The following is a 57,500-nucleotide window of genomic DNA, read 5'->3' as shown; positions in this document are numbered from 1 at the left end:
GCGTACAAAGGCCCTCGATGTTGCATCACGCTCAAATATTTTGTGCAAGTTTGTCAATCATCCTTCTCTTGGAGACCTTGAAATGCCCAGGGCACAAACAACCTTCTTTGACGCCATACGCAACACAATAGATGCAATCAAATTACCCAAGAGCTGACATGAGCTCTTTCTTAAAAGGTTCATCACCACAATGCTTATGAATGTTGAGTGTACATCTACCTCAAAAGTGAATGTTTCAGTTGCATCTAAGTTGCTAAATTTGCACAAGAGGAACTTCATAGCTGCAAAGAATCGGTTGAGGGCAGCAGGTGATGGAAATTTTCTAATCTCTTTGTGTGCTCGACAGCCCATGGATCGTGGTTTCATAACACCTGATGAGAAAGAGTTGATCTTCTCTTTTTGGATGTCTAACACTCGTGTTTCACCCAATAAGAAGGATGTGTGCAGAAAGCGTATTGGAAGAAATTCATATGTCAAACATCCTGTGCATCTTCTTGAACAATCTCAGGTAATAACTTGCTTCACTATATCCATTTTTGTTTTCTAATATTTGCATTCATGACCTATATTCACTATAATTGGGCTGATAAGAGTAGATATGAAATCGGATATGAAGGAAGTTATAAATGGAAATAAGGGGAATGTGTATTTGGTCCTAGACTAAGAGTAGATAAATATTGGATGTGAAGGAGAATATAAATGGAAACATAGTTTTTATCATACACGTATGTTTGCTGAAACATACGTTTGCAGATGCATACTTTCACACGCGTATGATATGTATAAACTGGTTAGGTAAAAAACTGGTTTACATAACCAGTAAAAATCTTTTAACACTTATTTCTCACTGGTATACATCGTGGTTAAGTGTTCACATGTACTGGTCAAGTGTTCACATGTGTTTGTCATGTCAGATAGGTAAAAAACATACCTGTTTGAAAGGAAAATACTAGTTTACATATTCAGTAAAAAAAAATAACACTTATTTCTCACTAGTATACATCGTGATTAAGTGCTCACATGTACTGGTTAGGTAAATAACATATTGGTTTTAAATGAAAAGAGTGGTTTACATCAGCAGTCATAACATTTGAACTGGTTGACACTTATATACCACTGATACGTACCAAGGACATGTGTTCATTTTTTTTAACACTTATTTCTCACTGGTATACATCGTGGTTAAGTGCTCATATGTACTGGTTAGGTAAATAACATAGCAGTTTTAAATGAAAAGACTAGTTTACATTAGCAGTAAGAACATTTGAACTGGTTGACACTTATATACCACTGGTACGTACCAAGGACATGTGTTCTTTTTTTTTAACACTTATTTCTCACTGGTATACATCGTGGTTAAGTGCTCACATGTACTGGTTAGGTAAATAACATACCGGTTTTAAATGAAAAGACTGGTTTACATTAACAGTCAGAACATTTGAACTGGTTGACACTTATATACCACTTGTACTTACCAAGGACATGTGTTCATTTTTTTAACACTTATTTTTCAATGGTATACATCATGGTTAAGTGCTCACATATACTGGTTAGGTAAATAACATACCGGTTTTAAATGAAAAGACTGGTTTACGTCAGCAGTAAGAACATTTGAATTGGCTGACACTTATATACCACTGGTACGTACCAAGGGCATGTGTTCATTTTTTTTTAACACCTATTTCTCACTGGTATACATCGTGGTTAAGTGCTCACATGTATTGGTTAGGTAAATAACATACTGATTTTAAATGAAAAGACTGGTTTCATCAGCAGTAAGAACATTTGAACTGGTTGACACTTATATACCACTGGTACGTACCAAGGACATGTGTTCATATGTACTGGTTTGCCTAACCAATTAACTGGAAAAACATACTGGTTTGAAAAAAAAATACTGGTTTATAGTAATATAACAGTTTTCTTCAAAGATAATAAAAACTTGCAGTTTTCTTCAATGTTCTTTAACCATATATGTCTTTCATTGTAGGTGGAGCTCTTTCTCAACTTCAAAGAACAATACCCTGAATTTGTAATAAGGCAGGGGGCGTTTCAGTAATGAAGCCATATTTTGTGCGAAAATTGAGAGACCGATATACTTGCTGCTGCATTTCACATGTTCAAATGTCCTTCCTAAAGGATGCCATAAATCACATGCGAAGTTCTGTATTCGGTCTGCATGGAAAAGCTTGCCAATGTCAATGCAACATATGCAAAGACAATGGTGGATGCAAGGCACCAAAAAACCCTATCAAGAGTGTAGCAGCCTTATTGGACTCTATACTGTGTCCAAAATCAGATACGTCCACCTTCCATGCCCTTGCCTGCTTGAGTGGTCAATGTAAAAGGTGTGGCCCGGATAAGTTAGACTTTTGTGCTACAGAGGCTGCATTCATTGCTAAAAAGATTGTGGTGAAGATTTTTGAGGACCTAGAAGTAGGAACTGCGCGTGACGGTCTGAAGAAGAAAAGGAAAGTCTTGTCGCATAAGGAAATATCATGCCAGGATCTCTCAGTCATGTTCAAAGACCATCTTAAGAAATACATAATGCATAATTTTGTGTATAGATGGCAAGCAGAACAATATAAGGAATGTATACAAAGCTTTCCAGAAGATTTTGTTGTGTCAGTTGTTGACTTTGCTGAAAATTATAGTTTCAAAGAACAAAATGAGATTCAGTCCATGCACTGTTATTCAAATCAAGTAACTATTTTTGTGCACATAACATATTTCCGAATTGCAGGTAACGACATCACCCTAGATCATTATTATTTATTTTGTATTAAGCCTTCAATAATTTCTGATTTTTATATTATGCAGGTGGCATCCACAAGACAATTCACTTCTTCATTTCAGATGACAAGCAACATGACACACATTTTGTTCAACACTGTTTTTTGAAACATGCGGAATGGCTAAAGCAATTTGGTCTAAACATAAGGCGTCATTGGGTATGGTCTGATGGAGCAGCTTCACAATTCAAAGCAAGAAGACCATTCTATTTCCTTGCCAGGTATACCATGTTCTAACAAACATTATCTGAAGGTGGTTTTAATATCGAGACCTATAATATTGGCATTAAAGTTGTAATAAAATGTTTGTCTAACATCAATAATATTATAATACGTGTTTTTTTGGTAATTTTATCGTGCCAAGAGTATATTAATCTTCTTCTATCCATTGAATAAAATGCAGATACAGTGTTTTTACGGGATGGAAAATGTCTTGGAACTTTTTTGGATCCGGCCATGGTAAGGGAGAACACAACGGTGCGGGAGCAGTGATAAAAAGGTCTTCAACTCAATACCAATTGCAGCCAAACTGCCCAAAGATAGACTGTGCTGCAGATGTTGTGGCATTATGAGACGGACCTTGTCAAATGGTGCTACAACCACCTATGCATCCCACGCCCATTATGTAAGCATGATTTTTTGGGTGATTGAATTGGGGGATGCCGAAAGGGGAAAAAATTGGGATGTGAAGGCTGTAAAAAATACCCACTCAATGCACTCTGTTTCTGCATATTCAGAGCATGATACAACTGCTTTGAGAACACGTTCACTATCTTGTTTTTGTAGTGCATGTAAACAGGAAAAGTGGAGGAGATGTGTGAGCAAGTCACACGTTCCTTTCTGGACATACCTTATTTTGGAGCCTACAAAAGAAGGGGAAGACGATGACGACGAAATAAATGAGGATGCAGCGTATGAAGGACACTATGACACCCTCAGTCAAGCTCTTATTGTTGGTGATAATTTTTCTGTTCCCGCACCAAATGACAATGAAGAAAAAGTGGATTTCTATATAGTGAAATGCACTGCAGCTATTCAGGAGTCTCATTCAGACACTGAAGATGACTGGGGCAATATCATTGGGCGAGGATCCTAGGCTATCAAAGGGTTTTACTATCGTATGATAAATGAGCAGACCTACAAGCTTTTGGACAAAAAGCTAGAGGTGTTCATGTATTCACATCTTGTTTGGGCAATAAAAATCCCCATGATACCCCATCCCAGCAACTCAAAACTATATACAATATCACTTGATGTCAGTGAGTCTATCTACAATAGTATGCCTTTTGAGCTGTAACCATCTTAAGAAATGCATAATGCATAATTTTGTGTATTCTGCCTTTAAACTATAAACTAAACTGTCTCCCTCTATCCCTCCTCTATCTCTCTCTCTCTCCCCCCTCTCTCTCTCTCTCTCTTCTCTCTCTCTTCTCCCTCATCTTCTTCTCTCTCTCTCTCCTCTCTCTCTCTCCTCTCTCTCTCTTTGTCCACTTCTCAGTATCATTTCGTATAATACCATCACTTCTCAGTATCATACCGGTATCATACCAGTCACTTCTCTGTATCATACCGGTATCATACCAGTCATTTCCCAGTCTCATACCAATATCATACATTCCCTCAATGTGTGTGTGTGTGTGTGTGTGTGTGTGTGTGTGTCACTTCTCAGTATCATACCGGTATCATACCAGTCACTCCTTAGTATGATATCGGTATTATACAAGTCCCTCTCTCTCTTTCTCTCTCTCTCTCTCTCTCTCTCTCTCTCTCACTTCTCAGTATCATACCGGTATCATACCAATCACTCCTCAGTATGATACCGGTATCATACAAGTCCCTCTCTCTCTCTCTCTCTCTCTCTCTCTCTATGCAACAGAGACAACTTACACAACACCCCATCTAGATAGGGCCATGGCTACAACCATTGAAGTGTTTTCTTGCTGCCACAAGTATCTCTTTGTCTTTGTCACTTCTCAGTATCATACCGGTATTATACCAGTCACCCTCAGTATCCTACCGGTATCATACAAGTCCCTCTCCCTCTCTCTCTCTCTCTCCCTCTCATCTCTCTCTCTCTCTCTCTCTCTCTCTCTCTCTCTCTTTCTCTCGCCCTCTCTCTCTCTCTCTCTCTCTCTCTCTCTCTCTCTCTCTCTCTCTCTCTCTCTCTCTCTCTCTATGTCACTTCTCAGTATCATACCGGTCACTCCTCAGTATCATACCGATATCATCAGTCACTTCACAGTATCATACAAGTCCCCCCCCCTCCTCTCTCTCTCTCTCTCTCTCTCTCTCTCTCTCTCTCTCCCTCTCTCTCTCTCTCTCTCTCTCTATGTCACTTCTCAGTATCACACCGATCACTCCTCAGTATCATATCGGTATCATATCAGTCACTTCTCAGTATAAGACTGTGTGTGTGTGTGTGTGTGCGTGCACGTCACTTCTCAGTATCATACCGATATCATACCAGTCACTTCAAAGAATCATACCGGTATCATACAAGTCACTTCTCAGTATCCGTCTCTCTCTCTCTCTCTCTCTCTCTCTCTCTCTCTCTCTCTCTATCTCTCTCACTTCTGAGTATCATACCGGTATCATACCAATCACTGCCCAGTATCATACCGATATCAGACTCTCTCTCTCTCTCTCTCTCTCTCTCTCTCTCTCTCCCCTTTTATTTGCAAGATACTTCAAATATAGAATAAACGTATTTCCGTGCAACTTGCTTGTAAATGTATTATACATGAATTCTGTTACATTGATTGACAAGAAGGCTGAGTAATTCTCCATTTACATCCATCGACAAAAAAATACATCGACAAAAGTCACCCACTTTACAGACTTTATGAAGCTTTTTTTAATTAAAAAAATATGTTCCTTTCTTCTTGAAAAAGTATATCCGCCATTTCCAATAAAAACGACGCACATAGGTGTCGTCAGGTTGTCCGTCTGCACAAATTATAGTCCTCTTTGTATACTCAATTTTGTCCTTAGAGTACAACCAGTGTGCCAGCCAGTTTATGACAGTGGTTGACAGAAAACAGGCACGCACTTCTTTAGACTGCTTTTCTAGCTTGGGAAAAACAAGAAATGACCCCAATGGATTAAACATTAGCTTATATCCAGAATCATCAAAGATAAGTGTGTCAGGTGGTAGGTCAGGAAAATTTTTGAGATTCTTGTGGAACACCAGTTTATCTGTCACGCCCAATTTAAAAGGGGCCCTTGTGCACTACACCTGACTTACCACTCTATTGAATCTTTTGTGGTGGTCAGGGAACACTATCGCTAGCGTGCATTTGAGCTTCTCAAACTCGTAGCAGCTCCATATCCACACTTCGAACAATCTGAAACAAAAATTCAGAAACACTTCTGCATCGGGCCTTACCCAAAACTGTGTATCCCCTTCAACAACATACAACATTTCTGGCTAGTAGGGCAATTCTTCACCATATTTTCCATCAATTTTCTTGAGCAGTAATCCATTAAGGTCCAAAATGAGAACCCTACGCTGGATGCTCAACGGAGCTGGTGGCCTTGGCCATATCAATGGGATTCTTTTAATTAGTCTATACCATAGAGGAAACACGAGCAGTGCAGGAGACAACATGCAATTCCATATTGCACGAATGTCAGCCCTGCCATTCTGCTTGTCAGCCCTGAACCTACTTGCAAGGCGCCATTCTTCAACTGAAAACATATCTGCAGATGAAAAATTACACAAGACTCAAATTCAAATATGCAATTAGGACATATCTATAGATTGAAATCATACAATAAAAATACACAATGTTCAAAAATTAGGCACAAGATGAAAAAGACGTCGAATGGGAAAGAAAGTTATATTAATTTTAGAAGTGGTTACATAAAAAGAAACATAGGGGGGGCAAACTATAATCTTTTGCAGTCTCTGGGTTTAGGGTCAGAACTTGTGCCGGTATTCTGCATCTCCTTAGTGTCTTCTATGTCCATCTCCTCTTCTGGCTGCCCCTGGGTCTCTTCCTCTTCCTTGCTTTTTTGCTCCATTTCAGGCTTCTCATCTCTAGTCTTCTCGATTTTTTTTCTTTTTGCCTTTCTTATATGCTGAGCAAGGGTCTCCTTGGGACTTCCCTCCAGCCTGACATCTATACGACCATCAGCTTTAGAAAGTTGTGCAGCAAAAGATCACTTATTAGAGCCATAATCAATGAAAAACCTACTCTTGCCACGTTGGCCTTGTTTTCTCGGGGTCTTTGATCTTGTCACCCGCACGCCAGTGTCTAGCAACACATCGTCTTCCTCATTCTGGGTTTTCCCTTCAACACCAGTCGTACTTTGCTCCTTTTACCTCAAAGTTTTGTTCTTCTTCTGTTGTTTCCGAAACAGGTTTCTCAGCATTACCAGGGACATTTTCATCAAGCAAAACCTCCATAGGTGTCTTGTATGCAGGCGTCACTGCATTGTTCCCTGTGTCTTTACCGGCAGTAGTTTTGAAGCAGCTTAACTCTGAAAAAACATCAGAGAAGACAAAAATCAACCACCTAAAAAAACATCAGAGAAGACAAAAATCAACCACCTGATTACCCATTGAAACAATTTTCTCACATGTTTTTGGGCATGGTTCAACTGGCTTCTTCTTTAGAAGGGATTGGTCTTCTACAGAAATAACTCCGGGGCAATCCTTAAGCATGCACTTTCCTTTCTCAGCCAAGCGAGCATAGCAGAATGCATGGTATGCATGTGAACAAGGCAATAGAACAACATATCTTGAGCGATTGTGATCATGAATTTTTACACCACAAGCATTGCACACATCAATGAGAACAACACTATGTCCAGGAGCTGAAACTCGTGCAGGCAAGACTATGGTTTCAGGTAGCATTGGTTGGCTGATCATGTCTGTCACAAACGTGACATAGAGACCAAAGGTTTCCTCACGCTCCAAGCATTTGGATAATTCTTCCTGTAGGCAAGAGACCTCTATTATCAGACAATGTCAAACATGTATAAAATGGGTATGAATGTTTGAAAATCGGTATAATGATGTTATCATACCGGTATGATTACATCCTACTGGTATGATGTTATCCCACCGGTATGATGTTATTATACTGGATAGTATAACATCATTATACTGGATAACATCCGGTAACATCATACCGGTAGGATAACATTATACCGAAAGCATAACATCAAACCGGTTGGATTCTATCATACCGGTCGGATCTAACCATACCGGTCGGATGTAACCATACTGATAGGATGTTATCATACCGGTAGGATTATATCCTAAATCCTACTGGTAAGATGTAATCATACTGGTAGGATGTAATCATACCGGTAGGGTATAATCCTACCGGTATGATAACATCCTACCAGTATTGTCATCTACCCTTACCGAATATGATATAATCCTACTGGTATGAAAAATCATACTGTATGGTACTTTGCAGGTATTATATACAATCAGATGGAGTTAAAAGCATACCTGTGCCTGTTGTAGGGTGGCTTTTGCTTGGTCAATTTTTTCTTAGAGGCTGTCAAGCAAGCCTGTTAGTACATTGGCATCGTCAGGGAAGTGCATTCGGATGGTGTCAAGGGCACCCTCGCAACGGTGCACATCAGCAACAGATTTGACCACAGAATCCTTAGCCTTCTGACACTCGGCTAATACATTGTCATGAGATTTTCTAACCTCAACAAGAAGTTATTGCAAGGAAGTGGATACTTCAACACTAAACGCAGACTGAGTAGTCGCAAAAAGCCCACTTCTGACTGGTGTACTTCCGGATGGGGTAGAAGATGGTAGACCCACTTGGGGTTCCTGTGGATACTTGGGAAGTCTCTAACTTCCATTGTTCTCTTTTCCTATCTAAGTGACCTTCATTGGTCACATTCTTCACCACCTCAGATGCAAACTGAGCCCACTTTACCGGACCTGTGCATACGAAATAAACATATCCGCGTGCAAACTTGACTCCCAGCAGATAGTTTGGTGGTTTGGATTGGTACACCTACTTGTAGAGCTGGTAGAGTGCCTTGTAGTGATCCAGCCTTGCTGTTTTTATCCGCACTTTTTTCTCCTTCACTAGAAGACACGTGAAAACTTTCATCCAGTCGGATATGGGCACATCTGCATCTGTCAACTTCCTAACATCTTTCCCCTCAAGACTTAACCCATATTCCCTGTGAAAATCCTCCTTTGTCGTGCAGAATGCCTTTAATGGCACCTCCACATCCTTGGGGTGAACAAAGCGGCTGATTTTGGGAGGAGGTTGTAACTTCTGTCTCTGAAAGGAATAAATCCATATTCATTACTCAATGTATCCACACCTCAATACTCTACTACACATACAGGTCCACTGTACACAACACAGAGAGAGACAAAGAGAGGTGACATACCTTTGTGGGAGAATGTCGGGTCTTTGTGGGGGAGACCTATCGGGCTGCATTCCTTGGTCTCTTTCTTAGGTTGCTATCCATAGCAAAGGATAAGTAGCGTGCACAGGGGGCTGTAGAGTGAGCTGAGAAAGGTGTAGAAGAAGAAAGGCACAGAGATACGGAGAAGTCATAGTCATGAAAACATTCGACTGAACATTCGTTCTGACGTGGGCTCCACACGTGTTTTTGAATCCTCCACACGATTTTTAAGATTTTGTATCCTCCACACGATTATTTAATTCAAACAATTCTTGCCCATAACACCAGTTTCATACCCCCTAAATTTTAAGCCTCCAAAAGCAACTTTCAACCGGTTAAAACCGGGCCACCTATTCATGCATCCACCCCATTAACAAAATCTCTTCAGATTCCTTCACCCGGGTCTCCACGACATGGAGGCAGTGTTCGAGAAAAATGTGTCTCAACTTAATATCGTGCCATTTTCAATTTCAAAAATGTCAGTTAACACTAGGTTGGTAACCTAACAGGACATAAAAGTGTCCTTTCAGGGTTTTGAAAAAAACCTCCAAAACCATAGTAGATCCACTCATTTTGTAAAATCCTTTCATGAGGTTATAGTTCAAGGCCTACTACACATGGAAAAAATAAGAAACTTTTAAAATTTCTCATATTTTGGTCACACTAAGCCTCCAAAGTTGATGGACCAGTGCATTTTCATCAAAAAAGTCATTTCTTACATTTTGTTGCATAAAAATAAGATTAGGGATTTTTGTAGGACTTGAGATAAATTCCCTAGTTAACTTCAATGGGTTGGTGATCAGAACATATGATTGCTTCTCACTCACTATTTTTTGTTTTGCTAAAAGAAATAGGTACAAAAAAGTTGAATATTTACCATTCTGCAAACCTATCATCAAAGTTTCTATAGCCACGCTCAATACAAATAATATATGCATGTTTTCTTAGTTCCCTATTGTCCTTTAGGTTCATAAGGAGCCATGGAGCATATCAAAAGAATAATACATCTCTTACCAAGGGGAATCTTTGGGACAAAGATGAAGTGCTAAATACAACAATCATGAAAAAACTGGGTTCAACATTATGAGTTGTAGGATCCCATAGAAACTATTCAATATCTAGCCAAATTTGATCCTTATGACTAGATATGGTTACTACCTACAAAATGCATGTAGTTGTCACAAGAAACTAACAATATTGAAAAAGCTATACTTGATATACTAGAATGTTTCGTTTTCTTCTATAATTGAAAAAATCAACCATCGTTGTCTACTATGCAAAATAGAGTATTAGGTGCCCCAAAACTCAAGGAATATTAGCTTTATGTTACGATATGCAACATAGAAAATCAAAACTGCATTTGGATATGATGAAAGCCACCAAAAAAATCATAGAAGAGCTAAAATTGGCTAAAAAACAGGATTTGACAGTTTTTGTAATTTGGTCATAACTTACAACTTTAACATTTATTTCTCCCTAGAAGTATCAGGACATGTTGAGGACTACTAAAAATAGTTCTCTAGCATTATAGACCTCACAAACATGAATTCTAGAGTGGTATAGTTGCAAAAAGTTGAAAAAAGCCAAAAACAGGACCCATATTTTCACACAGTTTAGGTTGTGAAATGTTGTGCAAGGACAAGGTTAAAGATGGAATTGATATTCCAAAAAAATGTCGAGTTTTTTTCAGCTCATGAGACAACTTTCTAGACAGATAGAACCTCAAAATCCATTTTGAAACTCTTGACATAATTCAAGGAAAATGGTCTCTTAACAGAACATAAAAGTGTCCTAGGACATAAAAGTGTCCCATTACCAACCTAGTGTTAAGAGCAAGAGGTGAAGGAGAAATTCCACCCCAAAATACAAAAAAATAGTGGGAAAACCCCAAAAAACAACGTAATTTTAAAAAAAAATCCTCTTGGAAAATTCAAGGAAAGGAATTTTGTATGTTTGGAAAAATGATATTTCCTGAACAGTGCTTGGAGCTCACGATGTGCCGCCACAACCTCGAGCCATCGCCCGGTGCATGCATCCATCCTGCATCAATGTTGCCCCTTTCCCCCACCCCCCACCCTCACACACCCCTGATGCCTTGCGTACGCCACCTCACCTACTGCTTTGTCCACAACATGTCTCCATGAACTGCTCGTTGAACAATGTTGCACCCTCCACAGCTTGTCGTGCAGCGTTCCTATGTGACCCTTGTCCCCCCCCCCCCCCCCCCCCCCCCCCCCCCCCCCCCCTCCAAAAAAAGAAGAAACACATACACACACACAACACCTGATGCCTTGCATGTGCCACCTCACCTATCGCCATGTCCAGAACCTGTTCGCAGTACTGCTGCATGTTGCTCGCTGGACCGTGCTGCATGTCCCTCCACCTTGAACTGTAAACAAAGGTGCATGTTTGCAGGTAATATGAGAGGGAGGACACCTCAGGCCGAGGAGAGCAATACGGTGAGCAGTGACCTACCTCCTACGATGTCAGCGAGGCTTCATGATTTGGTGAGGAGCATGCTATTGCTAATGGGAGAAGAATCAAAATGAGAGCTTGTGGAGTGGCCCTTTATAGCATGGGGAGAGGTGGTGAGATTGAGCTCTCTTGCGGTCAGTGGCCAGCTCAACACCGAGAGAGAAGCATCGATAGGTGGCTCACACTACGCAGCTACGTGCCGCATTGAAACGAAGACCAGTTGAGAGGAGGGAAGAGACGCAACCTGAGTGCATTGAAAGAGTGAGAGCGACACCCCGGATGCCATCCATGCACGGTGCAATCAAAGCATTTGTGAAAGGAGTGTGCACTGGCACTACGCAGACTCAACTTGACTGCACAAAGGTGTTCACTAGTAGGACCCACGAGTTAGGGGCACCTGTGTGTGTGTGTGTGTGTGTGTGTGTGTGTGTGTGTGTGTGTGTGTGCGCCTACCGGCTCCAGACTGCATTCACCGGAGAAAGGAGCTGCAACCACGTGGCAGGGGAAGGGAGCCGGAATCCCTTCCCCCATTATAATAGTATAGGCATAAGGTGTGGGAAAAAATTAATAGATGTTTGAAAAAGCATAGCTAGACATGACTTCACATATGCCAAAGAGGACATAGTAAAAGATAACAGACTCCCAAACACGTTAGAGGGAACCACACACAAAAAAATTCCTCGCCATAAGACATAAATTTGAGGGACCTCTATGGAACCAAGGGCTTGGGGAACCATAAGAGTTTCATACAAAAAGAAAAAATCCAGATGAAAAAAATTCAATTTTTGGACCCTATTCACTAAAACAACAACTCAAAGCATGCAACAGCTGGCCATGTAGCTGCTTCTAAACATCCAGCACAATATATTTTATAAGTTCAAATAAATGGAATGAAGACCACACTTAAAATCTAAGAATGGCACATGAGCTACCATACGTATTGAATTCGCATCAATATAAGCAAGAGCCAAGCATAACCTTGGCCGAAATCAATAATTTACATATGACAATGATATGGGGAAAACTTGCCCCAAATCATCCCTAAACATGACCAGCCATAAGCCTTGCCATAATCTTGGTCAAGAATCAACCAAAGTTCAGCCAACAATGTTGTTAGAAGCTAGATGGGAATGAGCTACCAAATCAGCCTTAAATTTTGCATAATTTGGGTTACAAATCAGCCATGAATGTTGCCATAACCTAGTTCACACTTGCTGCCATAACTTATGGTTACAAATCAGCCCAAAAGCAGCCCCAAAGTTGCCCAAAACAATCCTAATAGCACCAAAACAACCCCTCAATGAATCATCAAAATAGTACCGGGCGATTGTACTATCTTGCAACGCGCCGCGTACTTGTAGCATGTAGGTCACGTCCTGCCATTGCATAATACTTGTAGAAGCATGGTTCTACACACAAAAACTTTTGACACTTTGGGCATCCATATAGAGTCCTTGTTGGATTAGACCCAACGACTGCTTTTCCGTCACGCAAAAACCTTTTCCTCTCACTTGCACACAAATAACAAAACTTACTTGCACGAGAGGCCAACTTCATTAGGGTATGCCCACCCATAGGATCACTAGTGTACATGTATGCCCTTGAAGTGTGTAGTCCAACAAAATGGTTATCCACAAGTTGTTCTTGTAATCTTACCATAATTGCAATGTGACTTGTGCCCTTTTTACCACGTAAGCATCTCCAAATTATATATGCATTTGCAAACACTGAATCAATCATGCCCCAAAACAATGCATGCCACCATTTCCAACCATGAATACTCATCTTTAAACTATACCCTGAACCCAAAACCATTGAATCAAACACATCACAACCAGCTTTGTATTTGTTGTATTGCATAGCAAGGTCTGGACACGTGACAACAATCTCAAGACCATTTCCAACTTGGCGATGTACCTCTCCTCTCTTCATTCCATACACATTGGAAGCAAAGAAAATCGGTTTTTTGACCATCCAAGAGCATGCAAGAAGCCCTTTCTTTGCATCAAAAGAAAAAAGAGACGTTCCTCGCTAACAATGATCCATATGTAGCATTTGAGAATTTGGAAAGGTCTTTCTATTCGCCATGTAAGTTCCCGTAGCGCCATATCCCTCATGAGACAAATGCATCAAAAGTTTCACAAAAGTAAACCATCGATCGAAGAAGACATGGTGACCTCTCTGATTCAAGTCTTCACAAGCCTTGCAACAACATGGAAGGACAACTTTGGGCATGGCAACTTATCATAAACACGAAAAGAATAGTTATAGCTAGTTCTTGAATCACACAAATTCCATTGCTGTATCCCAAACTGTTGCGGCTTCTTCGGATTGTATACTCTTCAAGGGTTCAATTTACATTTTGAACGGATTATGCTTTCATCCTCATTTACATGTTTCCCACATTTGAAATGAAATTGAAATGTAGAATTTAATCTCTCTTCCAAAGGCAAAATATGCCATAGCTTATATTCACGAGTCCCCTTTACAAGTGGCCATTGAGAGTTATCTCGTACATGCAGAAATCTCTTTATTTACTGATACTCTATTTTTCCCATCTTCTCCGCATAATTTGGATAACAAACTACACCACAAGTCTCTCCCTTCTAGTAATAGTTTTTGTCAGACATGAATTGGAAAGCCATGCCAATTGACACACCCAAAAAATTCATAAAAGAATGTGTGTCAATTGCATTCCATTTTCTAGTGGACTCATGTTTGGCCAGTAATTTGTCACGCATCTCCATTGCATATCGGTTTGTCTCTTCCACAATTGCATCAACCAAATCAAAAGGAAAAAGCGACAAGAATAGCTGAATTTCAGTGAATCCTCTTGGAATCTGGCCCACGTCAGGACCTGCAATATCCACAAATGATGGTAGCTCTCAAAATGTCCCATTAGGCTCAATATGAATCTTGTCCCCACTCTTCCATATTAGCATGCATGTATTAGACCAATCATCCTCATCTTCACTATCATGTAGCACTGGACCTTCTGCTTCCAAAAGTTCATCTTCACACTCATCTTCCTCTCCAACCAAGGCATGCTCATATTTGGAATCATTGGATTCTTATGCATCTGAGGGTCTACCTTTTTTTACGACCAACTTTTGTATCTTTTCCCACTTCTTAGCAAGTGTATATTCCTTACCACATGGATGATTCCTTTCATGCATGGCAACAAGGGCGTCATGCCTGCTCTCACCACAAGCATCAGAAACATCAACCAAATCAACATTTTGCTTTGGGCATCCCCTTCCCACAATGGTATGCTTTGGAGGGCGACCTCTTTTACACAGCGCAGGTGGTCTGGCAATACATCCAATGATAGGCAATTTTGAAATCTGAGCATGTCCGGACACACACAAAGATTCCTCATACTATACATCTTCTCCCGGAAAAGACATGAGTTGCATAGTCGAAGCATCATCCATAGGTTTCATGACTTGCATCGCATCTCCATCGGCATCAACTACGTCATCCACATAAAAAACCACGGGTGGCTCCACCCGAGGACATACATTTGAGTATATTGCTTTTTCCCTTCCCTTCTTTTGGGATGCCAAAAACTCTGCCAAAGAGACCTTCATCAACATCAAAATCAATTACATTCTGCAAATCAAGCATTGCTTGAGCATCTGAAACAATATGCATGCGCAAATTCTCCAGGAGAGCATGTAGCAGGTCTTGTCACCTTCAAACATGCATTTAAAGAGCTGCTTGCGGGAGTTGAATGCAAGGATTTTCCCCTTGTAACAGTTGTTGTGCCAATCAACAGGATGGGCCTGCTTTGCCCAATCCACCCCAAAACCTTTGGCCGGATACAGAAACTCGTGGCCTTGTAAACTTTTGCAAAATGTCATGGAGGGAAGGTCGTCACCTGTAGAAGGTAGCACCATCCTGCTTGCACGCGAGCTGCACGTTACCGAAATTGTAGCGCAATGAATTAACACCTTTGTTTTCTGTACGCGAGGCCTCTTCCACTCATTTTGGGTAGCTGGTTTTATTCTAAACCAACTTGAAGGTTTGGTGTTCCAAATGGCCACTTAAAATTTGAATTTGCTTATCAATTTGGCCAAAGAGTCCCTAGCTCAAACAATGCCTCACGCGATGTCGTGCATGCCAAGATTTTGCATGGCAGTGAAAAGCAGGTGCATGCAAAATTTCATTCCGTAGGCACCGAAATTTTGCACACTCCGTAAGCTCTAATTTGACTGAAACAAAATTTAGGAGAGTAATTGAAGTGTTAAACTATATGGTCATGACTGTTTTATAATCTATATAAATCATAAGTATACTAAAAAATTCACCGAAATCCATCTGTTTGCAAGACACTTCAATGTCTCGAGACACTTGAGTGTCCAATTGCAGGACTAGTGTTAATGGTAGCTATTTCAAGTAGCCCTTTCCTTTCCTTTCAAGGATATTCTATCGAGTCATGTTTAAGGCCACAAGCAGGTGTGAGGGCTAACTAAGCACTAGCCGGGTACGTGAATTGATCCATACTGGATTTTCATGTTGGCCATGCTCATGAATAGCACCACCGCGCACAAGTCTAAGGCACCATTCACTAGCTTCACTATCCCCTTGAAGGATACGGAGTAGCTGCTTACAGTCGGTGGAAAGCTGTTGATTGATGTGGGGTTGTATGTATGTAGCAGGCAGGTGGATGCGGATGCCAAGAAGCTGGCAAGCTCCTCCTAGGTGACTCAAAAGCCTCGTACAAACTTGTTGGGCTTGGTTGACTATATGGTAGATATTGAATTTGGCTAGGGTAAGGTAAACAAGGGCGTTTGATTCGGGGGCAAGGACCAAATTAAGGGGATGTGGTAGAGTTTTTGCACAAAGGATGTTTATGGTGGGTAGTAGTTATTTTCACTTTAGATATATAAACCTAGACCGTATGTGAAACTTGTTGGCATTGTGCAACAAAATCCAAATTACTAAATGCTAACTCCGAATCAAAGTGAAGTTACAATCGGTCTTCTTTTTTTGTGTTTGGTTTCGTGAATCAAAATGAAGTAACAATTGGTAAAAATTTTTTTTTTGGCTTGGACGCTGCCAAAATTATCCAGTGGTGTAAAAGAAGCGGACACCTACATACATCTAGGGAATCGTTCAGATTGCACAGGGAAAGAGACATCCTAGTTTAAGTAAAAAAGGAGGCAGAGCCTGTGCCTATTCAAGGTAAGTTATCTTTATTCTTCTAGGGGATGTGCTGCACCTTTTTCATTGCCAATAATGGAATATGCATATTCTCTCATCACAGATTCTCTCATCACTGAAAATTATAATCCCAAAATAGAATCAATATAACTGCTAACAACCTATTTTTAGACATATCAAAAGCTCATTTCACTTGTTCAAGCATTACTAGAAACAAAGGTCTATCTACAACACAAAAAACCATTAAAAAACACTGATTTAGCTCCAAGGCACATAAATATAATGACAATTTCCAACAAACACCAAAAAAGTCTCCACAACACAAAAGACCACAGTGCGCTGGTTGAAGACGGGTTGGCAAATCGGGCCTATTCTGCTTAAAGAAAGTCTTTGCCACGACAGGTGGAGGTTGTCGAGGCTATTATTGTAGCGATTCCACCAATACTTATCAAAAAACAGTTAGCTAGGCAAGCTTAGCTAACGCTGGTATTTGGGTTCAGTGGAAGAATCCCGAACAGGTTTGAGATGATTCAATGGCTTCAGGGCCCTCAAATTCTTGGTCATGGAGGAGCAGTTGAAAGTACTTTTTAGCTAGCTAAAGGTTTTTGTTCAGTGAGATTCAAAGAGGCCTCAAATGTGGAAAATATTCTCGACAAAGGGCCCCTAGTATTTAATAGGACCGGTCTATGTGGTGCCTTGAGAGCCAGTGTTCGATTCAGCTGAATCTCTACAAGGGTTTCATCCGGTCTAGGTTGAGTTTGTGGGACTGCCTAGCTGGCTGTGGGATAATCTCACGATGCTTGCTAGTCAACTGGGCACTTGCTTATTTATACCTAGCAAGAGAGGGTTTGGCAGAAGCTCAAACAGGGTTTGTATAGGCTGGGATGTGTCTAAAATGCCACCTAAGAGCATGGTTATCAATGTCAGAGCTGGGCTTGTTACTATTCTGCTCAACTTTGGAACAAATGCAACAACTTTGGACACTTCGCCAAGGATTTCCCCTTGAAGTCTAATGGTACTACAGCTCTAGCAACACAGGCCACCAGTGAAATGGAAACCTAGATGGAAGGGCTGGAGAAGCAAGGAGGTAGTAAGGAAGGGGCAAATGCAGGGAAGGATAAAGAAGGTATGATGAATTTAAAAATGTAGGAAAATATTGTGGAGGAATCGATTCCCATACAACGAATCTCTGAAGGTGCATGCATTAATAATAAGATCATTACTCTCGCTGCTACCCCAAAATTTATGACAGTGACAACGGTGACGGCTGTTCAAGTCCCTGGTCTAAAAAGAGCCAAAAGGGTGAAGGCAGTGGCAAGAGACTCCAAAGTACTTCAAGCCGTGAGAACACTTGAGGTGAAAGGAGGGGGGTTGACTGTCCCACTACACAATCCATTTGTAGCACTGCAAGAAAAGAAATCCCCAAACTTCAAACCCCCGGATTCTCCTAAGACCAAGGAGGGGGGGGGGGGGGGGGGGGGGGGGGGGGGGATGATTCGAATCCTGAAGAATTTGTTCCTCTTTCCCAATGAACCCCTCATTAATGATGGAGTCTGTCACTATCCAATCTTGGAACGTAAAGGGGTTGAAAACCCGTAAGAAGAGTACCCTATTTTGGGAGGAAATTAAAAAGGAGAAGGTAGTCAACTGCTGGGCCATCCAGGAACACTATTAGATGCCCACGGCAAGAGAAAGCAGGCACTAGGAAAGAAACTAGTATTCTATGGAGAAGGAAGTAACGGTTTTAGTGGCGTCCTCAGCATTGTAGACAGAGAATTGGACCCGAGGTTGGTTCTAAACCACCCATCCGACAGAATCCTGGGGATTAGAATCAGATGGGAAGGGCATCCCTTCACCATTGTGAATGTGTATGGCCCTTGCAATGCAAAAGACAGAGCTAAACTATGGATGCATCTTAGAGATACTCCTATTAAAGGTGAGTGGTTGTTGGTTGGCGACTTCAATACGGTAGAAAAGAGCAGGGATAGAACAGGATCCTCCAGTATGCTGGCTGGCTTGGAAAGGTCTAAATGGAAAAGTTTGTGAGAAAAATGGGCGATGATCGACTTATGGGAAATTGGCCCATGGAACAACATGCCCGGGTTCACCTACACAAGCCTCTAGTATGCTTGCACTGCCTCTAGGCTGGACACATGCTATTGCTCAGACCAAGCGGACTAGATACCGTCGTTGATGGAGATGAAGATAGTCCCAACAAAAAGCCTATCGGGTCACATACCTCTGCAAATACATTTCAAGAAGAATACAAGTGAGAAGTAGACCCCAAGAGGTGAAAAAGATTGTTAGTAATAGGGGCACACCTATTCAAAGACCTCTTTTTAGGAATATAACCAGAAAGCACTAGGTAAGATAAAAAAAGATGTCAACCTCAACAAACATAATTCGTGGGACCTCTTTGCTCGGAGCATCCAGAAAGCAATCAAAACCTCGAGCTCCTGAATCAAGAAAGCTATGGAGGTACACCTTCTGTATCTTACAGTGGAGGTACAGGGGCTTACCTCCAAAAAAGCCAATGGGCTTGATACTGAGGATGAGCACAAGCGATGGCTCGAAGCCAAATCTAACCTTACTAATGAGTAGCTAGAAGATATTAGAAAGGCAAGGCTTCTCTCCAGGGAGACTTCCCTACAACTTGAAGCCTCTAATCAAGCTCAATTTTTTAGGGCTTTAAAAATCAAGAAGAGTCGAGGCCATGTCCGCTCGCTCGATGATGAGAAAGGGACAACAATACATAACCAGGATGAGATGGCTGGTCTGATGGTGAGCTATCTTAGTCAAATCATTGGACGGCTAGAGATCCAGTCCCAAGAAGTGGAAGAAGCCGGAGGGTCCTTACTTCAGAGTATCAAGAAGAAGATTCCCCACTCAGAAGCTAATTTCTTGGAAAGGGCATTTTTTGAAGACAAATATTCACTAGCATTGCAAGCCCTTGGCAAGGAAAAGTTCCATGGTTGGGATGGAATGACAGTGGAATTCTAGAGAGAATTTTGGGACGGTCTCAAGGTCCCACTCACAAGGCTGGTCAATAAAGCCATTGTCGAAGGGTCGTTGGAGATAAGTGCAAAGAGAGGGCTTATCAAACCCATCCCCAAACAGATCTGTTGCTCTCAAATGAAACACTGGCGCCCTATAACGATGATTTTGATGGCCTACAAAATTATTGCTAAAGTTGTAGCCCTCATAATAGCCCCCTTACTAACCAAGATCATATCTCCCCATCAACATGGGTTCATCAAAGGAAGGTCCATTTACAATAACATCTTGGCAGCAATGGTGGGCATCGAGTACGCAATTGTCACAAAGCAAGAGTGTATACTGCTACAACTGGACCTGGATAAGGCTTATGATAGAATAACATGGACATATATAGAAGCCATCATGGAAGCTATGGGCTTTGGGCCGCACCTTTGTCATCTGGTAAGTGTACTGGGAGCTGGAAGCCAGTCAGAGCTCCTATTCAACGATAGACTTGTGGGCTCTTTTAAGGCCAAAAGGTCTATTAAGCAGGGATGTCCTCTAGCCTCCCTACTTTTTGCCATAGGATCACATCCTTTAATCATGAAGCTCGAAGCTAGTGCGGAACGAGGGGAGTTGCAAGGCCTGGCTTTGCCAGCAAATAGGCAACTCTAGCAAAACTATTTGCAGACGATTCTCTCCTCTTCTTGAAGGCATGTCCCCACGTCATCGGGAAGTGTGGTAGATTGGTCATGCCATTTCCCTCATGAATGATAGGTCTTGAGTTCAACTCTCCTCGTCAGCTAGATCTTTAAGGTCTCTTGGGATAGTTTCCTACGACGTTAAAACTCTCTTCTTCTTCTTCTCTCTCTCTCTCTCTCTCTCTCTCTCTCTCTCTCTCAAGGTTTGCCTTCTTGCATATGTCATGCTAGAGGCCTCTCGTCTCCCCCTTAGAATAGATAATCAAAATATGTATACATTTCTTATGGGTCAGCAAACACTACATTTATAACTCAACCACAAATAATTGGAAGCTTTTCTCTCTCACTAGAGAGAAAGGAGGACACAAAATCATCGATATGAATCTCCTAGCAAACAAGCTCAAAGCTATAAGTAGTAATGACCTTGTGCTCCTCTCACACAAAATGGGCAACCTTATCTCGTGCGCGATGACTCCATGTGGTGGCCCACAATAGACATCCTTAATAAGGTGGTGGTGGAACGCTCTGTCAAACAAGCCATTAGACTCCACGAGTCCACAACATAGCCATTACCCCACATTTGATACTTGTTTTTATGGGCGTTGATCTTTCCATGCACTTCAACTTAAGATCTTGGGAAATTCGGCTTGTCACAAGTAGAGGCACTCTGTTCCCCCTTGATTCAAAATGGATTCTTGGGTTCATCACTTCGCTCTTATGCAAAGCAATGAAATGGTCATAAGTATTTAACCTACAACTTTTGAATTAGACCTAGTCCCCCTCTATTCATGCTAGCCCTTAAACACATGGAAACTCCCAAAGGATTGAAAAAAATGGTCTTTCAAGTTTAAAAGTACATGGGCCATGGACATTCATCCTTAGAAATCTTCTTGCTATGGCTCAGTCTCGAATGGCTCGTTGATGTATCCATCACACTGTTCATTTTGATTGCTAACTAGTCCAAAGTATCTAATCATGGTACCTAGTTTTTCTCTTCTAGTTGCCCATATTGTCTTAGCGTTGGTCACATCTGGCCATTGCCTACTTCTAGCCACTAGAGTTTGTTCATGGGTACAAGCATGAGTCACCACGATGTACTTTGTTCCATGGATGTCATCTTCAAATAACACCTCATCAACATCAACAAAGACATGTCTTTTATTCTTCATTGCTTATCTCTTAAGAGAGAATCTATTCATTTGTTTGCAATTTAATATACCCATCATAATGAAGAGTTAGCTCAAAAACTTGAAATCTCTCTTTTTCTTTCTTCACTACAGTATACAACTTGTTTTGGATAGGCATTGAAATTCTAATGCCAACCATGCATTGAGAGGTGCAAGGAAATTCTTGTGTGATGCATCTAATATTATTAGGGCGACACTACTTCGTGCACTAGTAACAATAGGCGACTGTTGTGTTAAAGGATTCTTGTAAAACTCACAATTGTCTTCGTCTATCATGAATCTATTTGCACCCATGTTGATTTGAATGATCTCTAGCTCCACTTATTCTCCCATTAAAGCTAGACAGCTCTACTACAACTTATTCTCCCATAAAAGTTGGAAAGCTATATCAGGTCAAGGAGCACTTCAAATTCCACAATAGTAGCAACTCAAAATATGAAAAGGTTGCCCACTTGGTAGTTGTTCCATTGCTAGGAGTGCACACAATACGACAAAGAGAAAAATTTCCACTAATGGGGCACAATTTTTGAGTTTATCTCTCAAATTTAATTTTAAGATGATAATTTTCTCTGAATTTAGAGTCAAAATCTTTTGAATACAATTAATTTATCTCCAAAAAGTTTCGTGTATAGGTTTCTCAATCCTTCAAAAAAAAAAATCTTATATTTTGAACCGTAATATTTCAACTTTAGTACAATATAAAACGAACCAAAGAATTATTTTTTGCAAACTCTAGGCTGTGTGTGTGTGTGTGTGTGTGTGTGTGTGTGTGTGTGTGTGTGAGAGAGAGAGAGAGAGAGAGAGAGAGAGAGAGAGAGAGAGAGAGAGAGAGAAGAAGAAGAAGAAGAAGATTTTTTAGTGTCGTAAGAATTTATCCCAAGAGACCTTAAAGATCTATCGGGACGGGGAGAGTTGAACTCAAGACGACCTGTTATTCAAGAGGGAAATTGAATAATCAATGTACCACACTTAGGGGGTGGGGGGGGCGAGGGATGCACAAGGTGCGGAGGTTGAAGGGGCTGAAGATGCTTCTACACTATCCTCAACTAAGTTCCTAATGTACGTAAGTTTCCTTTTTTTTTTGCAAAACTCACAATTGTGAGTGGAATATATTAACACAACCAAAATTACAATTTCCTAGCATGCTCAAGACGAGCCATAACAACTATACCGGAGATAGCAACATCGGCTGACAGGGGAGCCACCCCAAGGAAAGGAAGGTGTCCACCTCTTCACCCAAGTATGTTAGTCAAGGTCTTCTTCCATTCACCAAAACTCACCAAAACTCGTTTGCTTCTCAATTGCGATAATCGCCCCCATGCTTTCTTGGATTATCTCTGCAAATTTAGTTGTTATAATGGTGTTCTCAAAGATGCGGCAGTTTCTTGCTTTCCAATATACATGTTTAAAGTAGTAAAATCTCACTACTTCTGTTATGATAAGAAGCGCTTGACTTTTATATACTTTCCCTCCCAAAAAGAGATCATTCTTGTAGAAACCAATTTTCCAGGTTTTTATACTGATTTGCACATTTTCCTTGCGAGGCCACTAAGTGCTTGGCATTCCTTGAAAAGATGAGCGATGTCTTCCTTAGCTGATTTGCATTGCGGGCAGTGATCCAGAACAATTCCCCTTGTGATTACCTTCATGCTAGTCGGTAGGGCTCCCCACAACACCTTCTAAACAAATACCTTCATCCTATTCGGCCACTACAGGTGCACTACAAGAGGTCACTTAAATTCCGACGCCACATTACTGGCATTACTGGTGGGCATCGGTATATGTTTAGGTATGTATGGAGGAAACTAAAGTTTTTAAAAAATTTGATTTTCAAATTTCCGACACCTGTTCCGATGTTAGCGCGCATGCACTTTTGACGCTCTCTCCGACGCGTTTTTCGAAACATATACCGATTTTTGTACCGACGGTACTTGCAAAAAACCAAACCGTAGGCTTTTTCTACGCATTGCTCTTCTTTTTGCACCTTTTATCAAGCTCTCTTCTTCCTCATCTCTTACAAATCTGGTGTGAAACAAGCTGTCGAAAGTGCTAATCTTGCTTATGGGTTAACCCATAACATTAAGGTGAGATTGTTTCATGTTTACTTGTAGATTTAGGATTTATGGATTTTTAACTTTGTGTTTGTGTGTGCATTTTTGCAGGTTCCAGGACATTTACAACTTCTTTTATTGCTCAAATAGGACTAATGTGAGTGCTCGAACCTTTAAATGCATATTAAATTTATTTAAATTGATTTGTATATTAATAAAAGAAAATTTCATGCTTTAAACTTTCAATGCTTTAAAATAAATTATGATTTGTAATCATTTCATTTTGAATTATGAAAAAATCTTGTTTTGAAGAAATTTCGTTTTGAATTATGTCATTTTTGAAATTATGCAATTGACGGGGTTTATGTTTTAGGTTAAGTTTAGGTTATAAGTTAAGTTAGGTTAGGTCAAGTTAGGTTATCTTATACGTTAGGTTATGTTAAGTTAAGCTATGTTAGGTTAGGTTATACATTAGGTAAGGTTATCTTATACGTTAGGTTATGTTAAGTTAAGCTACGTTTGGTTAAGATACATTAGGTTAGGTTAGGGTAGGTTAGGTTAAGCTACATTAGACTAGGTTAGGTTAAGCTACGTTCGGCAATACGGTAAGCCATAGAGCTTACCCACAACTCATATTAAAAACAACACAATAGCAATCCGTTCGTCAATACGGTAAGCCATAAAGCTTACCCACAACGCATATGCATTGTGGGCAAGCTCTATGGCTTTTTGTCCGTGAGCAGTTTTCAAGTCCTAAAATAGCTAACCGGCCCTGAAAATAACACCATGGCAAGCTCTATGGCTTGATGTATTGCCAAATGGCTTGCCATTGTGTTTTCTATATGTCTACAAGCGGTTTTCAAATCCTAAAATAGCTAAGCGGTTTTCAAATCTTCAAATCTTCTAGACAACTTCATCTCTCCTATGGTAGAGACTCCTTGACTTGGATTTGTTGTTGCCTCTTTCCCTCGTTTTGGTCCAAGTGTTCCTCTTCATAGGCCCCCATATTATACTCCTTTCTACCTTCTGTGATGTTGCTACACTGTGTTTCTCTATCTCAAATATAATTTTCACAAATGAGCTTTTGATGCTCCTCTTAGGTCACAAATCAGCCATTGACAAAGGTCACTTTCTATAAAATACTTAAGTGACTTATTCTATAGGTAGCCACTCCCTCTGTTTCCTTGTGCGTCTTGATCGGTTTCATCTTCATGTTGTTCATCATCACATTTGACGTAGTACGGGTTGTCATTTTGTTGGCTTGGTGCTCATTCATTCAAGATTTTTAAGAATTCATGCATTTATCTCACTAGATTTTCAATACCTGTTGTAGGCGGAGGGGTGCTAGTATTCACCTTCAATATTCTTTTCCTTCTACTTATAGGCTTATCATCACACAAAAATTGGTTCTTGGTTGTGATTGGCCACATTTACATATGTAGGATAATGATCTCAGGAACCTTTAGGGTGTGTGTGTGTGTGTGTGTGTGTGTGTATGAGAGAGAGAGAGAGAGAGAGAGAGAGAGAGAGAGAGAGAGAGTAGAAGAAGGAGAATATTTTAACGTTGTAAGAAACTATCCCAAGAGACCTTAAAGATCTATTGGACGAGGAGAGTTGAACTCCAGACAACCTGTTATTCAAGAGGGAAATTGCATAATCAATGTACCACACTTGGGGGGTGGGGGAGGAATGCACAAGGTTGGAGGTTGAAGGGGCTGAGGATGCTTCTACACTATCCTCCAACTAAGTTACTAATGTACATAAGTTTCCTTCTTTTTTTTGCAAAACTCACAATCGTGAGTGGAATATATTAACACAACCAAAACTACAATTTCCTGTCATGCTCGAGACGAGCCATAGCAACTATACCGGAGATAGCAACATCGGCTGATAGGGGAGCCACCCCAAGGAAAGGAAGGAGTCCACCTCTTCACCCAAGTATGTTAGTCAAGGTCTTCTTCCATTCACCAGAACTCGTTTGCTTCTCAATTGCAATAATTTCCCCCCTACTTTCTTGGGTTATCTCTGCGAATTTAGTTGTTATAATGGTGTTCACAAAGATGCAGTAGTTTCTTGCTTTCCAATATACATGTTTCAAGTAGTAAAATCTCACTATTTCTATTATGATAAGAAGCGCTTGACTTTTATATACTTTCCCTCCCAAGAAGAGATCATTCTTGTAGAAACCAATTTTCCAGGTTTTTTGAACCCATTTGCAGTTTTTCCTACGAGGCCACTAACTGTTGGGCATTCCTTGAAAAGATGAACGAGGTCTTACCTAGCTGAACTCCATTGCGGGCAAGGATCCGGACCAATTCCCTTTGTGATAACCTTCATTCCAGTTGGTAGGTTACCGCACAACACCTTCCAAACAAATACCTTCATCCTATGCAGCCACTATAGGTGCCCTGTGTTCTTCAAAACTGTTTCCCATCTTGATTCTGACCATTGCTTGCCCCATAATTTATTCAATGGAAAGAACCATTCCTTTGAATACATAAGTGAGAAGTACACTACCTTGGTTTGTGGCTTCAAAATGTGTTTGTTCTTTGGCCATTGCCAGGCTTTCGACTCAAATCTCTAATCACAATCTGGCATATACCACTTGTTTAGCTATCTCAAGGCTTTGCTGATTAGCAATATTTCAATCCCGTCCAGGTTAAACTGACCAGCTAGTTGGTCTGTATCTTTCTAGTGAAAAGTGTTGTAGGTCCAAACCTAGCCAATACGCTTGATACCTTTATTATGAATTTGTCTGGCAATTTCCCTCCAAGAAAGGCATCATAGAAATGTTTACAACCTTAGAGAGCCAAGGGGACCAATGAGACATGGAGTTGTGGAAGTACCTTGCCAGCTCTCCCCATCCCAAAGACTCCGTTGCCTTGTTGCATTTTTGAAAGAGCTCCTCTATCGATCCTCCAAATTTAAGGATGGCCCAATCAGGAAAGAGAAGCTTATCGTGTAACTCCAACCCCTTCCACAGACCACCTTTCGAACATAACTTAGATTTTCCGATCATGGCCCTTGCTATACTGGCCCAAGCCTACTGATCTTCCTTTGTTAAAGTCACCACAAACTTAGCACATTAGGCCTTAGCATGGATGCTAGGGTTAAGAATCCCTAGACTGCCTTGCTCCACAGGTCTTGCAATTATCTCCCAACTAGCCCACTTCCAAGGTGTAGTCTAGTCTTTTGTGTTGTTTTTCCATACGAATCTCTTCACAGGTTTCAAGAACTCTTTCCAGTTGCATTTGGAAAGCTTAAGAAGCGGACCGTAGAAGCCTATATACGGAGCAAAAATCTTAGCCAAGGCAGAGCAGAGCATAGGTTCCTCATGCACTCTCTGCAAGGCTAAAAGTAGGATACAAGTCTCTCTCTCTCTCTCTCTCTCTCTCTCTCTCTCTCTCTCTCTCTCTCTCTCTCTCATGCCTCTCCTGTTTAGAGGTGTAGGATGTGCCAAATTTGCCGTGCCAAATTTTCTATGATAGCCTGCATCATGCAAAAACTATTTGCATGGTAGTTCTGCATACCATGCAAATGCTAGAAAATGAGCTACTATAATTAGACTTGGTATTAACAATGCTTAGTTATTTTATTCTATCTAGCCATTCCATGTCAACATTGAAAAATGAGCTGCTATAATTAGGCTTAGTATTAACAACGCTTGGTTCCTTTATTATGTCTAGCCCAATTCTCTTTCAATTCTACTTTATTTTCTTTTTAAACAAGTTGAAGAATCACAGTGGCCTGCAGTAGTACAAAGGAATGGGGAGTGGAAATGTCAAGGGTGGTCACAAGGTAGCAGAATGTATGTTGCGGAGTGATCAGACAAGTGGCTGCTCGCTTTGTATACAAGCTAGCAGCAGCACTTCTCTCATGGTGATGGGGAAGAGAATAAGCACAACTAGAAATAGTAGAGGATATGACAATCAAGAGACTAGTAAAGGAATGGCTCATGTGGACAAAAATCTAGCAAGACTAGATGCCTGCCACCTTCGAGCTTCAAGCATGAAGCACAAAATCTTGTAGCGGTGAGTCAATCGCGATTTGTCGGCTATGGTGCTGCTTGTCCACATCTTCATTTTTTGACGAGGAAAATCATCAACTCAAATGTGGTCCATATCATGACACCCCACACTTACTTGATGCAGCACATGTTGATACATATTGTATTACACATCATCATCTAATCTACCTTCGGCATCCAACCGCTACCTTTTCTACATTGTGCCGTGGTGTTGGCAGATCCTCCGCCTCATCACAATCACTGGTTGGATAGTCTCTTAGGAATCAGCAACATGAAGAGTATCTCCTCATTATATGTAGACAATGAGTTGGCCTCTTTGATATCCCTCTTTGGGCAAGGTACTAGTGCTACAATTAGTCACAAGAGATCTCTTTTTGACTCTTTTGAGCTGGAGGCAATGCTGAGGAAGCTTAAGCCGCTACTGCATAATGAATGTGGACATCACGCCAAACATCATGCCGAACAATAGGATGCTCTCGATCATGATCCGGGGGTAGAGGAGGCTGTTTTTCTGATGTTAGGGTGGAAAGAACCATTCCTTTGTATACATAAGTGAGAAGTACACTCCCTTGGTTTGTGGCTTCAGAAAGTGTTTGTTCTTTGGCCATTGCCAGGCTTTCCACTCAAATCTAGAATCACAATATGACATATACCACTTGTTTAGCTGTCCCAGAGCTTTGCTGGTTAGCAAGCATTCAATCCCGTTCAGGTTAAACTGACAGTTGGTCCGTATCTTTCCAGTAAAAACTGTTGTAGTCCCAAAGCTTGCCAATACACTTGATACCTTTATTATGAATTTTTCTGGCAATTTCCCTCCCGAAAGGCGTCATAGAAATGGTTGCAAACTTAGAGAGACAATGGGACCAATGAGACATGGAGTTGTGGAAGTACCTTTCCAGCTCTCCCCATCCCAAAGACTCCATTGCCTTGTTGCATTTTTGAAAGAGCTCCTCTAGCGATCCTCCAAGTTTAAGGATAGACCAATGAGGGAAGAGAAGCTTATCGTGTAACTCCAACCCTTTCCACATACCACCTTTTGAGCATAATTTAGATTTTTCCATCATGGCCCTTGCCATACTGGCCCAGGCCTGCTGGTCTTGCTTTGTTAAAGTCACCACAAACTTAGCACATTATGCCTTAGCATGGATGCTAGGGTTGAGAATCCCTAGACCGCCTTGCTCCACAGGTCTTGCAACTGTCTCCCAACTAGCCCACTCCCAAGGCATAGAGTCTTTTGTGTTTTTTTTCCATAGGAATATCTTCAAAGGTTTCAAGAACTCTTTCCAGTCTCATTTGGAAAGCTTAAGAAGCACCCCTTTGAAGGCTATATACAGAGCAAAAAACTTATCCAACAGCTGGTCGTTGTCAGGAAGAGTTAGTCCTTGTATCTCCCCTTTAACAACGATATCTTCAAGTAATGTTACTAGAGGATGGGAACCAATGGCTAATAATAGAGGGGCAAGAGGGCAACCTTGCTTAATGGATCTTTTAACCTCAAAGTCTCCCACAATCCTTTCTTAAAAAAGAAGCTCCAAATGGCTACTCGCACACAGGGTACTAATGAGTTGGTACATCCGGGGCCCAAAGCCGAGTGCCAACATGACGTCCTCAATGTACATACATTTCCTAATTGCTTCTTCACTATGTCCTACACAGTGAAAGGAAACTCTACCTACACAAGGCAAAGAGAAACTTTAAAGAGGAAGATAATTATAAATGTACCAATGCCCACTAGAACATCTTTTTATATGGACAAGAATTTTTTCTGACTTTCCATTTGAAGGCAACTTTTCATTTCCTAAACTCACCCTTTCACTTATGCATTTGAGATTGGGGGCCCCTACTTAGATACTACTATGATGATGCTATTCGCTGGTCTTTGTAGAAATTCAATTAGTATCCGATATCTTGCCTGCCCCCACCACCCATCCCTGAGCCTTCTTGGCCTCAACTACTTGCACCTTTTTCGCCTCCTTCTACTTCTACCGTGCTTCCCTCCTCTATTTTGGGCCCCTCTCTTGTTTGTTAGCAACTCTTTTAAGCAAGAATCCTCTCACTCATAAAAAATTGGAGTCTCTATGGAGCGCTCTAAAACTCTCTTCAAGGATTTTATTCTTCTGTCCACCTTGCCATGCTCCCTCATCAAGAACACCACGACAGGCATACACTTCGATAGGTTTTCTCATGATTGTGCAGAGCATACGTTCCTCATGCACTCTCTGCAAGGCAGGAAGTAGGATACAACTCTCTCTCTCTCTCTCTCTCTCTCTCTCTCTCTCTCTCTCTCTCTCTCTCTCTCTCTCTCTCTCTCTCTCTCTCTCTCTCTCTCTCTCTCTCTCTCTCTCTCTCTCATGCCTCTCCTGGTTAGAGGTGTAGGATGTGCCAAATTTGATGTGACAACTTGCATCATGCAAAAACTATTTGCATGGTAGTTTTGCATACCATGCAAATGCTAGAAAATGAGCTGCTATAATTAGGCTTAGTATTAACAACACTTAGTTCTTTTATTCTATCTATCCATGCCATGTCAACATTGAAAAATGAGCTGCTATAATTAGGCTTAATTTTAACAACGCTTGGTTCCTTTATTATATCTAGCCCGATTCTCTTTGATTCTACTTTATTTTCTTTTTAAACAAGGTGAAGAATCATGGTGGCCTGCAGGGACAAAGGAATGGGGAGTTGCAATGTCAAGTGTATGTTGCGGAGTGATCAAAAAAGTGGTTGCTCGCTCTGCATACAAGCTAGCAGTAGCACTTCTCTCATGGTGAGGGGGAAGAGAATAAGCACAACTAGAAATAGTAGAGTATATGACAATCAAGAGACTAGTAAAGGAATGGCTCATGTGGACAGACAGCTAGCAAGGCTAGATGCCTGCCACCTTCGGGCTTCAAGAAGGAAGTAGACAATATTGCAGCGGTGAGTCGATCGCGATGTGTCGGCTCTGGTGCTGCTTGTCGACAATCTTCATTTTCTAACGAGGAAAATCATCAACTCATATGTGGTCCATATCATGATACCCCACACTTACTTGATGCAGCACATGCTGATCACATATTGTATTCCACATCATCATCTAATCTACCTTCGGCATCCTCCTCGCATCCAACCGCTGCCTTTTCTACATCGTGCCACGATGCCAGTAGATGATCCTCCGCATCATCACAATTGCTGGCTGGATAGTCTCTTTGGAATTAGCAACATGAAGAGTACCTCCTCATTCTATGTAGACAATGAGTTGTCCTCTTTGATATCCTTCTTTGGGCAAGGTACTGGTGCTACAATTGGTCACAAGATCTATCCTTTTGACTCTTTTTGAGCTACATGCAATGCTGAGGAAGCTAAATCCGTTGTCGCGTAATCAAGGTGGACATCACGCCGAACAATAGGATGCTCTCGATCATGATCCAGGGGTAGAGGAGGCTGTTGTTTCTGATGTTAGGGAAGCTGATCTTGATCATGGTTTAAAGGAATCTCATGTTAATGGTCTTTTAGAACTAGTTGCTCATGATGATCAGCAGGAGCTGAAGGAATGTGTGTAATTATAAGGTGGCCTTGGATAGTAGAGAGAGCATGTCCACAGCCAAAGAGAGCACAAAATATATGCAGGTTTCTACAGGTCGCGGCACCGCACCGGCAGTGGCCGCATTGCACAACAAGCATACTCTCCATGGCCTGCTTCGATGGTCACCTCACACCTCAAACCAGTCACTTGCGTGCAATTGCACTAGTGAAGTGCTCTGTGAAAATGATCATTATTTCTACAGTGCTGGCTCACCTGGCATTAACAACTTTGAGCACTAGCTGCAAGCATTTCATCAAACTACACAATTTACACACTCCCTCTCTTCTGCATACATGCGCCATGTTGCTTCTCACATCATTGGTGACAATGTAGAGGCATCTTCCTCTCATAATGCACATGTACATACACATAAGCAAAGCCATATCCCATCCCACCTACACAATCTTTTCTCATTCAAAATGCATCACTCCTCCCCAGCTCCTTCTAACATCATTGTCGTTGATGAAACTTCACCCACTGCAAGTTACTAGAGCTTACTATCACCGCCACTTGCAATGTAGCTTGTGCACAACCTCTCAACCACTCGAAATCACCATCGACATGCCAAGAGCGCTTGATTTTTGCATCAAGTGATTAAATGCTCATCTAGAGCAGTGCTAAGAAGCACTCTAGCAAAGGGATTGTGCATCACCATTATCATCATCATTACCACCACTATCATTTCATACATCCAGGGGAAGAAAGCTTGTAGCTCAAATCTGATCAAGGGTATATAGTGATGATTGTCTGTGAATAGGCATCGAGAGCAGGTAATCGCAGATCGATGTTCTCGAAAACATGTAATAGAGCTGTTAGGAAATAAGACGTAGCTAAATAGATATTTGAGTAGATTACTTAATGGAGAGAGATAGATTTCACACACAAGAGATTATAAAGTAGAGAGAGAGAGTACACACGATATACGTGGTTCACCCAATGTGGGCTACGTCCACGGGAAAGTAGCCACTCAATGGCTTTAGCACTTCAAAAGAAGAAGTAGTTTACAAAGGGATTAAACCCTTGATAGAGCTCCCGTCTTGCTTCACTCTCACCACCTCACACTCACCTTGTTGCATCAACTTCACACTATGAAATGTGTGTAGAAATGGCCTCCTTTTATAGGCCAAAAGGGCTGCCCTCTCTTATGAGAGACAGCCATGTGTAGCCGCCCTTGTGCGAATAAGTCCAAATCGGACCCTCCAATCTGCCCATGTGTGGCGGCCCTTGAGAAGACAAGTCCGCTTTTGAATTCGGCCACCGGCCACCGGCCATTGACTTCCGACCACCGGCCACCGGCCATTGACTTCCGACCACCGGCCATCGGCCATTGACTACCGGCCACCGGCCAACCGACCGGTTGTTTTTCGACCACTTTCCGGCCGCCGGCCGGCCATAATATTCCGGCGAAAAAGAATATTCCGGCCTTTAAAGTTGCCCCTGATTCTTGTCCGTGAAAATTTTGGTTTCCGGTGAGTGATTTTCCTTCACGCACGATGGCTTCTCCTCATAATGGGGGCCTTACAAATGTGCGCTTTTACCACAGAAAATTACAAGGGTAAATCAGTCTCCATACTTAACAATCTCCCACTTGGAGACTGATCTCCAAACCAAACCTGTGACTGCTTTCCATTCTGGCTTCTTATCCTTGAATGCCGATTGAAGATGAGCAAAAGCTCAACTTCTCCTTGTTGACCACCTCTATAAACATGTCTGCAAGATTTTCACTTGTATGCACCTTTCCTAGCTTTAGTTGTCCCTCTTCCAAAAGAGTGCGTATGAAGTGATATCTCACCTCAATGTGCTTTGTCCTTGAATGAAAGGCTGAGTTCTTCGCAAGATGGATAGCACTTTGGCTATCATTGTACAAGACACAATTGTCTTGTTTGAATCCAAGCTCTTCTAAGAATCTGTGAAGCCACAGAATTTCTTTGCTTGCCTCCGTCATTGCTACATACTCTGCTTCCGTGGTAGAAAGTGAAACCACTTTCTGCAGCTTTGAAGCCCAGCTTACTGCTGTGCCTCCAATCGTGAACACATAGCCAGTAGTGCTCCTTCGAGTATCTTTGTCACCTGCCATATCTGCATCAGCATACCCTTCTAGAAAAATATCAGTTCCTCCAAAATACAAAGCATTTGTTGTTGTCCCTTTTAGATACCTAAGTATCCACTTCACAGCTTGCCAATGCTCTTTACCTGGGTTGTCCATGAACCTACTCACAACTCCCACTGCATGTGCAATGTCTGGCCTTGTCCAGACCATAGCATACATTAGAGAACCTACCGCTGCAGCATATGGAACTTTAGACATATAGGCTATCTCCTCTTGTGTCTTTGGACACATATCCTTCGTTAGTTTAAAATGACCAGCCAAAGGTGTAGAAATTGGTTTTGCATTTTGCATTGCAAACCTTTCTAGTATCTTCTTGATGTAATCTTCTTGAGATAGCTTTATTGTCTTCTTCGTCCCGTCCCTTGATATTTTCATATCAAGTATCCTCTTTGCAGCACCTAAATCTTTCATTGAAAAAGATTTGGACAACTCCTCTTTTAGGTCTTTGATGTCCTGCATGTTAGCACTTGCAATCAACATGTCATCAACATACAACATTAGGATGATAAATTTCCCATCTCCCAAATTCTCCGTGTAGACGCAGTGATCCGAGTTTCATCTTGTGAATCCGTGATCCAACATCCATCGATCAAACTTCAAGTACCATTGTCTTGATGCTTGCTTTAAACCATACAAGCTCTTCTTTAATTTGCAAACCATTTTCTCCTTACCTTTTACTTCATACCCCTTTGGTTGAAGCATGTAGATTTCCTCCTCTAAGTCACCGTGAGGGAATGCCGTATTTACATCCATTTGCTTGAGATTTAGATCATGAGCAGCCACAAGGCTTAAGACAAGCCTAATTGAGTTCATTTTTACAACAGGAGAAAATATTTCATTGAAGTCAATACCTTTCTTTTGAGAAAAACCTTTTACCACAAGCCTAGACTTGTACCGTTTCTTCCCACCTTCTTCTTCCTTTAGCTTGTACACCCATTTGTTTTGAAGTGCCCGCTTACCTTTAGGCAACTCAACCAACTCCCATGTTTGGTTGCGATGTAGTGAGTCCATCTTCACTTGCATGCTCTTCGTCCATTCTTCTTTGGATTCATATTGCATAGCTTCTTCATATGATTCCGGCTCTCCAGAATCTGAGATCAAGAGATGGTTGAAGGAAAGAACAAACCTTTCTGGAGGTCTACTTGCTCTTGTAGATCTTCAGGGACTAGGTTGAGTCTTCACCGTCCTCAAGCTCCATGTACTCATCACCTGTTTCTTTTGTTTGTTTTCTTTCCAAGTAATCTTTGTACATATTTTGTTCGTTAAAAATTACATCCCTACTCCTTAAGATTTTACCATCTTCAGGATTCCATAGGCGATACCCAAATTCTCCTTCTCCATAGCCAATGAAGAAACACTTTTTGGACTTTGCATCTAACTTTGATCTTAGGCTTCTATCTATGTGCATGAAAGTCTCACACCCAAACACTTTGAGAAATGCATAATTCACCAGTTTACCTGTCCATGCCTCTTCTGGAACTCACCCATCCAATGCCGTTGAGGGTGACCGATTGATTAAGTACACAGACGTACTTACAGCTTCTGCCCAAAGCTTAAGAGGTAGGCCTGCATGTAGCCGCATGCTTCGTGCTCGTTCCATGATTGTCCTGTTCATCCTTTCCAAAATCCCATTTTGTTGAGGTGTCCTTGGGGTTGTCCTTTGCCTTCGAATGCCATTGCTAGCACAAAAGCTTTCAAAAGCTTGGCTGCAATATTCGCCTCCATTGTTGGATCTGAGGCATTTAACCTTGGTACCTGTTTCATTCTCCACAAAGGATTTCCACCTTTGAAATATGAAAAATACATCGGATTTATTCTTCATGACATAAACCCATGTTTTTCTAGTCGCATCGTCTATGAATGTTACATAGTACAATGAGCCACCAAGTGATGGTGTACTTGCAGGACCCCAAACATCAGAATGAACCAACTCAAGTTTTTTATTTTTTCTTTCATTTTTTGATTTTTGAAATTTTACCCTCTTTTGTTTACCATAAACACAATCTTTATAGAACTCTAAGTCCACTTCTTTCAAACCTGGTAGAAGCTTCTTTGTTTGAAGGATTTGCATTCCTTTGGCACTCATATGCCCAAGTCGGTAGTGCCACACCGCACTGTCAACTTCTGTAGTTGTTGCACAAGCTGAAGGTTGCGTGCTAACAGTACACAAGTAAAGTGTACCGACTTTTTCACCCTTGGCAACCACCAAAGATCCCTTTGAGATCTTCCACCGTTTGTTTCCGAATGCAATGTTGTGACCTTCATCGTCCAATTGTTCTGTAGAGATCAAATTTTTGCAAAGAGAAGGAACATGCCTAACATCTTTAAGCTTCCATTCATTTCTGTTAGCAGTTTTGACAAAAACTGTACCTTTGCCGACAATCTCACAAGCTTCATCATCTCCCAAGTATACATACCTAGAATTACCTTTGGTGTAGTCTTGGAAATGTTGCTTGTGTGGTGTCGCATGAAATGAAGCCCCGGAATCTACTATCCAGATATTAGACACATTGTCTAATGAGAGAATTAGAGCATCTTGCTCTACTTTACCTGCCAAATTGGCCTCCGATGTTGGCTTGTTGTTTTGAGACTCTGTCTCCTTCTTCTTCTTGGACCAGCAATCCTTCTTGACATGGCCCTTCTTGCCGCAGTTCCAACATTCAAGAACTGACTTTGTGCGTGACTTGCTCCACCTTGAGCGATCACGACCCTTTTGGTTTTTGAACCTCTCCTTAGGCCTTCCTCTTGTTTCCACTGACAATGCAGCACTTGATGATTCTCCTGTGCTTCTCCTTCGTATTTCTTCGCTTAGGAGAACACCCACAACATCATCAAACTTAAGAGTATTTGTACCAGAGATAGAATTACTTACAGCCATCACAAGGCTGTCCCAACTATCCGGTAGAGATGATAGTATAAGGAGAGCTCGCACTTCGTCATCGAAATTGATTTTCACTGATCGAAGTTGACTTATGTTTGTGTTAAATTCATTTAGGTGTTCTGCAACTGAACCATTCTCTGCCATCTTTAGATTGAACAAGCGCTTCATAAGAAATACCTTATTGGATGCCGATGGTTTCTCGTAGAAGTGGTCAAGTGACTTCATCAAGTCCTCTGTGGTCTTCATCTCCGAAACATTGAAGGCCACCGTTGACGCCAAGCTTAACCGGATTGTTCCCAGTGCCTTTCGATCAAGGACAATCCATGCTTCATCTGCCATTCTTGCGGGCTTCTTCGCAAGACCGCCTAGTGGCAAACAGAGGTCCTTCTGGTAGAGATAGTCTTCAATCTGCATCTTCCAATGTTGATAGTTTTTGCCGTTGAACTTCTCAATCTTGAGCTTCCCTTCCTCCGCCATAACTCCCACTCAATTCAAGGAATCCTTTCCTTGATATAATTTAGCTACGAGCAAACCTTGCTCTGATACCGGTTGTTAGGAAATAAGACGTAGCTAAATAGATATTTGAGTAGATTACTTAATGGAAAGAGATAGATTTCACACACAAGAGATTATAGAGTAGAGAGAGAGAGTACACACGATATACGTGGTTCACCCAATGTGGGCTACGTCCACGAGAAAGCAACATCTCAATGGCTTTAGCACTTCAAAAGAAGAAGTAGTTTACAAAGGGATTAAACCCTTGATAGAGCTCCCTCCTTGCTTCACTCTCACCACCTCACACTCACCTTGTTGCATCAACTTCACACTATGAAATGTGTGTAGAAATGGTCTCCTTTTATAGGCCAAAAGGGCTGCCCTCTCTTATGAGAGACAACCATGTGTGGCCGCCCTTGTGCGAATAAGTCCAAATCGGACCCTCCAATCTGCCCATGTGTGGCCGCCCTTGAGAAGACAAGTCCGCTTTTGAATTCGGCCACCGGCCACCGGCCATTGACTTCCGACCACCGGCCACCGGCCATTGACTTCCGACCACCGGCCATCGGCCATTGACTACCGGCCACCGGCCAATCGACCGGTTGTTTTCCGACCACTTTCTGGCCTATAAAAGGAGAAAAAAGTCTCGAGGGCCTCCGCCGCCGAGGCCTTTAAAGTTGCCCCTGATTCTTGTCCGTGAAAATTTTGGTTTCCGGTGAGTGATTTTCCTTCACGCACGATGGCTTCTCCTCATAATGTGGGGGCCTTACAAATGTGCGCTTTTACCACAGAAAATTACAAGGGTAAATCCGGCTCCATACTTAACAAGAGCTTGGTGTTGTGTAAGATGATCTAAGGAAGCTCACAAATACACCCTCATCAATGGCAGCATTTGAAAATGAAAGCGAGCATATAGCTCTTTTATCTATATGTATGGAGGATGCCCTTTTTTCAGAGTTGTGGTCACCATGGTCATCACAAAGTGGTGGGTATTAGCTGCTACATGCTTCTTGCATAGGTTGTCTACCTGCATTTGTAGGTTCCGTGGTCTAAGCACGCTCGCAACAACGCGGAAAAGACACACACTCTGAGCGCACTCCCATGATGCATTGAATGCGCAACACTGGTGAAAAACCAACAACATGGCGCATGCGCAAGGAAAGTAATAACCCGTAGCGCCTCCCTTCACAACAGTGCCACCTGCCTTCATCGACGCGCTACAGAGCAAATGACCTGCACCAAAAAAGACATCTACAATTAAAAATCCCAAACGGTAACACTCTTCATCATGTGGCACTTATCCTCACCCTCAAAAACCAACGGCTCCAAAAATACCCGTTTTCTCCACCATCCACCAGCCCCCTATGGCCTCTGCAGGCCAAAAATCGTTAGCACATATTTGCTTCAAAAAATATTATTCATCGCCTAATACAATACTCTTAGTTTAAGGAAAAGAAAACATTAAAAGAAAAATAAGCAAAAGAAAAACACAAATGAATGAATGTGCACTCGACCATCTCCTTTTCTTTATATGGACACAAAAAGTCTTGACTTTGCCCGTTCATGGATCTTTTCATTTCCTAAACTCACCCTTCACTTATGGTGCTTGAGATGTTTGGCAAGGATTTTTATTTTTTGAGATTGAGGGTCTCTACTTATATTTTTTTTTGATTTGAAAGGTTAAATGCGAGGTTATATGCTTATTCACAAAGCTCATGCTTGAAATAGCCCGTATTAATGGTAGCTATTTCAAGTAGCCCTTTCCTTTCCTTTCCTTTCAAGGATATTCTATCGAGTCATGTTTAAGGCCACAACCAAGTGTGAGGGCTATTTAAGCACTAGCCAGGTACGTGATTTGATCCATTGTTGTGTTGTCCATGCTCATGAATAGCACCGCCGCACACAAGTCTAAGGCACCATTTAGTGACGTGCTCAACACCAACTTCACTATCCCCTTGAAGGATACGGAGCAACTGCTACAATCGGTGGCAAGCTGTTGGTTGATGTGGGGTTGTATGTATGTAGCAGGAGGGTGGATGTGGATGTCAAGAAGCTGGCAGGCTCCTCCCAGGTGACTCGAAAGCCTCGTACGAACTTGTTGGGATCGGTTGACTATACGACAGATATTGAATTTGGCTGGGGTAAGGTAAACAAGGGCGTTTGATTCGGGGGCAAGGACCAAATTAAGGAGATGTGGTAGAGTTTTTGCACGAAGGATGTTTATGGTGGTAGTAGTTATTTTCACTTTAGATATATAAACCTAGACCGTATGTGAAAATTGTGTTACCATATGGCACTGTGCAAAAATCCAAGTTACCAAATGCTAACTCTGAATCAAAATGACGTTACAATCAGTTTTTTTTTTTTTGGCTTTGGTTACCTGAATCAAAGTGAAGTAACAATTGGTTTTTTTTTTTTTGGCCTGGACGCTACCAAAATTATCTAGTGGTGTAGAAGAAGCGGACACCTACAGACATCTAGGGAATTGTTCAGATTGCACAGGGAATGAGACATCCCATTTTAAGTAAAAAAGGAGGTAGAGCATGTGCCCATTCAAGGTAAGTTTTTTTCTTCTTTGAGTGGATGTGCTACACCTTTTTCATTGCCAATAATGGAATATGCATATTCTCTCATCGCAGTTTCTCTCATCACTGACATTTATAATCCCAAAATAGAATCATATATAACTACCAACAACCTATTTTTAACATATCAAAAAATATTAAAAACACAAAAAAAACATTAAAAAACACTGATTTAGCTCCAAGGCACATAGATATAAAGACAATTTCCTACAAACACCAAAAAAGTGTCTCCACAACACAAAACAAATGCCCCATGGAGCAGCCTATGAGCAGTAAAACAAAGTGCCCGTCGAATGGGATGGAAGCTTCGTTGTGGAATGAAGTTCAAAGAAATTGAGAAAAAAATTGATATAAGCTACATTTGTGGCACTTAATTACGGATGCCGTTTATTCACCTATCAACTTTATGTTTTAGTTTTTTTTTTTTTGCAAAATTCACAAATTGTTAAATATACAAAAAGCAACCCTACTCCAACCGAGCCAGAGCGTCACAACCAACTCCCAAGTACCACATGAGTCCATAAGCCGGTTTTATGATCTAGATCTATGACTTGCACATGATGGCATCTGATTATATCTTTTTTGCAACACTTGAGAGGGATTCACTATTGTATCTCTATATTTTCAACAGTATTTTTTTGAACTCAAAGCTATGTTTGCATGGATTTACAAGAATTTTGGTCTCATACACTTGCTCACAGATCATGATGGCTCATTCCCTCTAGATCATAAAATAATCATCCTCTACTAATCAAAGTCTCTTGGGCTGCGACAAATGTTTCACCGAATGGAGGTTCTCACCTAGTTTCCCTCATACACGAACATCATGCAATGTCTACTCAATTGCGCACTATTGACGGACAAGTTCGTCAATCCATGAGTGGCCTCTAAGAAGAAAACACTACAATGGACGCAAATGATTTAACAATAAAAATTCTTGAGGACACAATATTCCACATGAAGAATACACCCTTGGGTGCAATAGATTGCAAGAGGGATCTATTTGCCATTGAAAATCTTGTCCCTAGAGGTGGTGACCAGATAACCGTGGTGTGAACGGCCATATATAACTACCTAGGCTTACTATAGCAAGGTGCTCATGCTCGCATTAGACATGCTGAGTTTGGTCCTATCTTGCATCCCCGATACACACACCACATTGGTGGAGGAGATGGGCACATAGATAGTTATAAAAAGGTCCTTCTTGTTTTGTTTCTTGCTTGACATGCACATCCTTGGCATATCCCATAGAGCCAGACAAGACAACACATGCAGCATCTCAAAACTCACAGTGGCATCACATATTTCTCGTACCTGAGCTCTTTTTGCATTAACTCGCAACCCTATCCATAGGCTAAACTTGACACAGATGCCTTCAAAGTCGGTTATCCTCAAGAGGGCACGATCAGAGATTTCTATTGATTACTCAAAACCCTTTGTCCTGCCAAATATTGATATGTTTTTGCTTGTCTTTTCTTGCCTTCAACGGGCATCAAGTAAAACAAATTGCATCATTTAACCAATGTAGAGAACAAATGAGGCTCCCCTCTCTCATTTGTTCATATTCGAGTTTCATATGAACACTAGGTGCCCATCATCATAGATACTTTGAATAGTTCATGCACTAGTTTGTGGTGTTCTTCCATATAGGACCACTTACAACTATTGGTCCAACATTGGCTGGTTGTCATGGTGTTGTGTAAGATGAGCTAAGGAAGCTCACAAATACACCCTCATCAATGGCATCATTTGACAATCAGAGGGAGCATATAGCCCTTATATTTTTATGTATGGAGGATGCTCTTTGTTCAGAGCTGTGGTCACCATAGTCATCACAAGGTGGTGGGTACTAGCTGCTACATGCTTCTTGCATAGTTTGTCTACCTGCATTGGTAGGCTCCGTGGCCTAAGCAGGCTTGCAACAACGCGAAAAAGACACACGCTCTGAGCGTACTCCCATGATGCATTGAATGCGTAGCACCGGTGGAAAACCAGCAATATGGCTCACGTGCAAGGAAAGTAATAACGCGCATGGCACCTCCCTTCACAACAGTGCCACCTGCCTTCATCCACGCGCTGCAAAGCGAATGACCTGTACCAAAAAAGACATCTACAATTAAAAATCCCAAACCTTAACACTCTCTATCACGTGGCACTGATCCTCACCCTCAAAAACCAACGGCTCCAAAAATGCCTGTTTTCTCCACAATTCACCAGCTCGCTACGGCCTCTGTAGGCCAAGAATTATTAGCACATATTTGCTTCAAAAAATATTATTTATCACCTAATATAGTACTCTAAGTTTGAGGAGAAGAAAACATTAAAGGAAAAATAAGCAAAAGAGAAACACAAATGAACAAATGTGCACTCGACCATCTCCTTTTCTTTATATGGACACAAAAAGTCTTCACTTTCCAGGTTCATGGATCTTTTCATTTCGTAAACTCACCCTTCACTTATGGCATTTGAGATGGTTGGCAAGGATTTCTATTTTTTCAAGATTGAGGGTCCCTACTTATATTGTTTGATTTGAAAGTTAAATGCCAGGTTGTATGCTTATTCACAAAGCTTAGGCTTGAAATAGCCCGTATTAACACTAGTTTGGTATCAAAACAGGACACTTAAGTGTCCCTTTTTAGGTATCGTAGAAAAAAATCTAACGCTTTTTTTTAATGAAGTTTCTTACCAAATCCTTTTGATGGAGTCTTATACACTATATAAGGTGTGTGAAAAAATTAATAGATGTTTGAAAAAGCTTAGCTAGACATGACTTCACATATGCCAAAGAGGACATGGTAAAAAATAACAGAATCCCAAACACGTTAGAGGGAACCACACACAAAAAAAAAAATCCTCGCTATAAGATATAAATTTGAGTCACCTCTATGGAACCAAGGCATTTGGGAACCATAAGAGTTTCATACAAAAAATATATATTCCACATGAGAAAAATTCATTTTTTGGGACCCTATTCACTAAAACAGCAACTCAAAGCATGCGAGAGCTGGCCATGTAGCTGCTTCTAAACATCCAACACAATATGTTTTATAAGTTCAATTAAATGAAATGAGACCACACTTAAAATCTTTTTTGTTTTTGGCAAAAATCACAATTGTGAGTGAATTATATTGATCATCTCAAAAAATTATAAGAACTTGCCATGCTCGTGCCGATCCATGACACCATCCAGAGACCAAACTTACATCAACTATCTGGGGAGCCACCCCTAACGACCTGCCCCCATGCCCTTGATACACCTGGTTCATTATCATGTTCTTCACTAATCTTCTGGTTTCATGATTTTCCCCTTACCTAAGCATTCCGCTGACAACAAGGCACAGGTAACCCTAGACCAATCATCCGAGTTTTGCTTACGCCCGAGCGTCCATATTAGCACTCTGATTTCTTGTATAATTTATGTGAATCTTGCCACCTCAGGAACTCCTTCAAACACACGGTGGTTCCTTGTTTGCCATATATTATGTAAAAAGCAAAACCTGATAATTTGAGTGCTGATAATTTGAGTGCAGATGAGGATGGCAAGGTTACCCAAGTTCTTACCTCCAGAGACCACACTTAAAATCTAAGAATGGCACATGAGCTACCATAACTTATTGAATTTGCATCAAGATAAGCAAGAGCCAAGCATAACCTTGGATGAAATCAATAATACACATATGACAATGATCTGGGGAAAACTTGCTCCAGATCATCCCTAAACATGACCATAATCTAGCTCACAAATGAGCCATAAGCCTTGCCATAATCTTGGTCAAGAATCAACCAAAGTTCAACCATAAATGTTGCTATAAGCTAGATGGGAATGATCTACCAAACCAGCCATAAATTTTGCATAATTAGGGTTACAAATCAGCCATGAATGTTGCTATAACCTAGTTCACACTTGCTGCCATAACTTATGGTTAGAAATCAGCCCAAAAGCAGCCCCAAAGTTTCCCAAAACAATCCTAATAACACCAAAACAACCTGATTTTGATAACCTCAAGGAATCATCAAACTAGTACTGGGCGATTGTACGATCTTGCAAGGCGCCGCGTACTTGCAGCATGTAGGCCATGTCCTGCTACTGCATGATACTTGTAGAAACATGGTTCTACACACAAAAACTTTCGACACTTTGGGCATCCATATAGAGTCCTTGTTGTTTTAGACTCAACAACTTCTTTGCCCTCACACAAAAATGTTTTTCTCTCACTTGCACACACATAACAAAACTTACTTGCACGAGAGGCCAACTTCATTAGGGTATGCCCACCCATAGGATCACTAGTGTACATGTATGTCCTTGAAGTGTGTAGTCCAACAAAATGGTTATCCACAACTTGTTCTTGTAATCTTACCATAAATGCAAAGTGACTTGTTCCCTTTTTACCATGTAAGCATCTTCAAATTATATACGCATTTGCAAACACCGAATCAATCATGCCCCAAAACAATGCATGCCACCATTTCCAACCATGAATACTCATCTCTAAACTTACCCTGAACCCAAAACCATTGAATGAAACACATCACAACCAGCTTTGTATTTTTTGTATTGCATAACAAGGTTTGGACATGTGACAGCAATCTTACGACCATTTCCAACTTGGCGGTATACCTCTCCTCTCTTCATTCCATACACATTGGAAGCAAACAAATCGGTTTTTTGTCCATTCAAGAGCATGCAAGAAGCCCTTTCTTTGCATCAAAAGAAAAACAAGACGTTCCTCGCTGACAACGATCCATATGTAGCATTTGAGAATTTGGAAAGGTCTTTCTATTCGCCATGTAAGTTCCTGTAGCGCCATATCCCTCATGACACAAATGCATCAAAAGTTTCACAGAAGTAAACCATTGATCGAAGAAGACATGGTGACCTCTCTGCTTTAAGTCTTTCACAAGCCTTGCAACGACATGGAAGGAAAACTCTAGGCATGGCAACTTGTCATAAAAATGAAAAGAATAGCTATAACCAGTTTCTAAATCACAAAAATTCCATAGCTGCATCCCAAACTTATGTGGCTTTTTTCGATTGTATACTCTGCAAGGGTTCAATTTACATTTTGAAGGGATTATCCTTTCATCCACAGTAACATGTTTCCCATAATTGAAATGCAAATTGAAATGTATCATTTAATCTCTCTTCCAAAGGCAAAATCTACCATTACTTATATTCACGAGTCCCCTTTACAAGTGGCCGTTGAGAGTTATCACATACATGTGAAAATCTCTTTATCTATTGATACTCTGTTTGTCCCATATTCTCCACATAATTTGGATAACGAACTACACCACACTTCTCTCCCTTCCAGTAATAGTTTTTGTCAGACATGAATTGCAAAGCCATGCCAAGTGACACACCCAAAAAACCCAAAAAAGAATGAATGTCAATTGCATTCCATTTTCTAGTGGACTCATGTTTGGCCAGTACTTTGTCATGCATCTCCATTGCATATCAGTTTGTCTCTTCCACAATTGCATCAACCCAATCAAGAGGAAAAAGCGACAAGAATAGCTAAATTTTAGTGAATTCTCTTGGAATCTGGCCCAAGTCAGTAGGACCTACAATGTCCACAAATAATGATAGCTCTCAAAATGTCCCATCGGGCTCAATATGCATCTTGTCCACACTCTTCCATATTGGCATGCATGTATTAGACCAATCAGTCTCATCTTCACTATCATGTAGCATTGGACCTTCTACTTCCAAAAGTTCATCTTCACACTCATCTTCCTCTCCAAACGAGGCATGCTCATCTCCGGAATCATCCGATTCTTGTGCATCTGAGGGTCTACCTTTTTTTATAACCAACTTTTGCATCTTTCCCTGCTTCTTAGCAAGTGTATATCCCTTACCACATGCATGATTCCTCTCATGTGTGGCATTAGCAACAAGGGCATCATGCCTCCTCTCACCACAAGCATCAGAAACATCAACCAAATCAGCATTTTGCTTTGGGCGTCCCCTTCCCACAATGGTATGCTTTGAAGGGTGACCTCTTTTACACAGTGCAGGTGGTCTGCCAATACATCCAATAATAGGCATATTTGAAATCTAATCATGTCCGGGCACACACAAAGATTCCTCATGCTGTACATCTTCTCCCTGAAAAGACACGAGTTGCATAGTCGAATCATCATCCATAGATTTCATGACTTGCATCGCATCTCCATCGGCATCAACTATGTCATCCACATAAAAAACCACGGGTGGATCCACACGAGGACATACATTTAAGCATCCTGCTTTGTCCCTGGGAAAACTTGTCCCAAATCATCCCTAAACATGACCATAATCCAACTCACAAATGAGCCATAAGCCTTGCAATAATCTTGGTCAAGAATAAACCAAAGTTAACCATAAATGTTGATATAAGCTAGATGGGAATGAGCTACCAAATCAGCCATAAATTTTGCATAATTAGGGTTGCAAATCAGCCATGAATGTTGCCATAACCTAGTTCACACTTGCTGCCATAACTTATGGTTACAAATCAGCCCAAACATAGCCCCAAAGTTGCCCAAAACAATTCTAATAACACCAAAACAACCTGATTTTGATAACCTCAAGGAATCATCAAACTAGTACTGGGCAATTATACGATCTTGCAATGCACCGTGTACTTGTAGCATGTAGGTCATGTCTTGCCATTGCATGATACTTGTAGAAACATGGTTCTACACACAAAAACTTTCGGCACTTTGGGCATCCATATAGAGTCCTTGTTTTCTTAGACCCAACAACTGCTTTGCGCTCACGCAAAAATGTTTTTCTCTCACTTGCACACACATAACAAAACTTACTTGCACGAGAGTCCAACTTCATTAGGGTATGCCCACCCATAGGATCACTAGTGTACATGTATGACCTTGAAGTGTGTAGTCCAACAAAATGTTATCCACAAGTTGTTCTTGTAATCTTACCATAAATGCAAAGCGACTTGTGCCTTTTTACCATGTAAGCATCTTCAAATTATATATGCATTTGCAAACACCGAATCAATCATGCCCCAAAACAATGCATGCCACCATTTCCAACCATGAATACTCATCTCTACACTTTACCCTGAACCCAAAACCATTGAATCAAACACATCACAACCAACTTTGTATTTTTTGTATTGCATAACAAGGTCTGGACATGTGACAGCAATCTTACGACCATTTCCAACTTGGTGCTATACCTCTCCTCTCTTCATTCCATACACATTGAAAGCAAGCAAAATCTGTTTTTTGTCCATCCAAGAGCATGCAAGAAGCCCTTTCTTTGCATCAAAAGAAAAACGAGACGTTCCTCGCTAACAACGATCCATATGTAGCATTTGAGAATTTGGAAGTTCTTTCTATTCACCATGTAAGTTCCCGTTGCGTCATATCCCTCATGACACAAATGCATCAAAAGTTTCACAGAAGTAAACCATCGATCGAAGAAGACATGGCGACCTCTCTGCTTTAAGTCTTTCACAAGCCTTGCAACAACATGGAAGGAAAACTCTGGGCATGGCAACTTATCATAAACACGAAAAGAATAGTTATAGCCAGTTTCTGAATCACACAAATTCCATAGCTGTATCCCAAACTTATATGGCTTTTTCGGAGTGTATACTCTGCAAGGGTTCAATTTACATTTTGAAGGGATTATCCTCTCATCCACAGTTACATGTTTCCCACAATTGAAATGCAATTGAAACGTAGCATTTAATCTCTCTTCCAAAGGCAAAATTAGCCATAACTTATATTCACGAGTCCCCTTTACAAGTGGTCGTTGAGAGTTATCCCGTACATACAAAAATCTCTTTATCTGTCGATACTCTGTTTGTCCCATCTTCTCCACATAATTTGGATAACGAACTACACCACAAGTCTCTCCTTTCCAGTAATAGTTCTTGTCAGACATGAATTGCAAAGCCATGCCAAGTGACACACCCAAAAAACGCATAAAAGAATGTCTGTCAATTGCATTCCATTTTCTAGTGGACTCATGTTTGGCCACTTTGTCACGCATCTCCATTGCATATCGGTTTGTCTCTTCCACAATTGCATCAACCCAATCAAGAGGAAAAAGCGACAAGAATAGCTAATTTCCAGTGAATTCTCTTGGAATCTGGCTCAAGTCAGCAGGACCTACAATGTCCACAAATAATGGTAGCTCTCAAAATGTCCCATCGGGCTCAATATGCATCTTGTCCACACTCTTCCATATTGGCATGCATGTATTAGACCAATCAGTCTCATCTTCACTATCATGTAGCATTGGACCTTCTACTTCCAAAAGTTCATCTTCTTCTCCAACCGAGGCATGCTCATCTCCGGAATCATCTGATTCTTGTGCATATGAGGGTCTACCTTTGGTTACGACCAACTTTTGCACCTTTCCCCACTTCTTAGCAAGTGTATATCCCTTACCACATGCATGATTCCTCTCATGTGTGGCATTATCAACAAGGGCATCATGCATCCTCTCACCACAAGCATCAGAAACATCAACCAAATCAGCATTTTGCTTTGGGCGTCCCCTTCCCATAATGGTACGCTTTGGAGGGCGATTTCTTTTACACAGCATAGGTGGTCTGCCAATACATTCAACAATATGCATATTTGCAATCTTATCATGTCCGGGCACACACAAAGATTCCTCATGCTGTACATCTTCTCTCTACAAAGACATGAGTTGCATAGTCGAAGCATCATCCATAGATTTCATGACTTGCATCGCATCTCCATCCGCATCAACTACATCATCCACATAAAAAACCACGAGTGGCTCACACGAGGACATACATTTGAGCATCCTGCTTTGTCCCTTCCCTTCTTTCGGATGATTCGACAGAGCCGATCCTAGTGATAGACACAAGGAGTGCAAGGAGTGGAGGCATCTTCGATCCATGGACTGTACCAAAGCTCGAGGCGAGGGGGAAGGTGGGAACCTTACAGAGCATGAACTTTTTAGTGGTTCTGGGAAGTGAGTGGGGAATCTTGGAAAGAAATTAATGGGGAGGTAGAAAAATAGACCCAGTATGTAATGTAACACCTCACTATAAAAAAACAAAGCGTCAAAACAAAAGCACTTTTGAATTCACTATAAAACGATAAAAGTTTCAAAAACAAGGTGAAGAGGCACGAAGGCTTGCTAAACTAAGGGGGGAATGAGATTTATAGAATGTATGTTTAAATGAGTGCTTACATTTACATGAAATTTTTTTTTATATGTATTACATGATTACTATTGGGATATAGGTTTTCATAGGAACTCTTGCATTTTTTCTACATTTTTAAAGTCATAATATCTATAGCTATGTAGGAAGTTTATGAATATGGTTTGCTACAGTATGCATATGGTGTAATGGAAAAGGCCTTTGAACTTTGAGATAGCGGAATTAGGAGAATTAAAAAGAGCATTTTTGTGAGACTACTTTGAGAACATAGAGGGTGAACTTAATTGATGGTAGCAACATAATCAGTGTACTTAATTAACTTGGCATGAACAATACTTTTGCAAGAGAGAGAGTTTAGAAAACTTGACAACAATTGAGGAACGGATTTATGTGGAGCCAGTCCCCCCTCCAATAAGCTTTTGTATTATAGATTCTCCCATCAAGATAGATTTGGTACCATACAATTTTTGTGTTCCTTGTGACCTCCCTTGTCTTGTAACATAAGAGTTCTACATTTGGAGCAACTAGGCAGTCTCTCCAATGTTTTCTCTATGTGCCACCCCCCACCCCCCCCCCTCCCTCTCTCTCTCTCATCTCTCTCGTCTCTTTTGTTTGTCCTTCTACTACAAGGCCTCAACACCTTGAGAACCATTGTTGGATTTAGTGTACATTGTAGGAGTGCTCGCAAAAAAACATAAAGCCACCATGACTTGGGTAGCTACTCTAGGGAAGTTACTTCAACCATCCATCATTGTAAACCACTAAACAATAGCTCTCAAAATATGTATGCGATGTACCATTAATTCACAACTCCGCACATGAATTTCATTTTGGATCTTGCATATTATGGTTCATCGGAGTTGTTGGACATGTAAACTGTAAAGTGAGGAAGGCGATGGGCATGTGAAAATTTCTTGCATTGGTTGCATTATTTGGCAACTTATTTTTATGGTTTAAGAAAATTTCCCCCAAAATTTATACATGACAATATTGTCCTTCCTTTATAATAAATGAGTATATGTAGTGTAGTGTCGAGGGTGCCATTTGCCAATATGACCTTGATTCAAGTAACTGCTTAAATATAACAACACACAAACTAGGAAGTGCGCCAAACTAGGTTTATTGACATTCACCAAAATGGATGCATCTTATGTGCCCAAAAACGTGACCTACAATGTGGCGTTTTGATCTAAGGTTGGCATGCACAAAAACTACACGTGTTGATTAGAGATGTGAGCAACATTGCGCAAACTACAAAATGGCGTCTCACATAATAGTGCAAATTCAAGACGGTTGTAGCTTGCCTATGCTCAACCGAAAGCCTTCTATTGAGCACATACGTGTTTTTGGTTGTTTGACATATGCTTTGGTGCCACAAACACAGCGTAGAAAATTGGATGATAAGGCTGTCAAATGTATTTTTGTTGGTTATAGTGCTAAAAACAAAGGTTATAGGTTGTATCATCTGCAAACAAAACGTATTCTGGTTTCACGAGATGTAGTGTTTGTGGAAGATTCTATTCAGGCCTTGCTGTCATGTAGTAGAGATAGTAATATAAGCTCACATGACATTTATGACACTTTGTTTCCTCTTTTCGGTGGTGGAAATACGAATGTAAGTTCCAATGAGGTAAATGTACAGCCTATGGTTCTGAAAATGTTACAGATCAGCCTATTACTGATGCAGATGTACATGATGTACTTGATGAGGAAAGGGTTGAAAATGAGCAGGCTAGAGGTATGCCAAAATGGCTGGTGCAAACTTTGCATGACAGTAAATTGGATGCACCTTTGTCTAGTCGTACTCGTTTAGGCTCTCGCCATGCATCTTATGCATCAGATTGTTATTCTTTCGTTGTGTCTAGCTTACATGATGTTGAGGAGCCTCTGTCTTCCGATAAGCACAGAATTCAGAAAATTGGATGGATGCCATGCAATCAGAATATATTGCACTTATAGAAAATGACACATGGACTTTATGTGATTTGCCTCCTAGAAAAAAGGACATTGGTACGAACTTGGTTTACAAGTTGAAACGCAAGCCGGATGGTGAGATCGATCGCCAATAGGTGCGACTTGTTGCAAAGGGTTATGCACAGTAAAAAGGCATATATTATGAGGAGACTTTTGCTCCCACTTGTCGTATGACTAATGTGCGTTTTCTATGTGCATTGGCAGCTCATTTTAGTTGGGATGTACATCAATCAGACATTGTTACTACTTTCTTGAATGTTGACATATTTGAGGAAGTTTATGAAACGCAACCTCGCAGTTTTGTCATAAAAGGACAAGAGGACAAAGTGTGCAGATGTAAGAAGGCTTTGTATGGGGTGAAGCAATCTCCTCATGCTTGGTATGAGAAAGCTGACACTCATTTGGTCAAACAAGGCTTTCGTAATAGTCCAACAGAAAGCACATTGTATGTAAAGCGTGAGGGTGATGTACTTCTCATTGTGGTTCTTTATGTCGATGATTTGCTGATCACTGGACCAAATGAGAGACATATTGCTGAATTTAAATGCAACACGAGGCCGGATATTCAGTTTGCAGTCTCATAGATCAGCAGATTTATGCACCGCCCAGGGTCTAAGCATTGGCAGGCTGTCAAGAGGATTTTCCACTACCATAGTGGCACTTTACATCTTGGCTTGTTTTATCCCAAGGGGGAATCATCGTCATTGCCGCCAGACTTACATGCTTTTTCGGACTCAGATTGGGCCGGTTGTTTTGACACGCGAGTGTCCACAAGTGGTTTTTGTTTCATGCTTGGCAGTTCATGTATATCATGGTTGAGCAAGAAGCAACCTACTCTAGCCACTTTGAGTTGTGAGGTGGAGTACAGGGCAGTCTTCACAGCTACGGTTGAGTGTGTATGGCTCATATGCCTTATGGCTGACTTGGGTGTTGGTGGACAGGACACTGCCAACACTATCTACACTGACAGTCAGAGCGCATTGGCAGTTGCGAGGAATTCAGTTTTTCATGCTAGCACAAAGAACATTGAGGTGCATTACCACTATGCCAGGGAGAGGCTCTCAGCAGGAGAGATCAGCTTGGCTTATGTGCCAACACAGGACAACCTTGCAGATCTTTTCACAAAGGCATTGTCTCGTGAGAAGCTTGAAGCTTTCCGCAAAGCTTTGGGCTTACTCCCCTTTGTGGACTGATCATGTCCTCAGGGCATGGCACTTCCCTTTACTCATGTGCCAGCTCTCGTTCACCGCATCACTCAAGGGGGGATTTGTTACCATATACATGTGGTAGTGATGTGTGTGAACACACTAGGACCGCCGGGGTATTTTTTTCCCTCTTTAGGAGGTTTTTTCCCCCGTGCATTGTATATACGCCCATCACTCTAGGGCTATCTATCTTTCCATTGCACACTAAGTGACACACTCTCTATTGTTCCTTGAGCTTCCTTCGTCTTCTCCAAGCTGTGTGCGTTTCTCTACAACCCTAATTCCAACACTCCATTTATAACTCAGTCACAAATAAATGGAAGCTTTTCTCGCTCACTAGAGAGAAAGGAGGACTCAAAATCATCAATATAAAGCTCCTAGCAAACAAGCTCACCATAAAGCTAGTAGTAATGGCCTTGTGCTCCTCTCACACAAAATGGGCAACCTTATCTCGTGCGCGATGACTCCATGTGGTGACCCACAATAGACATCCCTAATAAGGTGGTGGTGGAACACTCTGTCAAACAAGCCATTAGACTCCACAAGTCCACAACATAGCCATTACCCCACATTTGATACTTGGTTTATGGGCGTTGATCTTTCCATGCACTTCAACTTAAGATCTTGGGAAATTGGACTTGTCACAAGTGGAGGCACTCTGTTCCCCCTGGATTCAAAATGGATTCTTGGGTTCATCACTCCGCTCTTATTCAAAGCATTCAAATGGTCATACGGATTTAACCTACAATTTTTGACCTAGACCTAGTCCCCCTCTATTCATGCTAGCCCTTAAACACATGGAAACTTCGAGAGGATTGAAAAACATGGGCTTTCAAGTTTAAAAGTTCATGGGCATTCATCCTTAGAAATTTTCTTGCTTTGGCTTAGTCTCGAATGGCTCATTTATGGATGTTCTTGAGAACAAGAATTACCCAAAAGTTGTTTATAACCACTTGTGCACAGAATCTTGGTGTTAAGTAATTAATTGGTACAAATACAACTTGTTCTCACATAATCTTGGTGTTAAGTAATTAACTGGTACAAATACAACTTGTAATCAAGGAAAGAGATACAAAAATTTCAATTTGTAAGATTTAGGTACATTTTTTTGATTGATTATAGAGAAAAGCTAATTTAAAGCCTTAAACATGTTAAAGTGATTATAAAATCAAGGCATTAATCTTGAAAGTTACCAATAAATAAGACATCATAGACCTATGTTAGGATAATCAAAGTTAAATAAGGGAATTACCTTTATTTTCATATATTCTGAGAGAAAAAATTAGGATTCTTAGATTAAAAAATAAGACCTTATATAGGAAATCTTAATCAAGGTATAATAATCTTGGAGCTAAGTAAAGACCTTAGATTCCATGATCTACAATGTTTATTCTGATGAAACATTGAAAATTTAGCCCCGAAATTGCTAACTATACGGTTTACGTATAGTAAACCACTAGTACATGATCCACACCTTGCTGTGGCCAAGAAAAGCATCGTTACTGAATCTCTCTCTCTCTCTCTCTCTCTCTCTCTCTCTCTCTCTCTCTCTCACACACACACACACACACACACACACACACACACACACACACACACACACACACACACACACACACACACACACACACACACACACACAAAGTCATATATAGGTAGGTGTGTGTGTATCTGGATGCCCACGTGTGAGGAGAATGAAAGTGTTGTTGGAATTAGGGTTTCAGAGAAACGCTCACAGCTTGGAGAAGACGAAGGAAGCTCAAGGCACTTAGTGTGCAATGGAAAGATAGATAGCCCTAGAGTGATGGGCGTATATACAATGCACGGGGGAAAAAACCTCCTAAAGAGGGAAAAAAATACCCCGGCGGTCCTAGTGTGTTCACACACATCACTACCACATGTATATGGTAACAAATCCCCCCTTGAGTGATGCGGTGAACGAGAGCTGGCACATGAGTAAAGGGAAGTGCCATGCCCTGAGGACATGATCAGTCCACAAAGGGGAGTAAGCCCAAAGCTTTGCGGAAAGCTTCAAGCTTCTCACGAGACAATGCCTTTGTGAAAAGATCTGCAAGGTTGTCCTGTGTTGGCACATAAGCCAAGCTGATCTCTCCTGCTGAGAGCCTCTCCCTGGCATAGTGGTAATGCACCTCAATGTTCTTTGTGCTAGCATGAAAAACTGAATTCCTCGCAACTGCCAATGCGCTCTGACTGTCAGTGTAGATAGTGTTGGCAGTGTCCTGTCCACCAACACCCAAGTCAGCCATAAGGCATATGAGCCATACACACTCAACCGTAGCTGTGAAGACTGCCCTGTACTCCACCTCACAACTCAAAGTGGCTAGAGTAGGTTGCTTCTTGCTCAACCATGATATACATGAACTGCCAAGCATGAAACAAAAACCACTTGTGGACACTCGCGTGTCAAAACAACCGGCCCAATCTGAGTCCGAAAAAGCATGTAAGTCTGGCAACAATGATCCCCCCTTGGGATAAATCAAGCCAATATGTAAAGTGCCACTAAGGTAGCGGAAAATTCTCTTGACAGCCTGCCAATGCTTAAACCCTGGGCTATGCATAAATCTGCTGACCTGTGAGACTGCAAACTGAATATCTGGCCTCGTGTTGCATACATAAATGAGGCAGCCAACAACACTTTGATAAAGAGTGACATCAGCAGGATCGCCAGCATCATGTAGACTCAACTTCAAACCTGTTTCCATGGGAGTGGCAATAGGTTTGCAATCCTCAAGTCCAAACTTACATAGCAATGTCTCTATGTAACTTTTTTGACACAAGGCAATACCACCATCACACTGCTTAAACTGTATACCCAAGTAATGATACAACAGCCCCAAATATTTCATCTTGAAAGTAGCATTCAAATCATCCTTAAATTCAGAAATATGTCTCTCATTTGGTCCAATGATCAGCAAATCATCAACATAAAGAACCACAATGAGAAGTACATCACCCTCACGCTTTACATACAATGTGCTTTCTATTGACTATTACGAAAGCCTTGTTTGACCAAAGGAGTGTCAGCTTTCTCATACCAAGGACGAGGAGATTGCTTCAACCCATACAAAGCCTTGTTACATTTGCACACTTTGTCCTCTTGTCCTTTTATGACAAAACTGCGAGGCTGCGCTACATAAACTTCCTCAAATATGTCACCATTCAAGAAAGTAGTAACAATGTCTGATTGATGTACATCCCCACCAAAATGAGCTGCCAATGCACATAGAAAACGCACAATAGTCATACAACAAGTAGGAGCAAAAGTCTCTTCATAATCTATGCATTTTTGTTGTGCATAACCCTTTGCAATGAGTCGAGCCTTATGGCGATCAATCTCACCATTTGGCTTGCGTTTCAACTTGTAAACCCACTTCGTACCAATAGCCTTATTGCCAAGAGGCAAATCACATAAAGTCCATGTGTCATTTTCTATGAGTGCATCATATTCTGATTGCATGGCAGCCATCCAATTTTCTGAATTCTGTGCTTCATCAAAAGACAGGCTCCTCAACATCATGTAAGCTAGACACAGCCAAAGCATAACAATCTGATGCATAAGATGCATAGCAAGAGCCTGAACGAGTACGACTAGACAAAGGTGCATCCAATTTATTGTCACGGAAAGTGTGCACCAGCCATTTTGGCATACCTCTAGCCTGCTCATTTTTATCCCTTTCCTCATCAAGTACATCATGTACATGTGCATCAATAATAGGCTGATCTAAAACATTTTCAGAAACCCCCATAGGCTGTACATTTGCCTCATTGGAACTTACATTCGTATTTCCGCCACTGAAAAGAGGCAACAAAGTGTCATAAATGTCCTGTGAGCTTACATTAATGTCTCTAGTACATGACAGCAAGGGCTGAAAAAATCTTCCACAAACACAACATTCCGTGAAACCAGAATACTTTTTGTTTGCGGATGATACAACCTGTAACCTTTGCTTTCAGCACTATAACCAACAAAAATACATTTGACAGCCTTATCATCCAATTTTCTACGCTGCACTTGTGGCACCAAAGCATATGCAAAACAACCAAAAACACGCATGTGCTCAATAGAAGGCTTTCTATCATGCCATGCTTCATATGGAGTAATAGAATGCAAAGCTTTCGTAGGACACCTGTTAAGTACATAAGTGGCAAACACGATGGCCTCAAGCCAAAAAGAATGCGGCAAAGCTTGACTTTTGACCATACATCGTGCCATTTTTGTCAGTGGCCTGTTTTTCCTCTCAGCAACACCATTTTGCTGAGGTGTATAAGGCACTGTACATTGTTGTTTTATCCCACGACTAGCCAGAAATGCATTAAATTCATGAGACATATACTCCCCCCCTCGATCGGAACGGAGGGTGCCCATAGTACATTTTGAGACATTTTCAACCATAGCCAGAAATTGTTTGAAGCACATAAAAACTTCGACTTTGCTTTAAGCGGAAATACCGATGCATGCCTTGAGTAATCATCAATGAAAGTCACGAAGTACAGGTAATTGCCCAAGGACAAAGTTTGCATGGGCCCACAAAAATCACTATGCAAAAGCTGCAACCTGCATGTGGCCCTAATTGAACCATCCTTTGGAAACTTAGAACGCTACATTTTACCTAGAATACAGCCTTCACAAACATGTTTGACAGGTGCTTCAAGAGGCGGCAAAGAAGCAACCATATCAGATTTCTGCAAACGCAGCAAACTGGCAAAATTCAGATGACCAAAACGTGCATGCCAAAGTTTTGCATCTGAAATAGCCCTTGAATCTTCAACATCATTTGCAAAATTTTGTCCACACTTGTCATACAAAGTGAGCTTATACAGCCCACGGCACAAAAGCCCAGATGCAACAATTTCATCACCAAAACTGAGATCATGAACTGTACATCTGTCATCCACAAATTTGACTACAAGTCCAAGTCTAGCAAGTGCGGATACAGACAAGAGATTCTTCTTGATCCCAGGTACATAAAGTGCATCAACAAGTGTGAAAGAACTGTCAGTAGCAGCAGTAAGCACAATCTTTCCAACTCCCTGAACTGGATAAGATGCATTGTTGGCACAAGTGACTGAATTCCCATGAGGGACAGACTCGAGAGTGGTAAACAATTCACGATGTGAGGTAATGTGCTTTGTAGCATCACTATCGAAATACCACACATGTGAATCTGCAGCAACTGACAAGCATGCATCATGGACAACAGGATTGTAAGTGCACTTTGCGCTAAAAGCCCATTCTGCATCAACATCATCATTACAGTCTCCTTTCACAGAAGACTCAACAATGGTTGCATTTGTAGTGGAACCAGCATTTGCAGTGGAACCACCCTCTTTCTTCTTAGCTTCTTTGGCCTTCAACTTAGGACACGACTTGATCAAGTGATCATTAGCTTTACAATAATGGCAACACATCTTCTTTTTGCCCTTGTCACCAGAATTGCCAGACGAAGTGCTGCCAGCAGAAGCATTAGGAACAGAAGTTTTGCCACTCGCAGCAAAACCATAAGAAGAGGCTGCATTGCTGTTACCACCCTTTCTTTGAGAAGCAATAAAAGCCTGTTCAACTGCATGCTGTATAGTCCTGTTTTTTTGGAAGTGACTCTTGCAACAGCAGTGTGCATAATGCATCAAACTTGACAACTTCTGGATTTCCTTGGGTCATAAGTCTACAAGTACTAGCAAAAGTCTGGTAAGAATCTGGTAAGGCATCAAGAACAGTTTGCACAAGTGAACTGTCT

At 41.2% G+C, this 57,500-nt stretch overlaps 1 pseudogene; it reads left to right on the top strand.

Annotated features, from left to right (window-relative positions):
- The first annotated feature begins 27,509 nt into the window (after window positions 1-27,509).
- On the top strand, window positions 27,510-31,575 carry LOC147463542 (uncharacterized; annotated as a pseudogene).
- Window positions 31,576-57,500: the final 25,925 nt, after the last annotated feature.

This window comes from Adiantum capillus-veneris, chromosome 2, assembly GCF_014529385.1.
Source record: "Adiantum capillus-veneris isolate H3 chromosome 2, ASM1452938v2, whole genome shotgun sequence".
Classification (NCBI taxonomy): Eukaryota; Viridiplantae; Streptophyta; class Polypodiopsida; order Polypodiales; family Pteridaceae; genus Adiantum; species Adiantum capillus-veneris.
This window is presented reverse-complemented; position numbering and strand designations above follow the sequence as displayed.